The sequence below is a fragment of the Pseudophryne corroboree genome, chromosome 5 (assembly GCF_028390025.1).
Source record: "Pseudophryne corroboree isolate aPseCor3 chromosome 5, aPseCor3.hap2, whole genome shotgun sequence".
Classification (NCBI taxonomy): Eukaryota; Metazoa; Chordata; class Amphibia; order Anura; family Myobatrachidae; genus Pseudophryne; species Pseudophryne corroboree.
Genome location: NC_086448.1, coordinates 250,462,540 through 250,514,456, shown reverse-complemented (window position 1 = coordinate 250,514,456; position 51,917 = coordinate 250,462,540). Strand labels below are relative to the sequence as shown.

The window sequence follows — 51,917 nt, the reverse complement described above, 5'->3', positions numbered from 1 at the left end:
ATACTACCACTATTCTCATCCTATCTTGATATATTTTGTAAGGCAGCCTGGTGAGTGTGTGTAGAGTTTTTTATATACACAAAATGTTCAGAGTGAATGAACGCACCACTAAACGCAACGAATGGTGCCAGAAAATATTTAATGAAGAAGCACAGACTATTGCTATACCCCCATCTGGTAATTTAGATGACCTATTTTGGGGAATGGAACGTTTACTAGCCAAAGAAATAAAAAATTGGTGGGACATAAAAGGACTGGAGCACTACATTGAAGTTGATAGAATACCGAGAGGATTGAGAATCCAGAAACAACCCACTCTTGGAAATACAGATCCTGAATTTACTAAAAAGTGGGATTCCATTCTACATACATGCTCCTTAAATCTAATGAAACTCTTGATAAGTGAAAGGAGAAAGAATGTGACCGCTCTAGAAAAAGACATAAAAGAAAAAGAAGCTGAACTAGAACTCCACAAGGATACTGAAGATTTTCGGATTAATGATAACGTTCTAACTAAGAAACTTGAACGCATAGAGGAGGATGTCATAAGAGGGAAGGAGAAGAAATTTCTCAGAGATAAAAGGGACTATGAACAAGGAACTATTAAGAATTGGAGCAGATTTAGCACACATGACAAACAACCAAAAACAGACCAAAGATACCAGTGGAAAGCAGCACCACAAAGAACAAGACCACCACGGAGAAATGATTCACCCAGAACACCCTACACTAGAACATCGAATAGATTCACTGCACTGAATCGCCTAAGATCAAGTGATGAACAGGATTTTTTAGATGTGAGACAAGGAGCAAGGCCCAAAGGTCCGGTAAAGAGCTCAATACACGAGGACGTCAAACATGCCTCCCCACTCAAAAGAAGATTCACAGACATAGAGGAAAACGGGGCGGCAGGAGGGAAAGAATTCAAGAGAAGAAACTTGTGAACAGTAACATTAAGGAAAAAGGAATCTTCAATTTATCAACACATGAACTGACAGATTCAGAACAATCTCTACTCAGTAAAGGATTATCCTTTGCACCTACAGAAGGACTTAATAAATTTGAAACATTTATAGACTTGAACAAATTTGTGCGAAAACTGACATTGAAAAGGCACTTCCTAAAAAAAGAAAACGCCATCATCGCTAACTACGAAGCAAGCTCAAAATCAGGACTCAAACCCAAGAGTAAGTACTATCCAGTGGAGTCCAAAGGGAGTAATATAAGTATATTTTACGACCTTGTGAAAAAAGACCTATGCGAAGCAGAACCCAGACCGATCACGAAGAAAAATCTCCATAATAGAGAGATAGAAGCAATGAAAAATCTCCAAAAGAATAGACACATTGTCATAAAACCGGCTGACAAAGGGGGGGGGTTGGTCATAATGGACCGAGACAAATATGTCCACGAAGCACACCGACTTCTAGGAGATAATCACTCCTATACAATCCTATCAGAAGATCCGAAGGATACTTTTATTGAGGAACTTAGATCACTTCTCTTACGGGGTCTGAGGAGTGATATCATTACAAAGGAGGAATTTTCCTTTTTAATGCAATCCAACCCCATAACCCCCATATTTTATTTTCTACCAAAAGTTCACAAAAGCATGATTGATCCACCTGGGAGACCTATCGTTGCAGGTATAGACTCTCTTACCTCTAATCTTTCTAAATATGTTGATGTCTTTTTGAATCCACACGTCAAAAAACTACAATCATTTCTCCTGGACACTACTATGGTACTAAACGAAATTAAGAACATTACATGGAAAGACTCTTATCTATGGGTCACCATCGATGTCCAGTCATTGTATACCAGTATAGAACACTCAAAAGGCATAGAAACAAGTCGAGAGTACCTGAACAAAGACAACTCCATTACAGAAGCACACAGGAATTTTATTTGTGAACTAATTCTCTTCATTTTAAGCCGGAATTATTTTAAATTTTTAGACAAATTTTATCTTCAAAAGTGTGGCACAGCGATGGGGACTATTTTCGCACCTAGCTTTGCTAATTTATTTATGGGACAATGGGAAGAGAAATATATGTATACAGCACAATCTTTCAAGGAGTCAGTCGTAATGTACAAAAGATACATTGACGACATAATCATCATCTGGGACGGAACTGCCGAGTCTTTTATGAATTTTTTTAAGATTTTACAGAGCAACGATTTTAACCTGTCTTTTACCTGCAATGTAAGTAAAGATTCCATTGAATTTCTGGACCTGGTTTTAAGAAGCGAAGAAGGGATGGTTATCACGAAGAACTTCATTAAAGAGGTTGACATGAATAGCTACCTCCATTACAAAAGTAGTCACTCGAAGAAATGGAAGAATAATATCCCCTACTCGCAGTTTCACAGGATCCGTAGGAACTGCAACAAGAATGAAGACTGCGAACAACAGCTAGCAACATACAGGAAAAGATTTGAAGAAAAGAAATATCCACCTACAATACTAGACGAGGCAATCACCAAAACCAGACTGCTCGAGAGGGACAGCCTACTGTCATACAAACAGAAAGAAAAGAATAACGAGAAACAAAATTCGGTCTCCTTTATAACCACTTATAGCACTCATGAACAAGACATTAGAACTTCATTGAAATCCCATTGGGACATCTTATTAATGGTCCCGATCCTTAAGAATATTCTCCCTCCGCAACCAGAGCTCATATTTCGTAAATCAAAAAACTTGAAAGACATTCTTGCACCGAGCATGTTAAAAGAACTACCCCCAGATACCAACCACTGTTCCCTTCCGAAATGCATTGGAGCATATAAGTGTGGACATTGCAACATCTGCAAATTTCTGAATCCTAACAGAAGGACCTTCAGCAACATGGACAACACCCAGGAGTTCAAGATTAAGGAATTTATGAATTGCAATAGCACATCAGTTATATACCTGCTAGAATGCACCTGCCACAAAAAATATGTGGGAAAAACAAAAAGGATACTGAAGATCAGAATACAGGAGCATATACGCAGCATTAAAAATAAATTGGAGACACATCTAATTTACAGACACTTCAAACTTCATCATAATTCCAATCCAGAAGAACTCTCCTTCAAGGCGATAGAACATGTCACAAGCAACGAAAGAGGCGGCGACCTAGCCAAAAAACTATCCCAGAGGGAAATGTATTGGATTTTCCAATTGAAAACCACCCATCCCATGGGTTTTAATGAAGGCTACGAGATCGCACCGTTCCTGTGAAAAGAGATTCTTCTGGCGAATTATTCTGGTTTTTATTTTTTTATCCTTCACCTTACATGCACTTGGCACTTTATAATAGTTTATAATATGTCACAACAGCACTTACTAATTATATGTCAACATCCTGAATAAACAAGTATTGTATTGTGTTTATTGAGTCGCCATACCAAAAGATACAGTCATACCACACTGGCGGACGCCCAATCTCGCCCGATCTTGGAAGCTAAGCAGTGTAGGGCCCAACCAGTACCAAATGGGGAACCATCTGCGAAGATTGGGTACTGTACATATCGGCTGGCTTTAAAAAAATAATCTACGCAATGTTGACACACTGAGTATGTCCATCCCACACAGTAGACAATATGGTTAAAATACCCTCTAGTTAATTACGCACTAATGTATTATGCACTAATACAACACTTACTGTCACATTACGGACACAAATATTAACTCCTCTCCATAATTCACTCACTGCATTAGTATATAGCATCACAAGTATGATGGACTCCTCATATTTAATTTTGAGTCACTAGCATCGTCACTTATATTATATCCACTTTAATATACCTTAGTGAATTGATATCTAAGAAATTATTTATATCTACGTTTTTTATTCCAAAGAACCTGGTATTCCACCACCCATGTCTCCTTATTTATTATTCATACGATGGTTTTCTGGGCCAATAATTATCGGCATCAATAATACAAAGATTAATTAACATCTAAAATCTCTCCTTTTTCTCAAACACACCAGTATTATGCAAAGCCTATATTGCTTGCTTAGAAGTGAAAACACAGGCACTAATTCTTTGTTTATATCTTTTTAATATGTATGGTTCCCTTGGAGACTGCGGTTACTCCTATACAGAAAATATGTCTGCAGCCATAATGAACTCCATGAAAATGGCCGCCGCTATGAATGACAACCTCTTCCTCCAATAGAGTGAAGTGAGCAGCCGAGTGTAACCTGCGTGGGAAGTGGGGCACTTCATACTAGAAGTAAAGGACGGAAGTGGGGAAGACTCATAGCGCTCGTGACAGCTACCGATAACGGAAGTTCGGCCTGACGCGCATGCGCACACCGCCGGAGTGGACACCGGAAACGGGGCGGAAATGACGCAGGACGCGTCTCGGACACTTTTAGACCTTAAAACAGAATTCCAGCACTCGTTTTTTATAGAAAATTGTACCACAGGACATTATTTCTCTCCCCCTTAATATACTCATGTTTATATAGGGAATTGTATAGCACTCTGCCTATTAGATTTTTAACAGGAAGTGATGTCATAATTACCTGCGAACACATGACACCAGCTATAAATATCATCCTTGTTCATTTGCACCCTACCCCTTGATGAAGTCAGATGGACGAAACGCGTTGGGTGTACCTCTAAACTGACCCTCCATTTCAAAAAGATAAGCATTGTTTTTATCTTTTTAGAATTTTGATGCATTTTTTCTCTTTTAACTAAAATTTTTTTTTTTTAATTCTTGTATGCTTTATATCCGTTTTATGTTTTTTAAAATACCCTTGTTGTATTCTTTAATATCTCCTTATACTTGTAAACCTTTTTTTATCCCACCTATCTTTTTTATAAATTAAATTGAATTTTTTATAAATTAAATTGAATTTTATAATTTTATCCGAATGTATCCAGCCACTTCTTCATACCATATTTAAAAACCATTAGACACCGTTGGTCGCTGGCACTCCATCCCCCTATTTTTTACCTTTAAATTGTAGACAGTTTATCCCTGTCTAATCTTTTTGGAGGCTAGCTGACACCTTATACCTACAAAGGAGTGTCTACGGTGGGGTATATTTGTATAACCCTATATATAACCTGCTTACACAAACCTGTGGCGCCATACTACCACTATTCTCATCCTATCTTGATATATTTTGTAAGGCAGCCTGGTGAGTGTGTGTAGAGTTTTTTATATACACAAAATGTTCAGAGTGAATGAACGCACCACTAAACGCAACGAATGGTGCCAGAAAATATTTAATGAAGAAGCACAGACTATTGCTATACCCCCATCTGGTAATTTAGATGACCTATTTTGGGGAATGGAACGTTTACTAGCCAAAGAAATAAAAAATTGGTGGGACATAAAAGGACTGGAGCACTACATTGAAGTTGATAGAATACCGAGAGGATTGAGAATCCAGAAACAACCCACTCTTGGAAATACAGATCCTGAATTTACTAAAAAGTGGGATTCCATTCTACATACATGCTCCTTAAATCTAATGAAACTCTTGATAAGTGAAAGGAGAAAGAATGTGACCGCTCTAGAAAAAGACATAAAAGAAAAAGAAGCTGAACTAGAACTCCACAAGGATACTGAAGATTTTCGGATTAATGATAACGTTCTAACTAAGAAACTTGAACGCATAGAGGAGGATGTCATAAGAGGGAAGGAGAAGAAATTTCTCAGAGATAAAAGGGACTATGAACAAGGAACTATTAAGAATTGGAGCAGATTTAGCACACATGACAAACAACCAAAAACAGACCAAAGATACCAGTGGAAAGCAGCACCACAAAGAACAAGACCACCACAGAGAAATGATTCACCCAGAACACCCTACACTAGAACATCGAATAGATTCACTGCACTGAATCGCCTAAGATCAAGTGATGAACAGGATTTTTTAGATGTGAGACAAGGAGCAAGGCCCAAAGGTCCGGTAAAGAGCTCAATACACGAGGACGTCAAACATGCCTCCCCACTCAAAAGAAGATTCACAGACATAGAGGAAAACGGGGCGGCAGGAGGGAAAGAATTCAAGAGAAGAAACTTGTGAACAGTAACATTAAGGAAAAAGGAATCTTCAATTTATCAACACATGAACTGACAGATTCAGAACAATCTCTACTCAGTAAAGGATTATCCTTTGCACCTACAGAAGGACTTAATAAATTTGAAACATTTATAGACTTGAACAAATTTGTGCGAAAACTGACATTGAAAAGGCACTTCCTAAAAAAAGAAAACGCCATCATCGCTAACTACGAAGCAAGCTCAAAATCAGGACTCAAACCCAAGAGTAAGTACTATCCAGTGGAGTCCAAAGGGAGTAATATAAGTATATTTTACGACCTTGTGAAAAAAGACCTATGCGAAGCAGAACCCAGACCGATCACGAAGAAAAATCTCCATAATAGAGAGATAGAAGCAATGAAAAATCTCCAAAAGAATAGACACATTGTCATAAAACCGGCTGACAAAGGGGGGGGGTTGGTCATAATGGACCGAGACAAATATGTCCACGAAGCACACCGACTTCTAGGAGATAATCACTCCTATACAATCCTATCAGAAGATCCGAAGGATACTTTTATTGAGGAACTTAGATCACTTCTCTTACGGGGTCTGAGGAGTGATATCATTACAAAGGAGGAATTTTCCTTTTTAATGCAATCCAACCCCATAACCCCCATATTTTATTTTCTACCAAAAGTTCACAAAAGCATGATTGATCCACCTGGGAGACCTATCGTTGCAGGTATAGACTCTCTTACCTCTAATCTTTCTAAATATGTTGATGTCTTTTTGAATCCACACGTCAAAAAACTACAATCATTTCTCCTGGACACTACTATGGTACTAAACGAAATTAAGAACATTACATGGAAAGACTCTTATCTATGGGTCACCATCGATGTCCAGTCATTGTATACCAGTATAGAACACTCAAAAGGCATAGAAACAAGTCGAGAGTACCTGAACAAAGACAACTCCATTACAGAAGCACACAGGAATTTTATTTGTGAACTAATTCTCTTCATTTTAAGCCGGAATTATTTTAAATTTTTAGACAAATTTTATCTTCAAAAGTGTGGCACAGCGATGGGGACTATTTTCGCACATAGCTTTGCTAATTTATTTATGGGACAATGGGAAGAGAAATATATGTATACAGCACAATCTTTCAAGGAGTCAGTCGTAATGTACAAAAGATACATTGACGACATAATCATCATCTGGGACGGAACTGCCGAGTCTTTTATGAATTTTTTTAAGATTTTACAGAGCAACGATTTTAACCTGTCTTTTACCTGCAATGTAAGTAAAGATTCCATTGAATTTCTGGACCTGGTTTTAAGAAGCGAAGAAGGGATGGTTATCACGAAGAACTTCATTAAAGAGGTTGACATGAATAGCTACCTCCATTACAAAAGTAGTCACTCGAAGAAATGGAAGAATAATATCCCCTACTCGCAGTTTCACAGGATCCGTAGGAACTGCAACAAGAATGAAGACTGCGAACAACAGCTAGCAACATACAGGAAAAGATTTGAAGAAAAGAAATATCCACCTACAATACTAGACGAGGCAATCACCAAAACCAGACTGCTCGAGAGGGACAGCCTACTGTCATACAAACAGAAAGAAAAGAATAACGAGAAACAAAATTCGGTCTCCTTTATAACCACTTATAGCACTCATGAACAAGACATTAGAACTTCATTGAAATCCCATTGGGACATCTTATTAATGGACCCGATCCTTAAGAATATTCTCCCTCCGCAACCAGAGCTCATATTTCGTAAATCAAAAAACTTGAAAGACATTCTTGCACCGAGCATGTTAAAAGAACTACCCCCAGATACCAACCACTGTTCCCTTCCGAAATGCATTGGAGCATATAAGTGTGGACATTGCAACATCTGCAAATTTCTGAATCCTAACAGAAGGACCTTCAGCAACATGGACAACACCCAGGAGTTCAAGATTAAGGAATTTATGAATTGCAATAGCACATCAGTTATATACCTGCTAGAATGCACCTGCCACAAAAAATATGTGGGAAAAACAAAAAGGATACTGAAGATCAGAATACAGGAGCATATACGCAGCATTAAAAATAAATTGGAGACACATCTAATTTACAGACACTTCAAACTTCATCATAATTCCAATCCAGAAGAACTCTCCTTCAAGGCGATAGAACATGTCACAAGCAACGAAAGAGGCGGCGACCTAGCCAAAAAACTATCCCAGAGGGAAATGTATTGGATTTTCCAATTGAAAACCACCCATCCCATGGGTTTTAATGAAGGCTACGAGATCGCACCGTTCCTGTGAAAAGAGATTCTTCTGGCGAATTATTCTGGTTTTTATTTTTTTATCCTTCACCTTACATGCACTTGGCACTTTATAATAGTTTATAATATGTCACAACAGCACTTACTAATTATATGTCAACATCCTGAATAAACAAGTATTGTATTGTGTTTATTGAGTCGCCATACCAAAAGATACAGTCATACCACACTGGCGGACGCCCAATCTCGCCCGATCTTGGAAGCTAAGCAGTGTAGGGCCCAACCAGTACCAAATGGGGAACCATCTGCGAAGATTGGGTACTGTACATATCGGCTGGCTTTAAAAAAATAATCTACGCAATGTTGACACACTGAGTATGTCCATCCCACACAGTAGACAATATGGTTAAAATACCCTCTAGTTAATTACGCACTAATGTATTATGCACTAATACAACACTTACTGTCACATTACGGACACAAATATTAACTCCTCTCCATAATTCACTCACTGCATTAGTATATAGCATCACAAGTATGATGGACTCCTCATATTTAATTTTGAGTCACTAGCATCGTCACTTATATTATATCCACTTTAATATACCTTAGTGAATTGATATCTAAGAAATTATTTATATCTACGTTTTTTATTCCAAAGAACCTGGTATTCCACCACCCATGTCTCCTTATTTATTATTCATACGATGGTTTTCTGGGCCAATAATTATCAGCATCAATAATACAAAGATTAATTAACATCTAAAATCTCTCCTTTTTCTCAAACACACCAGTATTATGCAAAGCCTATATTGCTTGCTTAGAAGTGAAAACACAGGCACTAATTCTTTGTTTATATCTTTTTAATATGTATGGTTCCCTTGGAGACTGCGGTTACTCCTATACAGAAAATATGTCTGCAGCCATAATGAACTCCATGAAAATGGCCGCCGCTATGAATGACAACCTCTTCCTCCAATAGAGTGAAGTGAGCAGCCGAGTGTAACCTGCGTGGGAAGTGGGGCACTTCATACTAGAAGTAAAGGACGGAAGTGGGGAAGACTCATAGCGCTCGTGACAGCTACCGATAACGGAAGTTCGGCCTGACGCGCATGCGCACACCGCCGGAGTGGACACCGGAAACGGGGCGGAAATGATGCAGGACGCGTCTCGGACACTTTTAGACCTTAAAACAGAATTCCAGCACTCGTTTTTTATAGAAAATTGTACCACAGGACATTATTTCTCTCCCCCTTAATATACTCATGTTTATATAGGGAATTGTATAGCACTCTGCCTATTAGATTTTTAACAGGAAGTGATGTCATAATTACCTGCGAACACATGACACCAGCTATAAATATCATCCTTGTTCATTTGCACCCTACCCCTTGATGAAGTCAGATGGATGAAACGCGTTGGGTGTACCTCTAAACTGACCCTCCATTTCAAAAAGATAAGCATTGTTTTTATCTTTTTAGAATTTTGATGCATTTTTTCTCTTTTAACTAAAAAATTTTTTTTTTAATTCTTGTATGCTTTATATCCGTTTTATGTTTTTTAAAATACCCTTGTTGTATTCTTTAATATCTCCTTATACTTGTAAACCTTTTTGTATCCCACCTATCTTTTTTATAAATTAAATTGAATTTTTTATAAATTAAATTGAATTTTATAATTTTATCCGAATGTATCCAGCCACTTCTTCATACCATATTTAAAAACCATTAGACACCGTTGGTCGCTGGCACTCCATCCCCCTATTTTTTACCTTTAAATTGTAGACAGTTTATCCCTGTCTAATCTTTTTGGAGGCTAGCTGACACCTTATACCTACAAAGGAGTGTCTACGGTGGGGTATATTTGTATAACCCTATATATAACCTGCTTACACAAACCTGTGGCGCCATACTACCACTATTCTCATCCTATCTTGATATATTTTGTAAGGCAGCCTGGTGAGTGTGTGTAGAGTTTTTTATATACACAAAATGTTCAGAGTGAATGAACGCACCACTAAACGCAACGAATGGTGCCAGAAAATATTTAATGAAGAAGCACAGACTATTGCTATACCCCCATCTGGTAATTTAGATGACCTATTTTGGGGAATGGAACGTTTACTAGCCAAAGAAATAAAAAATTGGTGGGACATAAAAGGACTGGAGCACTACATTGAAGTTGATAGAATACCGAGAGGATTGAGAATCCAGAAACAACCCACTCTTGGAAATACAGATCCTGAATTTACTAAAAAGTGGGATTCCATTCTACATACATGCTCCTTAAATCTAATGAAACTCTTGATAAGTGAAAGGAGAAAGAATGTGACCGCTCTAGAAAAAGACATAAAAGAAAAAGAAGCTGAACTAGAACTCCACAAGGATACTGAAGATTTTCGGATTAATGATAACGTTCTAACTAAGAAACTTGAACGCATAGAGGAGGATGTCATAAGAGGGAAGGAGAAGAAATTTCTCAGAGATAAAAGGGACTATGAACAAGGAACTATTAAGAATTGGAGCAGATTTAGCACACATGACAAACAACCAAAAACAGACCAAAGATACCAGTGGAAAGCAGCACCACAAAGAACAAGACCACCACGGAGAAATGATTCACCCAGAACACCCTACACTAGAACATCGAATAGATTCACTGCACTGAATCGCCTAAGATCAAGTGATGAACAGGATTTTTTAGATGTGAGACAAGGAGCAAGGCCCAAAGGTCCGGTAAAGAGCTCAATACACGAGGACGTCAAACATGCCTCCCCACTCAAAAGAAGATTCACAGACATAGAGGAAAACGGGGCGGCAGGAGGGAAAGAATTCAAGAGAAGAAACTTGTGAACAGTAACATTAAGGAAAAAGGAATCTTCAATTTATCAACACATGAACTGACAGATTCAGAACAATCTCTACTCAGTAAAGGATTATCCTTTGCACCTACAGAAGGACTTAATAAATTTGAAACATTTATAGACTTGAACAAATTTGTGCGAAAACTGACATTGAAAAGGCACTTCCTAAAAAAAGAAAACGCCATCATCGCTAACTACGAAGCAAGCTCAAAATCAGGACTCAAACCCAAGAGTAAGTACTATCCAGTGGAGTCCAAAGGGAGTAATATAAGTATATTTTACGACCTTGTGAAAAAAGACCTATGCGAAGCAGAACCCAGACCGATCACGAAGAAAAATCTCCATAATAGAGAGATAGAAGCAATGAAAAATCTCCAAAAGAATAGACACATTGTCATAAAACCGGCTGACAAAGGGGGGGGGTTGGTCATAATGGACCGAGACAAATATGTCCACGAAGCACACCGACTTCTAGGAGATAATCACTCCTATACAATCCTATCAGAAGATCCGAAGGATACTTTTATTGAGGAACTTAGATCACTTCTCTTACGGGGTCTGAGGAGTGATATCATTACAAAGGAGGAATTTTCCTTTTTAATGCAATCCAACCCCATAACCCCCATATTTTATTTTCTACCAAAAGTTCACAAAAGCATGATTGATCCACCTGGGAGACCTATCGTTGCAGGTATAGACTCTCTTACCTCTAATCTTTCTAAATATGTTGATGTCTTTTTGAATCCACACGTCAAAAAACTACAATCATTTCTCCTGGACACTACTATGGTACTAAACGAAATTAAGAACATTACATGGAAAGACTCTTATCTATGGGTCACCATCGATGTCCAGTCATTGTATACCAGTATAGAACACTCAAAAGGCATAGAAACAAGTCGAGAGTACCTGAACAAAGACAACTCCATTACAGAAGCACACAGGAATTTTATTTGTGAACTAATTCTCTTCATTTTAAGCCGGAATTATTTTAAATTTTTAGACAAATTTTATCTTCAAAAGTGTGGCACAGCGATGGGGACTATTTTCGCACCTAGCTTTGCTAATTTATTTATGGGACAATGGGAAGAGAAATATATGTATACAGCACAATCTTTCAAGGAGTCAGTCGTAATGTACAAAAGATACATTGACGACATAATCATCATCTGGGACGGAACTGCCGAGTCTTTTATGAATTTTTTTAAGATTTTACAGAGCAACGATTTTAACCTGTCTTTTACCTGCAATGTAAGTAAAGATTCCATTGAATTTCTGGACCTGGTTTTAAGAAGCGAAGAAGGGATGGTTATCACGAAGAACTTCATTAAAGAGGTTGACATGAATAGCTACCTCCATTACAAAAGTAGTCACTCGAAGAAATGGAAGAATAATATCCCCTACTCGCAGTTTCACAGGATCCGTAGGAACTGCAACAAGAATGAAGACTGCGAACAACAGCTAGCAACATACAGGAAAAGATTTGAAGAAAAGAAATATCCACCTACAATACTAGACGAGGCAATCACCAAAACCAGACTGCTCGAGAGGGACAGCCTACTGTCATACAAACAGAAAGAAAAGAATAACGAGAAACAAAATTCGGTCTCCTTTATAACCACTTATAGCACTCATGAACAAGACATTAGAACTTCATTGAAATCCCATTGGGACATCTTATTAATGGACCCGATCCTTAAGAATATTCTCCCTCCGCAACCAGAGCTCATATTTCGTAAATCAAAAAACTTGAAAGACATTCTTGCACCGAGCATGTTAAAAGAACTACCCCCAGATACCAACCACTGTTCCCTTCCGAAATGCATTGGAGCATATAAGTGTGGACATTGCAACATCTGCAAATTTCTGAATCCTAACAGAAGGACCTTCAGCAACATGGACAACACCCAGGAGTTCAAGATTAAGGAATTTATGAATTGCAATAGCACATCAGTTATATACCTGCTAGAATGCACCTGCCACAAAAAATATGTGGGAAAAACAAAAAGGATACTGAAGATCAGAATACAGGAGCATATACGCAGCATTAAAAATAAATTGGAGACACATCTAATTTACAGACACTTCAAACTTCATCATAATTCCAATCCAGAAGAACTCTCCTTCAAGGCGATAGAACATGTCACAAGCAACGAAAGAGGCGGCGACCTAGCCAAAAAACTATCCCAGATAGAAATGTATTGGATTTTCCAATTGAAAACCACCCATCCCATGGGTTTTAATGAAGGCTACGAGATCGCACCGTTCCTGTGAAAAGAGATTCTTCTGGCGAATTATTCTGGTTTTTATTTTTTTATCCTTCACCTTACATGCACTTGGCACTTTATAATAGTTTATAATATGTCACAACAGCACTTACTAATTATATGTCAACATCCTGAATAAACAAGTATTGTATTGTGTTTATTGAGTCGCCATACCAAAAGATACAGTCATACCACACTGGCGGACGCCCAATCTCGCCCGATCTTGGAAGCTAAGCAGTGTAGGGCCCAACCAGTACCAAATGGGGAACCATCTGCGAAGATTGGGTACTGTACATATCGTCTGGCTTTAAAAAAATAATCTACGCAATGTTGACACACTGAGTATGTCCATCCCACACAGTAGACAATATGGTTAAAATACCCTCTAGTTAATTACGCACTAATGTATTATGCACTAATACAACACTTACTGTCACATTACGGACACAAATATTAACTCCTCTCCATAATTCACTCACTGCATTAGTATATAGCATCACAAGTATGATGGACTCCTCATATTTAATTTTGAGTCACTAGCATCGTCACTTATATTATATCCACTTTAATATACCTTAGTGAATTGATATCTAAGAAATTATTTATATCTACGTTTTTTATTCCAAAGAACCTGGTATTCCACCACCCATGTCTCCTTATTTATTATTCATACGATGGTTTTCTGGGCCAATAATTATCGGCATCAATAATACAAAGATTAATTAACATCTAAAATCTCTCCTTTTTCTCAAACACACCAGTATTATGCAAAGCCTATATTGCTTGCTTAGAAGTGAAAACACAGGCACTAATTCTTTGTTTATATCTTTTTAATATGTATGGTTCCCTTGGAGACTGCGGTTACTCCTATACAGAAAATATGTCTGCAGCCATAATGAACTCCATGAAAATGGCCGCCGCTATGAATGACAACCTCTTCCTCCAATAGAGTGAAGTGAGCAGCCGAGTGTAACCTGCGTGGGAAGTGGGGCACTTCATACTAGAAGTAAAGGACGGAAGTGGGGAAGACTCATAGCGCTCGTGACAGCTACCGATAACGGAAGTTCGGCCTGACGCGCATGCGCACACCGCCGGAGTGGACACCGGAAACGGGGCGGAAATGACGCAGGACGCGTCTCGGACACTTTTAGACCTTAAAACAGAATTCCAGCACTCGTTTTTTATAGAAAATTGTACCACAGGACATTATTTCTCTCCCCCTTAATATACTCATGTTTATATAGGGAATTGTATAGCACTCTGCCTATTAGATTTTTAACAGGAAGTGATGTCATAATTACCTGCGAACACATGACACCAGCTATAAATATCATCCTTGTTCATTTGCACCCTACCCCTTGATGAAGTCAGATGGACGAAACGCGTTGGGTGTACCTCTAAACTGACCCTCCATTTCAAAAAGATAAGCATTGTTTTTATCTTTTTAGAATTTTGATGCATTTTTTCTCTTTTAACTAAAAATTTTTTTTTTTAATTCTTGTATGCTTTATATCCGTTTTATGTTTTTTAAAATACCCTTGTTGTATTCTTTAATATCTCCTTATACTTGTAAACCTTTTTTTATCCCACCTATCTTTTTTATAAATTAAATTGAATTTTTTATAAATTAAATTGAATTTTATAATTTTATCCGAATGTATCCAGCCACTTCTTCATACCATATTTAAAAACCATTAGACACCGTTGGTCGCTGGCACTCCATCCCCCTATTTTTTACCTTTAAATTGTAGACAGTTTATCCCTGTCTAATCTTTTTGGAGGCTAGCTGACACCTTATACCTACAAAGGAGTGTCTACGGTGGGGTATATTTGTATAACCCTATATATAACCTGCTTACACAAACCTGTGGTGCCATACTACCACTATTCTCATCCTATCTTGATATATTTTGTAAGGCAGCCTGGTGAGTGTGTGTAGAGTTTTTTATATACACAAAATGTTCAGAGTGAATGAACGCACCACTAAACGCAACGAATGGTGCCAGAAAATATTTAATGAAGAAGCACAGACTATTGCTATACCCCCATCTGGTAATTTAGATGACCTATTTTGGGGAATGGAACGTTTACTAGCCAAAGAAATAAAAAATTGGTGGGACATAAAAGGACTGGAGCACTACATTGAAGTTGATAGAATACCGAGAGGATTGAGAATCCAGAAACAACCCACTCTTGGAAATACAGATCCTGAATTTACTAAAAAGTGGGATTCCATTCTACATACATGCTCCTTAAATCTAATGAAACTCTTGATAAGTGAAAGGAGAAAGAATGTGACCGCTCTAGAAAAAGACATAAAAGAAAAAGAAGCTGAACTAGAACTCCACAAGGATACTGAAGATTTTCGGATTAATGATAACGTTCTAACTAAGAAACTTGAACGCATAGAGGAGGATGTCATAAGAGGGAAGGAGAAGAAATTTCTCAGAGATAAAAGGGACTATGAACAAGGAACTATTAAGAATTGGAGCAGATTTAGCACACATGACAAACAACCAAAAACAGACCAAAGATACCAGTGGAAAGCAGCACCACAAAGAACAAGACCACCACGGAGAAATGATTCACCCAGAACACCCTACACTAGAACATCGAATAGATTCACTGCACTGAATCGCCTAAGATCAAGTGATGAACAGGATTTTTTAGATGTGAGACAAGGAGCAAGGCCCAAAGGTCCGGTAAAGAGCTCAATACACGAGGACGTCAAACATGCCTCCCCACTCAAAAGAAGATTCACAGACATAGAGGAAAACGGGGCGGCAGGAGGGAAAGAATTCAAGAGAAGAAACTTGTGAACAGTAACATTAAGGAAAAAGGAATCTTCAATTTATCAACACATGAACTGACAGATTCAGAACAATCTCTACTCAGTAAAGGATTATCCTTTGCACCTACAGAAGGACTTAATAAATTTGAAACATTTATAGACTTGAACAAATTTGTGCGAAAACTGACATTGAAAAGGCACTTCCTAAAAAAAGAAAACGCCATCATCGCTAACTACGAAGCAAGCTCAAAATCAGGACTCAAACCCAAGAGTAAGTACTATCCAGTGGAGTCCAAAGGGAGTAATATAAGTATATTTTACGACCTTGTGAAAAAAAGACCTATGCGAAGCAGAACCCAGACCGATCACGAAGAAAAATCTCCATAATAGAGAGATAGAAGCAATGAAAAATCTCCAAAAGAATAGACACATTGTCATAAAACCGGCTGACAAAGGGGGGGGGGTTGGTCATAATGGACCGAGACAAATATGTCCACGAAGCACACCGACTTCTAGGAGATAATCACTCCTATACAATCCTATCAGAAGATCCGAAGGATACTTTTATTGAGGAACTTAGATCACTTCTCTTACGGGGTCTGAGGAGTGAAATCATTACAAAGGAGGAATTTTCCTTTTTAATGCAATCCAACCCCATAACCCCCATATTTTATTTTCTACCAAAAGTTCACAAAAGCATGATTGATCCACCTGGGAGACCTATCGTTGCAGGTATAGACTCTCTTACCTCTAATCTTTCTAAATATGTTGATGTCTTTTTGAATCCACACGTCAAAAAACTACAATCATTTCTCCTGGACACTACTATGGTACTAAACGAAATTAAGAACATTACATGGAAAGACTCTTATCTATGGGTCACCATCGATGTCCAGTCATTGTATACCAGTATAGAACACTCAAAAGGCATAGAAACAAGTCGAGAGTACCTGAACAAAGACAACTCCATTACAGAAGCACACAGGAATTTTATTTGTGAACTAATTCTCTTCATTTTAAGCCGGAATTATTTTAAATTTTTAGACAAATTTTATCTTCAAAAGTGTGGCACAGCGATGGGGACTATTTTCGCACCTAGCTTTGCTAATTTATTTATGGGACAATGGGAAGAGAAATATATGTATACAGCACAATCTTTCAAGGAGTCAGTCGTAATGTACAAAAGATACATTGACGACATAATCATCATCTGGGACGGAACTGCCGAGTCTTTTATGAATTTTTTTAAGATTTTACAGAGCAACGATTTTAACCTGTCTTTTACCTGCAATGTAAGTAAAGATTCCATTGAATTTCTGGACCTGGTTTTAAGAAGCGAAGAAGGGATGGTTATCACGAAGAACTTCATTAAAGAGGTTGACATGAATAGCTACCTCCATTACAAAAGTAGTCACTCGAAGAAATGGAAGAATAATATCCCCTACTCGCAGTTTCACAGGATCCGTAGGAACTGCAACAAGAATGAAGACTGCGAACAACAGCTAGCAACATACAGGAAAAGATTTGAAGAAAAGAAATATCCACCTACAATACTAGACGAGGCAATCACCAAAACCAGACTGCTCGAGAGGGACAGCCTACTGTCATACAAACAGAAAGAAAAGAATAACGAGAAACAAAATTCGGTCTCCTTTATAACCACTTATAGCACTCATGAACAAGACATTAGAACTTCATTGAAATCCCATTGGGACATCTTATTAATGGACCCGATCCTTAAGAATATTCTCCCTCCGCAACCAGAGCTCATATTTCGTAAATCAAAAAACTTGAAAGACATTCTTGCACCGAGCATGTTAAAAGAACTACCCCCAGATACCAACCACTGTTCCCTTCCGAAATGCATTGGAGCATATAAGTGTGGACATTGCAACATCTGCAAATTTCTGAATCCTAACAGAAGGACCTTCAGCAACATGGACAACACCCAGGAGTTCAAGATTAAGGAATTTATGAATTGCAATAGCACATCAGTTATATACCTGCTAGAATGCACCTGCCACAAAAAATATGTGGGAAAAACAAAAAGGATACTGAAGATCAGAACACAGGAGCATATACGCAGCATTAAAAATAAATTGGAGACACATCTAATTTACAGACACTTCAAACTTCATCATAATTCCAATCCAGAAGAACTCTCCTTCAAGGCGATAGAACATGTCACAAGCAACGAAAGAGGCGGCGACCTAGCCAAAAAACTATCCCAGAGGGAAATGTATTGGATTTTCCAATTGAAAACCACCCATCCCATGGGTTTTAATGAAGGCTACGAGATCGCACCGTTCCTGTGAAAAGAGATTCTTCTGGCGAATTATTCTGGTTTTTATTTTTTTATCCTTCACCTTACATGCACTTGGCACTTTATAATAGTTTATAATATGTCACAACAGCACTTACTAATTATATGTCAACATCCTGAATAAACAAGTATTGTATTGTGTTTATTGAGTCGCCATACCAAAAGATACAGTCATACCACACTGGCGGACGCCCAATCTCGCCCGATCTTGGAAGCTAAGCAGTGTAGGGCCCAACCAGTACCAAATGGGGAACCATCTGCGAAGATTGGGTACTGTACATATCGGCTGGCTTTAAAAAAATAATCTACGCAATGTTGACACACTGAGTATGTCCATCCCACACAGTAGACAATATGGTTAAAATACCCTCTAGTTAATTACGCACTAATGTATTATGCACTAATACAACACTTACTGTCACATTACGGACACAAATATTAACTCCTCTCCATAATTCACTCACTGCATTAGTATATAGCATCACAAGTATGATGGACTCCTCATATTTAATTTTGAGTCACTAGCATCGTCACTTATATTATATCCACTTTAATATACCTTAGTGAATTGATATCTAAGAAATTATTTATATCTACGTTTTTTATTCCAAAGAACCTGGTATTCCACCACCCATGTCTCCTTATTTATTATTCATACGATGGTTTTCTGGGCCAATAATTATCGGCATCAATAATACAAAGATTAATTAACATCTAAAATCTCTCCTTTTTCTCAAACACACCAGTATTATGCAAAGCCTATATTGCTTGCTTAGAAGTGAAAACACAGGCACTAATTCTTTGTTTATATCTTTTTAATATGTATGGTTCCCTTGGAGACTGCGGTTACTCCTATACAGAAAATATGTCTGCAGCCATAATGAACTCCATGAAAATGGCCGCCGCTATGAATGACAACCTCTTCCTCCAATAGAGTGAAGTGAGCAGCCGAGTGTAACCTGCGTGGGAAGTGGGGCACTTCATACTAGAAGTAAAGGACGGAAGTGGGGAAGACTCATAGCGCTCGTGACAGCTACCGATAACGGAAGTTCGGCCTGACGCGCATGCGCACACCGCCGGAGTGGACACCGGAAACGGGGCGGAAATGACGCAGGACGCGTCTCGGACACTTTTAGACCTTAAAACAGAATTCCAGCACTCGTTTTTTATAGAAAATTGTACCACAGGACATTATTTCTCTCCCCCTTAATATACTCATGTTTATATAGGGAATTGTATAGCACTCTGCCTATTAGATTTTTAACAGGAAGTGATGTCATAATTACCTGCGAACACATGACACCAGCTATAAATATCATCCTTGTTCATTTGCACCCTACCCCTTGATGAAGTCAGATGGACGAAACGCGTTGGGTGTACCTCTAAACTGACCCTCCATTTCAAAAAGATAAGCATTGTTTTTATCTTTTTAGAATTTTGATGCATTTTTTCTCTTTTAACTAAAATTTTTTTTTTTTAATTCTTGTATGCTTTATATCCGTTTTATGTTTTTTAAAATACCCTTGTTGTATTCTTTAATATCTCCTTATACTTGTAAACCTTTTTTTATCCCACCTATCTTTTTTATAAATTAAATTGAATTTTTTATAAATTAAATTGAATTTTATAATTTTATCCGAATGTATCCAGCCACTTCTTCATACCATATTTAAAAACCATTAGACACCGTTGGTCGCTGGCACTCCATCCCCCTATTTTTTACCTTTAAATTGTAGACAGTTTATCCCTGTCTAATCTTTTTGGAGGCTAGCTGACACCTTATACCTACAAAGGAGTGTCTACGGTGGGGTATATTTGTATAACCCTATATATAACCTGCTTACACAAACCTGTGGCGCCATACTACCACTATTCTCATCCTATCTTGATATATTTTGTAAGGCAGCCTGGTGAGTGTGTGTAGAGTTTTTTATATACACAAAATGTTCAGAGTGAATGAACGCACCACTAAACGCAACGAATGGTGCCAGAAAATATTTAATGAAGAAGCACAGACTATTGCTATACCCCCATCTGGTAATTTAGATGACCTATTTTGGGGAATGGAACGTTTACTAGCCAAAGAAATAAAAAATTGGTGGGACATAAAAGGACTGGAGCACTACATTGAAGTTGATAGAATACCGAGAGGATTGAGAATCCAGAAACAACCCACTCTTGGAAATACAGATCCTGAATTTACTAAAAAGTGGGATTCCATTCTACATACATGCTCCTTAAATCTAATGAAACTCTTGATAAGTGAAAGGAGAAAGAATGTGACCGCTCTAGAAAAAGACATAAAAGAAAAAGAAGCTGAACTAGAACTCCACAAGGATACTGAAGATTTTCGGATTAATGATAACGTTCTAACTAAGAAACTTGAACGCATAGAGGAGGATGTCATAAGAGGGAAGGAGAAGAAATTTCTCAGAGATAAAAGGGACTATGAACAAGGAACTATTAAGAATTGGAGCAGATTTAGCACACATGACAAACAACCAAAAACAGACCAAAGATACCAGTGGAAAGCAGCACCACAAAGAACAAGACCACCACGGAGAAATGATTCACCCAGAACACCCTACACTAGAACATCGAATAGATTCACTGCACTGAATCGCCTAAGATCAAGTGATGAACAGGATTTTTTAGATGTGAGACAAGGAGCAAGGCCCAAAGGTCCGGTAAAGAGCTCAATACACGAGGACGTCAAACATGCCTCCCCACTCAAAAGAAGATTCACAGACATAGAGGAAAACGGGGCGGCAGGAGGGAAAGAATTCAAGAGAAGAAACTTGTGAACAGTAACATTAAGGAAAAAGGAATCTTCAATTTATCAACACATGAACTGACAGATTCAGAACAATCTCTACTCAGTAAAGGATTATCCTTTGCACCTACAGAAGGACTTAATAAATTTGAAACATTTATAGACTTGAACAAATTTGTGCGAAAACTGACATTGAAAAGGCACTTCCTAAAAAAAGAAAACGCCATCATCGCTAACTACGAAGCAAGCTCAAAATCAGGACTCAAACCCAAGAGTAAGTACTATCCAGTGGAGTCCAAAGGGAGTAATATAAGTATATTTTACGACCTTGTGAAAAAAGACCTATGCGAAGCAGAACCCAGACCGATCACGAAGAAAAATCTCCATAATAGAGAGATAGAAGCAATGAAAAATCTCCAAAAGAATAGACACATTGTCATAAAACCGGCTGACAAAGGGGGGGGGTTGGTCATAATGGACCGAGACAAATATGTCCACGAAGCACACCGACTTCTAGGAGATAATCACTCCTATACAATCCTATCAGAAGATCCGAAGGATACTTTTATTGAGGAACTTAGATCACTTCTCTTACGGGGTCTGAGGAGTGATATCATTACAAAGGAGGAATTTTCCTTTTTAATGCAATCCAACCCCATAACCCCCATATTTTATTTTCTACCAAAAGTTCACAAAAGCATGATTGATCCACCTGGGAGACCTATCGTTGCAGGTATAGACTCTCTTACCTCTAATCTTTCTAAATATGTTGATGTCTTTTTGAATCCACACGTCAAAAAACTACAATCATTTCTCCTGGACACTACTATGGTACTAAACGAAATTAAGAACATTACATGGAAAGACTCTTATCTATGGGTCACCATCGATGTCCAGTCATTGTATACCAGTATAGAACACTCAAAAGGCATAGAAACAAGTCGAGAGTACCTGAACAAAGACAACTCCATTACAGAAGCACACAGGAATTTTATTTGTGAACTAATTCTCTTCATTTTAAGCCGGAATTATTTTAAATTTTTAGACAAATTTTATCTTCAAAAGTGTGGCACAGCGATGGGGACTATTTTCGCACCTAGCTTTGCTAATTTATTTATGGGACAATGGGAAGAGAAATATATGTATACAGCACAATCTTTCAAGGAGTCAGTCGTAATGTACAAAAGATACATTGACGACATAATCATCATCTGGGACGGAACTGCCGAGTCTTTTATGAATTTTTTTAAGATTTTACAGAGCAACGATTTTAACCTGTCTTTTACCTGCAATGTAAGTAAAGATTCCATTGAATTTCTGGACCTGGTTTTAAGAAGCGAAGAAGGGATGGTTATCACGAAGAACTTCATTAAAGAGGTTGACATGAATAGCTACCTCCATTACAAAAGTAGTCACTCGAAGAAATGGAAGAATAATATCCCCTACTCGCAGTTTCACAGGATCCGTAGGAACTGCAACAAGAATGAAGACTGCGAACAACAGCTAGCAACATACAGGAAAAGATTTGAAGAAAAGAAATATCCACCTACAATACTAGACGAGGCAATCACCAAAACCAGACTGCTCGAGAGGGACAGCCTACTGTCATACAAACAGAAAGAAAAGAATAACGAGAAACAAAATTCGGTCTCCTTTATAACCACTTATAGCACTCATGAACAAGACATTAGAACTTCATTGAAATCCCATTGGGACATCTTATTAATGGACCCGATCCTTAAGAATATTCTCCCTCCGCAACCAGAGCTCATATTTCGTAAATCAAAAAACTTGAAAGACATTCTTGCACCGAGCATGTTAAAAGAACTACCCCCAGATACCAACCACTGTTCCCTTCCGAAATGCATTGGAGCATATAAGTGTGGACATTGCAACATCTGCAAATTTCTGAATCCTAACAGAAGGACCTTCAGCAACATGGACAACACCCAGGAGTTCAAGATTAAGGAATTTATGAATTGCAATAGCACATCAGTTATATACCTGCTAGAATGCACCTGCCACAAAAAATATGTGGGAAAAACAAAAAGGATACTGAAGATCAGAATACAGGAGCATATACGCAGCATTAAAAATAAATTGGAGACACATCTAATTTACAGACACTTCAAACTTCATCATAATTCCAATCCAGAAGAACTCTCCTTCAAGGCGATAGAACATGTCACAAGCAATGAAAGAGGCGGCGACCTAGCCAAAAAACTATCCCAGAGGGAAATGTATTGGATTTTCCAATTGAAAACCACCCATCCCATGGGTTTTAATGAAGGCTACGAGATCGCACCGTTCCTGTGAAAAGAGATTCTTCTGGCGAATTATTCTGGTTTTTATTTTTTTATCCTTCACCTTACATGCACTTGGCACTTTATAATAGTTTATAATATGTCACAACAGCACTTACTAATTATATGTCAACATCCTGAATAAACAAGTATTGTATTGTGTTTATTGAGTCGCCATACCAAAAGATACAGTCATACCACACTGGCGGACGCCCAATCTCGCCCGATCTTGGAAGCTAAGCAGTGTAGGGCCCAACCAGTACCAAATGGGGAACCATCTGCGAAGATTGGGTACTGTACATATCGGCTGGCTTTAAAAAAATAATCTACGCAATGTTGACACACTGAGTATGTCCATCCCACACAGTAGACAATATGGTTAAAATACCCTCTAGTTAATTACGCACTAATGTATTATGCACTAATACAACACTTACTGTCACATTACGGACACAAATATTAACTCCTCTCCATAATTCACTCACTGCATTAGTATATAGCATCACAAGTATGATGGACTCCTCATATTTAATTTTGAGTCACTAGCATCGTCACTTATATTATATCCACTTTAATATACCTTAGTGAATTGATATCTAAGAAATTATTTATATCTACGTTTTTTATTCCAAAGAACCTGGTATTCCACCACCCATGTCTCCTTATTTATTATTCATACGATGGTTTTCTGGGCCAATAATTATCGGCATCAATAATACAAAGATTAATTAACATCTAAAATCTCTCCTTTTTCTCAAACACACCAGTATTATGCAAAGCCTATATTGCTTGCTTAGAAGTGAAAACACAGGCACTAATTCTTTGTTTATATCTTTTTAATATGTATGGTTCCCTTGGAGACTGCGGTTACTCCTATACAGAAAATATGTCTGCAGCCATAATGAACTCCATGAAAATGGCCACCGCTATGAATGACAACCTCTTCCTCCAATAGAGTGAAGTGAGCAGCCGAGTGTAACCTGCGTGGGAAGTGGGGCACTTCATACTAGAAGTAAAGGACGGAAGTGGGGAAGACTCATAGCGCTCGTGACAGCTACCGATAACGGAAGTTCGGCCTGACGCGCATGCGCACACCGCCGGAGTGGACACCGGAAACGGGGCGGAAATGACGCAGGACGCGTCTCGGACACTTTTAGACCTTAAAACAGAATTCCAGCACTCGTTTTTTATAGAAAATTGTACCACAGGACATTATTTCTCTCCCCCTTAATATACTCATGTTTATATAGGGAATTGTATAGCACTCTGCCTATTAGATTTTTAACAGGAAGTGATGTCATAATTACCTGCGAACACATGACACCAGCTATAAATATCATCCTTGTTCATTTGCACCCTACCCCTTGATGAAGTCAGATGGACGAAACGCGTTGGGTGTACCTCTAAACTGACCCTCCATTTCAAAAAGATAAGCATTGTTTTTATCTTTTTAGAATTTTGATGCATTTTTTCTCTTTTAACTAAAATTTTTTTTTTTAATTCTTGTATGCTTTATATCCGTTTTATGTTTTTTAAAATACCCTTGTTGTATTCTTTAATATCTCCTTATACTTGTAAACCTTTTTTTATCCCACCTATCTTTTTTATAAATTAAATTGAATTTTTTATAAATTAAATTGAATTTTATAATTTTATCCGAATGTATCCAGCCACTTCTTCATACCATATTTAAAAACCATTAGACACCGTTGGTCGCTGGCACTCCATCCCCCTATTTTTTACCTTTAAATTGTAGACAGTTTATCCCTGTCTAATCTTTTTGGAGGCTAGCTGACACCTTATACCTACAAAGGAGTGTCTACGGTGGGGTATATTTGTATAACCCTATATATAACCTGCTTACACAAACCTGTGGCGCCATACTACCACTATTCTCATCCTATCTTGATATATTTTGTAAGGCAGCCTGGTGAGTGTGTGTAGAGTTTTTTATATACACAAAATGTTCAGAGTGAATGAACGCACCACTAAACGCAACGAATGGTGCCAGAAAATATTTAATGAAGAAGCACAGACTATTGCTATACCCCCATCTGGTAATTTAGATGACCTATTTTGGGGAATGGAACGTTTACTAGCCAAAGAAATAAAAAATTGGTGGGACATAAAAGGACTGGAGCACTACATTGAAGTTGATAGAATACCGAGAGGATTGAGAATCCAGAAACAACCCACTCTTGGAAATACAGATCCTGAATTTACTAAAAAGTGGGATTCCATTCTACATACATGCTCCTTAAATCTAATGAAACTCTTGATAAGTGAAAGGAGAAAGAATGTGACCGCTCTAGAAAAAGACATAGAAGAAAAAGAAGCTGAACTAGAACTCCACAAGGATACTGAAGATTTTCGGATTAATGATAACGTTCTAACTAAGAAACTTGAACGCATAGAGGAGGATGTCATAAGAGGGAAGGAGAAGAAATTTCTCAGAGATAAAAGGGACTATGAACAAGGAACTATTAAGAATTGGAGCAGATTTAGCACACATGACAAACAACCAAAAACAGACCAAAGATACCAGTGGAAAGCAGCACCACAAAGAACAAGACCACCACGGAGAAATGATTCACCCAGAACACCCTACACTAGAACATCGAATAGATTCACTGCACTGAATCGCCTAAGATCAAGTGATGAACAGGATTTTTTAGATGTGAGACAAGGAGCAAGGCCCAAAGGTCCGGTAAAGAGCTCAATACACGAGGACGTCAAACATGCCTCCCCACTCAAAAGAAGATTCACAGACATAGAGGAAAACGGGGCGGCAGGAGGGAAAGAATTCAAGAGAAGAAACTTGTGAACAGTAACATTAAGGAAAAAGGAATCTTCAATTTATCAACACATGAACTGACAGATTCAGAACAATCTCTACTCAGTAAAGGATTATCCTTTGCACCTACAGAAGGACTTAATAAATTTGAAACATTTATAGACTTGAACAAATTTGTGCGAAAACTGACATTGAAAAGGCACTTCCTAAAAAAAGAAAACGCCATCATCGCTAACTACGAAGCAAGCTCAAAATCAGGACTCAAACCCAAGAGTAAGTACTATCCAGTGGAGTCCAAAGGGAGTAATATAAGTATATTTTACGACCTTGTGAAAAAAGACCTATGCGAAGCAGAACCCAGACCGATCACGAAGAAAAATCTCCATAATAGAGAGATAGAAGCAATGAAAAATCTCCAAAAGAATAGACACATTGTCATAAAACCGGCTGACAAAGGGGGGGGGTTGGTCATAATGGACCGAGACAAATATGTCCACGAAGCACACCGACTTCTAGGAGATAATCACTCCTATACAATCCTATCAGAAGATCCGAAGGATACTTTTATTGAGGAACTTAGATCACTTCTCTTACGGGGTCTGAGGAGTGATATCATTACAAAGGAGGAATTTTCCTTTTTAATGCAATCCAACCCCATAACCCCCATATTTTATTTTCTACCAAAAGTTCACAAAAGCATGATTGATCCACCTGGGAGACCTATCGTTGCAGGTATAGACTCTCTTACCTCTAATCTTTCTAAATATGTTGATGTCTTTTTGAATCCACACGTCAAAAAACTACAATCATTTCTCCTGGACACTACTATGGTACTAAACGAAATTAAGAACATTACATGGAAAGACTCTTATCTATGGGTCACCATCGATGTCCAGTCATTGTATACCAGTATAGAACACTCAAAAGGCATAGAAACAAGTCGAGAGTACCTGAACAAAGACAACTCCATTACAGAAGCACACAGGAATTTTATTTGTGAACTAATTCTCTTCATTTTAAGCCGGAATTATTTTAAATTTTAGACAAATTTTATCTTCAAAAGTGTGGCACAGCGATGGGGACTATTTTCGCACCTAGCTTTGCTAATTTATTTATGGGACAATGGGAAGAGAAATATATGTATACAGCACAATCTTTCAAGGAGTCAGTCGTAATGTACAAAAGATACATTGACGACATAATCATCATCTGGGACGGAACTGCCGAGTCTTTTATGAATTTTTTTAAGATTTTACAGAGCAACGATTTTAACCTGTCTTTTACCTGCAATGTAAGTAAAGATTCCATTGAATTTCTGGACCTGGTTTTAAGAAGCGAAGAAGGGATGGTTATCACGAAGAACTTCATTAAAGAGGTTGACATGAATAGCTACCTCCATTACAAAAGTAGTCACTCGAAGAAATGGAAGAATAATATCCCCTACTCGCAGTTTCACAGGATCCGTAGGAACTGCAACAAGAATGAAGACTGCGAACAACAGCTAGCAACATACAGGAAAAGATTTGAAGAAAAGAAATATCCACCTACAATACTAGACGAGGCAATCACCAAAACCAGACTGCTCGAGAGGGACAGCCTACTGTCATACAAACAGAAAGAAAAGAATAACGAGAAACAAAATTCGGTCTCCTTTATAACCACTTATAGCACTCATGAACAAGACATTAGAACTTCATTGAAATCCCATTGGGACATCTTATTAATGGACCCGATCCTTAAGAATATTCTCCCTCCGCAACCAGAGCTCATATTTCGTAAATCAAAAAACTTGAAAGACATTCTTGCACCGAGCATGTTAAAAGAACTACCCCCAGATACCAACCACTGTTCCCTTCCGAAATGCATTGGAGCATATAAGTGTGGACATTGCAACATCTGCAAATTTCTGAATCCTAACAGAAGGACCTTCAGCAACATGGACAACACCCAGGAGTTCAAGATTAAGGAATTTATGAATTGCAATAGCACATCAGTTATATACCTGCTAGAATGCACCTGCCACAAAAAATATGTGGGAAAAACAAAAAGGATACTGAAGATCAGAATACAGGAGCATATACGCAGCATTAAAAATAAATTGGAGACACATCTAATTTACAGACACTTCAAACTTCATCATAATTCCAATCCAGAAGAACTCTCCTTCAAGGCGATAGAACATGTCACAAGCAACGAAAGAGGCGGCGACCTAGCCAAAAAACTATCCCAGAGGGAAATGTATTGGATTTTCCAATTGAAAACCACCCATCCCATGGGTTTTAATGAAGGCTACGAGATCGCACCGTTCCTGTGAAAAGAGATTCTTCTGGCGAATTATTCTGGTTTTTATTTTTTTATCCTTCACCTTACATGCACTTGGCACTTTATAATAGTTTATAATATGTCACAACAGCACTTACTAATTATATGTCAACATCCTGAATAAACAAGTATTGTATTGTGTTTATTGAGTCGCCATACCAAAAGATACAGTCATACCACACTGGCGGACGCCCAATCTCGCCCGATCTTGGAAGCTAAGCAGTGTAGGGCCCAACCAGTACCAAATGGGGAACCATCTGCGAAGATTGGGTACTGTACATATCGGCTGGCTTTAAAAAAATAATCTACGCAATGTTGACACACTGAGTATGTCCATCCCACACAGTAGACAATATGGTTAAAATACCCTCTAGTTAATTACGCACTAATGTATTATGCACTAATACAACACTTACTGTCACATTACGGACACAAATATTAACTCCTCTCCATAATTCACTCACTGCATTAGTATATAGCATCACAAGTATGATGGACTCCTCATATTTAATTTTGAGTCACTAGCATCGTCACTTATATTATATCCACTTTAATATACCTTAGTGAATTGATATCTAAGAAATTATTTATATCTACGTTTTTTATTCCAAAGAACCTGGTATTCCACCACCCATGTCTCCTTATTTATTATTCATACGATGGTTTTCTGGGCCAATAATTATCGGCATCAATAATACAAAGATTAATTAACATCTAAAATCTCTCCTTTTTCTCAAACACACCAGTATTATGCAAAGCCTATATTGCTTGCTTAGAAGTGAAAACACAGGCACTAATTCTTTGTTTATATCTTTTTAATATGTATGGTTCCCTTGGAGACTGCGGTTACTCCTATACAGAAAATATGTCTGCAGCCATAATGAACTCCATGAAAATGGCCGCCGCTATGAATGACAACCTCTTCCTCCAATAGAGTGAAGTGAGCAGCCGAGTGTAACCTGCGTGGGAAGTGGGGCACTTCATACTAGAAGTAAAGGACGGAAGTGGGGAAGACTCATAGCGCTCGTGACAGCTACCGATAACGGAAGTTCGGCCTGACGCGCATGCGCACACCGCCGGAGTGGACACCGGAAACGGGGCGGAAATGACGCAGGACGCGTCTCGGACACTTTTAGACCTTAAAACAGAATTCCAGCACTCGTTTTTTATAGAAAATTGTACCACAGGACATTATTTCTCTCCCCCTTAATATACTCATGTTTATATAGGGAATTGTATAGCACTCTGCCTATTAGATTTTTAACAGGAAGTGATGTCATAATTACCTGCGAACACATGACACCAGCTATAAATATCATCCTTGTTCATTTGCACCCTACCCCTTGATGAAGTCAGATGGACGAAACGCGTTGGGTGTACCTCTAAACTGACCCTCCATTTCAAAAAGATAAGCATTGTTTTTATCTTTTTAGAATTTTGATGCATTTTTTCTCTTTTAACTAAAAATTTTTTTTTTTAATTCTTGTATGCTTTATATCCGTTTTATGTTTTTTAAAATACCCTTGTTGTATTCTTTAATATCTCCTTATACTTGTAAACCTTTTTTTATCCCACCTATCTTTTTTATAAATTAAATTGAATTTTTTATAAATTAAATTGAATTTTATAATTTTATCCGAATGTATCCAGCCACTTCTTCATACCATATTTAAAAACCATTAGACACCGTTGGTCGCTGGCACTCCATCCCCCTATTTTTTACCTTTAAATTGTAGACAGTTTATCCCTGTCTAATCTTTTTGGAGGCTAGCTGACACCTTATACCTACAAAGGAGTGTCTACGGTGGGGTATATTTGTATAACCCTATATATAACCTGCTTACACAAACCTGTGGCGCCATACTACCACTATTCTCATCCTATCTTGATATATTTTGTAAGGCAGCCTGGTGAGTGTGTGTAGAGTTTTTTATATACACAAAATGTTCAGAGTGAATGAACGCACCACTAAACGCAATGAATGGTGCCAGAAAATATTTAATGAAGAAGCACAGACTATTGCTATACCCCCATCTGGTAATTTAGATGACCTATTTTGGGGAATGGAACGTTTACTAGCCAAAGAAATAAAAAATTGGTGGGACATAAAAGGACTGGAGCACTACATTGAAGTTGATAGAATACCGAGAGGATTGAGAATCCAGAAACAACCCACTCTTGGAAATACAGATCCTGAATTTACTAAAAAGTGGGATTCCATTCTACATACATGCTCCTTAAATCTAATGAAACTCTTGATAAGTGAAAGGAGAAAGAATGTGACCGCTCTAGAAAAAGACATAAAAGAAAAAGAAGCTGAACTAGAACTCCACAAGGATACTGAAGATTTTCGGATTAATGATAACGTTCTAACTAAGAAACTTGAACGCATAGAGGAGGATGTCATAAGAGGGAAGGAGAAGAAATTTCTCAGAGATAAAAGGGACTATGAACAAGGAACTATTAAGAATTGGAGCAGATTTAGCACACATGACAAACAACCAAAAACAGACCAAAGATACCAGTGGAAAGCAGCACCACAAAGAACAAGACCACCACGGAGAAATGATTCACCCAGAACACCCTACACTAGAACATCGAATAGATTCACTGCACTGAATCGCCTAAGATCAAGTGATGAACAGGATTTTTTAGATGTGAGACAAGGAGCAAGGCCCAAAGGTCCGGTAAAGAGCTCAATACACGAGGACGTCAAACATGCCTCCCCACTCAAAAGAAGATTCACAGACATAGAGGAAAACGGGGCGGCAGGAGGGAAAGAATTCAAGAGAAGAAACTTGTGAACAGTAACATTAAGGAAAAAGGAATCTTCAATTTATCAACACATGAACTGACAGATTCAGAACAATCTCTACTCAGTAAAGGATTATCCTTTGCACCTACAGAAGGACTTAATAAATTTGAAACATTTATAGACTTGAACAAATTTGTGCGAAAACTGACATTGAAAAGGCACTTCCTAAAAAAAGAAAACGCCATCATCGCTAACTACGAAGCAAGCTCAAAATCAGGACTCAAACCCAAGAGTAAGTACTATCCAGTGGAGTCCAAAGGGAGTAATATAAGTATATTTTACGACCTTGTGAAAAAAGACCTATGCGAAGCAGAACCCAGACCGATCACGAAGAAAAATCTCCATAATAGAGAGATAGAAGCAATGAAAAATCTCCAAAAGAATAGACACATTGTCATAAAACCGGCTGACAAAGGGGGGGGGTTGGTCATAATGGACCGAGACAAATATGTCCACGAAGCACACCGACTTCTAGGAGATAATCACTCCTATACAATCCTATCAGAAGATCCGAAGGATACTTTTATTGAGGAACTTAGATCACTTCTCTTACGGGGTCTGAGGAGTGATATCATTACAAAGGAGGAATTTTCCTTTTTAATGCAATCCAACCCCATAACCCCCATATTTTATTTTCTACCAAAAGTTCACAAAAGCATGATTGATCCACCTGGGAGACCTATCGTTGCAGGTATAGACTCTCTTACCTCTAATCTTTCTAAATATGTTGATGTCTTTTTGAATCCACACGTCAAAAAACTACAATCATTTCTCCTGGACACTACTATGGTACTAAACGAAATTAAGAACATTACATGGAAAGACTCTTATCTATGGGTCACCATCGATGTCCAGTCATTGTATACCAGTATAGAACACTCAAAAGGCATAGAAACAAGTCGAGAGTACCTGAACAAAGACAACTCCATTACAGAAGCACACAGGAATTTTATTTGTGAACTAATTCTCTTCATTTTAAGCCGGAATTATTTTACATTTTTAGACAAATTTTATCTTCAAAAGTGTGGCACAGCGATGGGGACTATTTTCGCACCTAGCTTTGCTAATTTATTTATGGGACAATGGGAAGAGAAATATATGTATACAGCACAATCTTTCAAGGAGTCAGTCGTAATGTACAAAAGATACATTGACGACATAATCATCATCTGGGACGGAACTGCCGAGTCTTTTATGAATTTTTTTAAGATTTTACAGAGCAACGATTTTAACCTGTCTTTTACCTGCAATGTAAGTAAAGATTCCATTGAATTTCTGGACCTGGTTTTAAGAAGCGAAGAAGGGATGGTTATCACGAAGAACTTCATTAAAGAGGTTGACATGAATAGCTACCTCCATTACAAAAGTAGTCACTCGAAGAAATGGAAGAATAATATCCCCTACTCGCAGTTTCACAGGATCCGTAGGAACTGCAACAAGAATGAAGACTGCGAACAACAGCTAGCAACATACAGGAAAAGATTTGAAGAAAAGAAATATCCACCTACAATACTAGACGAGGCAATCACCAAAACCAGACTGCTCGAGAGGGACAGCCTACTGTCATACAAACAGAAAGAAAAGAATAACGAGAAACAAAATTCGGTCTCCTTTATAACCACTTATAGCACTCATGAACAAGACATTAGAACTTCATTGAAATCCCATTGGGACATCTTATTAATGGACCCGATCCTTAAGAATATTCTCCCTCCGCAACCAGAGCTCATATTTCGTAAATCAAAAAACTTGAAAGACATTCTTGCACCGAGCATGTTAAAAGAACTACCCCCAGATACCAACCACTGTTCCCTTCCGAAATGCATTGGAGCATATAAGTGTGGACATTGCAACATCTGCAAATTTCTGAATCCTAACAGAAGGACCTTCAGCAACATGGACAACACCCAGGAGTTCAAGATTAAGGAATTTATGAATTGCAATAGCACATCAGTTATATACCTGCTAGAATGCACCTGCCACAAAAAATATGTGGGAAAAACAAAAAGGATACTGAAGATCAGAATACAGGAGCATATACGCAGCATTAAAAATAAATTGGAGACACATCTAATTTACAGACACTTCAAACTTCATCATAATTCCAATCCAGAAGAACTCTCCTTCAAGGCGATAGAACATGTCACAAGCAACGAAAGAGGCGGCGACCTAGCCAAAAAACTATCCCAGAGGGAAATGTATTGGATTTTCCAATTGAAAACCACCCATCCCATGGGTTTTAATGAAGGCTACGAGATCGCACCGTTCCTGTGAAAAGAGATTCTTCTGGCGAATTATTCTGGTTTTTATTTTTTTATCCTTCACCTTACATGCACTTGGCACTTTATAATAGTTTATAATATGTCACAACAGCACTTACTAATTATATGTCAACATCCTGAATAAACAAGTATTGTATTGTGTTTATTGAGTCGCCATACCAAAAGATACAGTCATACCACACTGGCGGACGCCCAATCTCGCCCGATCTTGGAAGCTAAGCAGTGTAGGGCCCAACCAGTACCAAATGGGGAACCATCTGCGAAGATTGGGTACTGTACATATCGGCTGGCTTTAAAAAAATAATCTACGCAATGTTGACACACTGAGTATGTCCATCCCACACAGTAGACAATATGGTTAAAATACCCTCTAGTTAATTACGCACTAATGTATTATGCACTAATACAACACTTACTGTCACATTACGGACACAAATATTAACTCCTCTCCATAATTCACTCACTGCATTAGTATATAGCATCACAAGTATGATGGACTCCTCATATCTAATTTTGAGTCACTAGCATCGTCACTTATATTATATCCACTTTAATATACCTTAGTGAATTGATATCTAAGAAATTATTTATATCTACGTTTTTTATTCCAAAGAACCTGGTATTCCACCACCCATGTCTCCTTATTTATTATTCATACGATGGTTTTCTGGGCCAATAATTATCGGCATCAATAATACAAAGATTAATTAACATCTAAAATCTCTCCTTTTTCTCAAACACACCAGTATTATGCAAAGCCTATATTGCTTGCTTAGAAGTGAAAACACAGGCACTAATTCTTTGTTTATATCTTTTTAATATGTATGGTTCCCTTGGAGACTGCGGTTACTCCTATACAGAAAATATGTCTGCAGCCATAATGAACTCCATGAAAATGGCCGCCGCTATGAATGACAACCTCTTCCTCCAATAGAGTGAAGTGAGCAGCCGAGTGTAACCTGCGTGGGAAGTGGGGCACTTCATACTAGAAGTAAAGGACGGAAGTGGGGAAGACTCATAGCGCTCGTGACAGCTACCGATAACGGAAGTTCGGCCTGACGCGCATGCGCACACCGCCGGAGTGGACACCGGAAACGGGGCGGAAATGACGCAGGACGCGTCTCGGACACTTTTAGACCTTAAAACAGAATTCCAGCACTCGTTTTTTATAGAAAATTGTACCACAGGACATTATTTCTCTCCCCCTTAATATACTCATGTTTATATAGGGAATTGTATAGCACTCTGCCTATTAGATTTTTAACAGGAAGTGATGTCATAATTACCTGCGAACACATGACACCAGCTATAAATATCATCCTTGTTCATTTGCACCCTACCCCTTGATGAAGTCAGATGGACGAAACGCGTTGGGTGTACCTCTAAACTGACCCTCCATTTCAAAAAGATAAGCATTGTTTTTATCTTTTTAGAATTTTGATGCATTTTTTCTCTTTTAACTAAAAATTTTTTTTTTTAATTCTTGTATGCTTTATATCCGTTTTATGTTTTTTAAAATACCCTTGTTGTATTCTTTAATATCTCCTTATACTTGTAAACCTTTTTTTATCCCACCTATCTTTTTTATAAATTAAATTGAATTTTTTATAAATTAAATTGAATTTTATAATTTTATCCGAATGTATCCAGCCACTTCTTCATACCATATTTAAAAACCATTAGACACCGTTGGTCGCTGGCACTCCATCCCCCTATTTTTTACCTTTAAATTGTAGACAGTTTATCCCTGTCTAATCTTTTTGGAGGCTAGCTGACACCTTATACCTACAAAGGAGTGTCTACGGTGGGGTATATTTGTATAACCCTATATATAACCTGCTTACACAAACCTGTGGCGCCATACTACCACTATTCTCATCCTATCTTGATATATTTTGTAAGGCAGCCTGGTGAGTGTGTGTAGAGTTTTTTATATACACAAAATGTTCAGAGTGAATGAACGCACCACTAAACGCAACGAATGGTGCCAGAAAATATTTAATGAAGAAGCACAGACTATTGCTATACCCCCATCTGGTAATTTAGATGACCTATTTTGGGGAATGGAACGTTTACTAGCCAAAGAAATAAAAAATTGGTGGGACATAAAAGGACTGGAGCACTACATTGAAGTTGATAGAATACCGAGAGGATTGAGAATCCAGAAACAACCCACTCTTGGAAATACAGATCCTGAATTTACTAAAAAGTGGGATTCCATTCTACATACATGCTCCTTAAATCTAATGAAACTCTTGATAAGTGAAAGGAGAAAGAATGTGACCGCTCTAGAAAAAGACATAAAAGAAAAAGAAGCTGAACTAGAACTCCACAAGGATACTGAAGATTTTCGGATTAATGATAACGTTCTAACTAAGAAACTTGAACGCATAGAGGAGGATGTCATAAGAGGGAAGGAGAAGAAATTTCTCAGAGATAAAAGGGACTATGAACAAGGAACTATTAAGAATTGGAGCAGATTTAGCACACATGACAAACAACCAAAAACAGACCAAAGATACCAGTGGAAAGCAGCACCACAAAGAACAAGACCACCACGGAGAAATGATTCACCCAGAACACCCTACACTAGAACATCGAATAGATTCACTGCACTGAATCGCCTAAGATCAAGTGATGAACAGGATTTTTTAGATGTGAGACAAGGAGCAAGGCCCAAAGGTCCGGTAAAGAGCTCAATACACGAGGACGTCAAACATGCCTCCCCACTCAAAAGAAGATTCACAGACATAGAGGAAAACGGGGCGGCAGGAGGGAAAGAATTCAAGAGAAGAAACTTGTGAACAGTAACATTAAGGAAAAAGGAATCTTCAATTTATCAACACATGAACTGACAGATTCAGAACAATCTCTACTCAGTAAAGGATTATCCTTTGCACCTACAGAAGGACTTAATAAATTTGAAACATTTATAGACTTGAACAAATTTGTGCGAAAACTGACATTGAAAAGGCACTTCCTAAAAAAAGAAAACGCCATCATCGCTAACTACGAAGCAAGCTCAAAATCAGGACTCAAACCCAAGAGTAAGTACTATCCAGTGGAGTCCAAAGGGAGTAATATAAGTATATTTTACGACCTTGTGAAAAAAGACCTATGCGAAGCAGAACCCAGACCGATCACGAAGAAAAATCTCCATAATAGAGAGATAGAAGCAATGAAAAATCTCCAAAAGAATAGACACATTGTCATAAAACCGGCTGACAAAGGGGGGGGGTTGGTCATAATGGACCGAGACAAATATGTCCACGAAGCACACCGACTTCTAGGAGATAATCACTCCTATACAATCCTATCAGAAGATCCGAAGGATACTTTTATTGAGGAACTTAGATCACTTCTCTTACGGGGTCTGAGGAGTGATATCATTACAAAGGAGGAATTTTCCTTTTTAATGCAATCCAACCCCATAACCCCCATATTTTATTTTCTACCAAAAGTTCACAAAAGCATGATTGATCCACCTGGGAGACCTATCGTTGCAGGTATAGACTCTCTTACCTCTAATCTTTCTAAATATGTTGATGTCTTTTTGAATCCACACGTCAAAAAACTACAATCATTTCTCCTGGACACTACTATGGTACTAAACGAAATTAAGAACATTACATGGAAAGACTCTTATCTATGGGTCACCATCGATGTCCAGTCATTGTATACCAGTATAGAACACTCAAAAGGCATAGAAACAAGTCGAGAGTACCTGAACAAAGACAACTCCATTACAGAAGCACACAGGAATTTTATTTGTGAACTAATTCTCTTCATTTTAAGCCGGAATTATTTTAAATTTTTAGACAAATTTTATCTTCAAAAGTGTGGCACAGCGATGGGGACTATTTTCGCACCTAGCTTTGCTAATTTATTTATGGGACAATGGGAAGAGAAATATATGTATACAGCACAATCTTTCAAGGAGTCAGTCGTAATGTACAAAAGATACATTGACGACATAATCATCATCTGGGACGGAACTGCCGAGTCTTTTATGAATTTTTTTAAGATTTTACAGAGCAACGATTTTAACCTGTCTTTTACCTGCAATGTAAGTAAAGATTCCATTGAATTTCTGGACCTGGTTTTAAGAAGCGAAGAAGGGATGGTTATCACGAAGAACTTCATTAAAGAGGTTGACATGAATAGCTACCTCCATTACAAAAGTAGTCACTCGAAGAAATGGAAGAATAATATCCCCTACTCGCAGTTTCACAGGATCCGTAGGAACTGCAACAAGAATGAAGACTGCGAACAACAGCTAGCAACATACAGGAAAAGATTTGAAGAAAAGAAATATCCACCTACAATACTAGACGAGGCAATCACCAAAACCAGACTGCTCGAGAGGGACAGCCTACTGTCATACAAACAGAAAGAAAAGAATAACGAGAAACAAAATTCGGTCTCCTTTATAACCACTTATAGCACTCATGAACAAGACATTAGAACTTCATTGAAATCCCATTGGGACATCTTATTAATGGACCCGATCCTTAAGAATATTCTCCCTCCGCAACCAGAGCTCATATTTCGTAAATCAAAAAACTTGAAAGACATTCTTGCACCGAGCATGTTAAAAGAACTACCCCCAGATACCAACCACTGTTCCCTTCCGAAATGCATTGGAGCATATAAGTGTGGACATTGCAACATCTGCAAATTTCTGAATCCTAACAGAAGGACCTTCAGCAACATGGACAACACCCAGGAGTTCAAGATTAAGGAATTTATGAATTGCAATAGCACATCAGTTATATACCTGCTAGAATGCACCTGCCACAAAAAATATGTGGGAAAAACAAAAAGGATACTGAAGATCAGAATACAGGAGCATATACGCAGCATTAAAAATAAATTGGAGACACATCTAATTTACAGACACTTCAAACTTCATCATAATTCCAATCCAGAAGAACTCTCCTTCAAGGCGATAGAACATGTCACAAGCAACGAAAGAGGCGGCGACCTAGCCAAAAAACTATCCCAGAGGGAAATGTATTGGATTTTCCAATTGAAAACCACCCATCCCATGGGTTTTAATGAAGGCTACGAGATCGCACCGTTCCTGTGAAAAGAGATTCTTCTGGCGAATTATTCTGGTTTTTATTTTTTTATCCTTCACCTTACATGCACTTGGCACTTTATAATAGTTTATAATATGTCACAACAGCACTTACTAATTATATGTCAACATCCTGAATAAACAAGTATTGTATTGTGTTTATTGAGTCGCCATACCAAAAGATACAGTCATACCACACTGGCGGACGCCCAATCTCGCCCGATCTTGGAAGCTAAGCAGTGTAGGGCCCAACCAGTACCAAATGGGGAACCATCTGCGAAGATTGGGTACTGTACATATCGGCTGGCTTTAAAAAAATAATCTACGCAATGTTGACACACTGAGTATGTCCATCCCACACAGTAGACAATATGGTTAAAATACCCTCTAGTTAATTACGCACTAATGTATTATGCACTAATACAACACTTACTGTCACATTACGGACACAAATATTAACTCCTCTCCATAATTCACTCACTGCATTAGTATATAGCATCACAAGTATGATGGACTCCTCATATTTAATTTTGAGTCACTAGCATCGTCACTTATATTATATCCACTTTAATATACCTTAGTGAATTGATATCTAAGAAATTATTTATATCTACGTTTTTTATTCCAAAGAACCTGGTATTCCACCACCCATGTCTCCTTATTTATTATTCATACGATGGTTTTCTGGGCCAATAATTATCGGCATCAATAATACAAAGATTAATTAACATCTAAAATCTCTCCTTTTTCTCAAACACACCAGTATTATGCAAAGCCTATATTGCTTGCTTAGAAGTGAAAACACAGGCACTAATTCTTTGTTTATATCTTTTTAATATGTATGGTTCCCTTGGAGACTGCGGTTACTCCTATACAGAAAATATGTCTGCAGCCATAATGAACTCCATGAAAATGGCCGCCGCTATGAATGACAACCTCTTCCTCCAATAGAGTGAAGTGAGCAGCCGAGTGTAACCTGCGTGGGAAGTGGGGCACTTCATACTAGAAGTAAAGGACGGAAGTGGGGAAGACTCATAGCGCTCGTGACAGCTACCGATAATGGAAGTTCGGCCTGACGCGCATGCGCACACCGCCGGAGTGGACACCGGAAACGGGGCGGAAATGACGCAGGACGCGTCTCGGACACTTTTAGACCTTAAAACAGAATTCCAGCACTCGTTTTTTATAGAAAATTGTACCACAGGACATTATTTCTCTCCCCCTTAATATACTCATGTTTATATAGGGAATTGTATAGCACTCTGCCTATTAGATTTTTAACAGGAAGTGATGTCATAATTACCTGCGAACACATGACACCAGCTATAAATATCATCCTTGTTCATTTGCACCCTACCCCTTGATGAAGTCAGATGGACGAAACGCGTTGGGTGTACCTCTAAACTGACCCTCCATTTCAAAAAGATAAGCATTGTTTTTATCTTTTTAGAATTTTGATGCATTTTTTCTCTTTTAACTAAAATTTTTTTTTTTTTAATTCTTGTATGCTTTATATCCGTTTTATGTTTTTTAAAATACCCTTGTTGTATTCTTTAATATCTCCTTATACTTGTAAACCTTTTTTTATCCCACCTATCTTTTTTATAAATTAAATTAAATTTTTTATAAATTAAATTGAATTTTATAATTTTATCCGAATGTATCCAGCCACTTCTTCATACCATATTTAAAAACCATTAGACACCGTTGGTCGCTGGCACTCCATCCCCCTATTTTTTACCTTTAAATTGTAGACAGTTTATCCCTGTCTAATCTTTTTGGAGGCTAGCTGACACCTTATACCTACAAAGGAGTGTCTACGGTGGGGTATATTTGTATAACCCTATATATAACCTGCTTACACAAACCTGTGGCGCCATACTACCACTATTCTCATCCTATCTTGATATATTTTGTAAGGCAGCCTGGTGAGTGTGTGTAGAGTTTTTTATATACACAAAATGTTCAGAGTGAATGAACGCACCACTAAACGCAACGAATGGTGCCAGAAAATATTTAATGAAGAAGCACAGACTATTGCTATACCCCCATCTGGTAATTTAGATGACCTATTTTGGGGAATGGAACGTTTACTAGCCAAAGAAATAAAAAATTGGTGGGACATAAAAGGACTGGAGCACTACATTGAAGTTGATAGAATACCGAGAGGATTGAGAATCCAGAAACAACCCACTCTTGGAAATACAGATCCTGAATTTACTAAAAAGTGGGATTCCATTCTACATACATGCTCCTTAAATCTAATGAAACTCTTGATAAGTGAAAGGAGAAAGAATGTGACCGCTCTAGAAAAAGACATAAAAGAAAAAGAAGCTGAACTAGAACTCCACAAGGATACTGAAGATTTTCGGATTAATGATAACGTTCTAACTAAGAAACTTGAACGCATAGAGGAGGATGTCATAAGAGGGAAGGAGAAGAAATTTCTCAGAGATAAAAGGGACTATGAACAAGGAACTATTAAGAATTGGAGCAGATTTAGCACACATGACAAACAACCAAAAACAGACCAAAGATACCAGTGGAAAGCAGCACCACAAAGAACAAGACCACCACGGAGAAATGATTCACCCAGAACACCCTACACTAGAACATCGAATAGATTCACTGCACTGAATCGCCTAAGATCAAGTGATGAACAGGATTTTTTAGATGTGAGACAAGGAGCAAGGCCCAAAGGTCCGGTAAAGAGCTCAATACACGAGGACGTCAAACATGCCTCCCCACTCAAAAGAAGATTCACAGACATAGAGGAAAACGGGGCGGCAGGAGGGAAAGAATTCAAGAGAAGAAACTTGTGAACAGTAACATTAAGGAAAAAGGAATCTTCAATTTATCAACACATGAACTGACAGATTCAGAACAATCTCTACTCAGTAAAGGATTATCCTTTGCACCTACAGAAGGACTTAATAAATTTGAAACATTTATAGACTTGAACAAATTTGTGCGAAAACTGACATTGAAAAGGCACTTCCTAAAAAAAGAAAACGCCATCATCGCTAACTACGAAGCAAGCTCAAAATCAGGACTCAAACCCAAGAGTAAGTACTATCCAGTGGAGTCCAAAGGGAGTAATATAAGTATATTTTACGACCTTGTGAAAAAAGACCTATGCGAAGCAGAACCCAGACCGATCACGAAGAAAAATCTCCATAATAGAGAGATAGAAGCAATGAAAAATCTCCAAAAGAATAGACACATTGTCATAAAACCGGCTGACAAAGGGGGGGGGTTGGTCATAATGGACCGAGACAAATATGTCCACGAAGCACACCGACTTCTAGGAGATAATCACTCCTATACAATCCTATCAGAAGATCCGAAGGATACTTTTATTGAGGAACTTAGATCACTTCTCTTACGGGGTCTGAGGAGTGATATCATTACAAAGGAGGAATTTTCCTTTTTAATGCAATCCAACCCCATAACCCCCATATTTTATTTTCTACCAAAAGTTCACAAAAGCATGATTGATCCACCTGGGAGACCTATCGTTGCAGGTATAGACTCTCTTACCTCTAATCTTTCTAAATATGTTGATGTCTTTTTGAATCCACACGTCAAAAAACTACAATCATTTCTCCTGGACACTACTATGGTACTAAACGAAATTAAGAACATTACATGGAAAGACTCTTATCTATGGGTCACCATCGATGTCCAGTCATTGTATACCAGTATAGAACACTCAAAAGGCATAGAAACAAGTCGAGAGTACCTGAACAAAGACAACTCCATTACAGAAGCACACAGGAATTTTATTTGTGAACTAATTCTCTTCATTTTAAGCCGGAATTATTTTACATTTTTAGACAAATTTTATCTTCAAAAGTGTGGCACAGCGATGGGGACTATTTTCGCACCTAGCTTTGCTAATTTATTTATGGGACAATGGGAAGAGAAATATATGTATACAGCACAATCTTTCAAGGAGTCAGTCGTAATGTACAAAAGATACATTGACGACATAATCATCATCTGGGACGGAACTGCCGAGTCTTTTATGAATTTTTTTAAGATTTTACAGAGCAACGATTTTAACCTGTCTTTTACCTGCAATGTAAGTAAAGATTCCATTGAATTTCTGGACCTGGTTTTAAGAAGCGAAGAAGGGATGGTTATCACGAAGAACTTCATTAAAGAGGTTGACATGAATAGCTACCTCCATTACAAAAGTAGTCACTCGAAGAAATGGAAGAATAATATCCCCTACTCGCAGTTTCACAGGATCCGTAGGAACTGCAACAAGAATGAAGACTGCGAACAACAGCTAGCAACATACAGGAAAAGATTTGAAGAAAAGAAATATCCACCTACAATACTAGACGAGGCAATCACCAAAACCAGACTGCTCGAGAGGGACAGCCTACTGTCATACAAACAGAAAGAAAAGAATAACGAGAAACAAAATTCGGTCTCCTTTATAACCACTTATAGCACTCATGAACAAGACATTAGAACTTCATTGAAATCCCATTGGGACATCTTATTAATGGACCCGATCCTTAAGAATATTCTCCCTCCGCAACCAGAGCTCATATTTCGTAAATCAAAAAACTTGAAAGACATTCTTGCACCGAGCATGTTAAAAGAACTACCCCCAGATACCAACCACTGTTCCCTTCCGAAATGCATTGGAGCATATAAGTGTGGACATTGCAACATCTGCAAATTTCTGAATCCTAACAGAAGGACCTTCAGCAACATGGACAACACCCAGGAGTTCAAGATTAAGGAATTTATGAATTGCAATAGCACATCAGTTATATACCTGCTAGAATGCACCTGCCACAAAAAATATGTGGGAAAAACAAAAAGGATACTGAAGATCAGAATACAGGAGCATATACGCAGCATTAAAAATAAATTGGAGACACATCTAATTTACAGACACTTCAAACTTCATCATAATTCCAATCCAGAAGAACTCTCCTTCAAGGCGATAGAACATGTCACAAGCAACGAAAGAGGCGGCGACCTAGCCAAAAAACTATCCCAGAGGGAAATGTATTGGATTTTCCAATTGAAAACCACCCATCCCATGGGTTTTAATGAAGGCTACGAGATCGCACCGTTCCTGTGAAAAGAGATTCTTCTGGCGAATTATTCTGGTTTTTATTTTTTTATCCTTCACCTTACATGCACTTGGCACTTTATAATAGTTTATAATATGTCACAACAGCACTTACTAATTATATGTCAACATCCTGAATAAACAAGTATTGTATTGTGTTTATTGAGTCGCCATACCAAAAGATACAGTCATACCACACTGGCGGACGCCCAATCTCGCCCGATCTTGGAAGCTAAGCAGTGTAGGGCCCAACCAGTACCAAATGGGGAACCATCTGCGAAGATTGGGTACTGTACATATCGGCTGGCTTTAAAAAAATAATCTACGCAATGTTGACACACTGAGTATGTCCATCCCACACAGTAGACAATATGGTTAAAATACCCTCTAGTTAATTACGCACTAATGTATTATGCACTAATACAACACTTACTGTCACATTACGGACACAAATATTAACTCCTCTCCATAATTCACTCACTGCATTAGTATATAGCATCACAAGTATGATGGACTCCTCATATTTAATTTTGAGTCACTAGCATCGTCACTTATATTATATCCACTTTAATATACCTTAGTGAATTGATATCTAAGAAATTATTTATATCTACGTTTTTTATTCCAAAGAACCTGGTATTCCACCACCCATGTCTCCTTATTTATTATTCATACGATGGTTTTCTGGGCCAATAATTATCGGCATCAATAATACAAAGATTAATTAACATCTAAAATCTCTCCTTTTTCTCAAACACACCAGTATTATGCAAAGCCTATATTGCTTGCTTAGAAGTGAAAACACAGGCACTAATTCTTTGTTTATATCTTTTTAATATGTATGGTTCCCTTGGAGACTGCGGTTACTCCTATACAGAAAATATGTCTGCAGCCATAATGAACTCCATGAAAATGGCCGCCGCTATGAATGACAACCTCTTCCTCCAATAGAGTGAAGTGAGCAGCCGAGTGTAACCTGCGTGGGAAGTGGGGCACTTCATACTAGAAGTAAAGGACGGAAGTGGGGAAGACTCATAGCGCTCGTGACAGCTACCGATAACGGAAGTTCGGCCTGACGCGCATGCGCACACCGCCGGAGTGGACACCGGAAACGGGGCGGAAATGACGCAGGACGCGTCTCGGACACTTTTAGACCTTAAAACAGAATTCCAGCACTCGTTTTTTATAGAAAATTGTACCACAGGACATTATTTCTCTCCCCCTTAATATACTCATGTTTATATAGGGAATTGTATAGCACTCTGCCTATTAGATTTTTAACAGGAAGTGATGTCATAATTACCTGCGAACACATGACACCAGCTATAAATATCATCCTTGTTCATTTGCACCCTACCCCTTGATGAAGTCAGATGGACGAAACGCGTTGGGTGTACCTCTAAACTGACCCTCCATTTCAAAAAGATAAGCATTGTTTTTATCTTTTTAGAATTTTGATGCATTTTTTCTCTTTTAACTAAAAATTTTTTTTTTTAATTCTTGTATGCTTTATATCCGTTTTATGTTTTTTAAAATACCCTTGTTGTATTCTTTAATATCTCCTTATACTTGTAAACCTTTTTTTATCCCACCTATCTTTTTTATAAATTAAATTGAATTTTTTATAAATTAAATTGAATTTTATAATTTTATCCGAATGTATCCAGCCACTTCTTCATACCATATTTAAAAACCATTAGACACCGTTGGTCGCTGGCACTCCATCCCCCTATTTTTTATATATATATATATATATATATGTAGAAGAGTCAGAACAAACAAATGTCCAAGACAGGACATGGCACTCCAGGACTTTAGTATAAATTATTTTAATGCATCCACTTAATCAACGACCTGCATCACTCCAACAGCCAGTGGTGCAGTGTAAACTGTGGCATAATGGCACAAGCATATATATGTGTAGATATATATATATATATACATACACACACACACACACACACACACACACACACAGACACACTAGTTTTACGGACCCAGTATATACTGGGTCACCTCAGTCCCCACCCCCGTGATTGGCTCCGCCCAGTTCTGGAAACCCCCCCATGCAAATCCTGCGTTTGCCACTGTGTCCCAGTGGCCAATCCGCCACTGATTACATACATAGCCACCATATTACATACATAGCCACCACATTATTACATGAATAGCACCACATTATACAATTAGCACTGCATTACACGTATAGCACCACATTACTCGTATAGCACCTTATTACATGTATAACACTACACATATAGCACTGCATTACACAAATAGCACCACATAACACGAATAGCACAACATTACAGGTATAGCACCACACTACACGTATAGCACTGCATTATACGACTAGCACTACATTACATACATAGCCACCGCATTACATACGTAACAACCATATTACATATGTAGACATCGCATAAATAGGCCCATCATCATAGACAGACATTGAGTAGTTATAGGGCTGAAGGACGTTGCATTAGAGATTGTCCCAGGGCTGGCTGTGAGTGCTGCCTTGTCAGCTGGCATCCTGAGAACAAAGTACATCCTGCTCCTGTCCAGTCCCCAAACCATACACTGTGACCAAGAACGCCCTAATCCTTACACTAACGTGATCATGCAAATAATGTAATTAAAAATAACCTCTCTGCCGTGTCCTCTTCAGTGCTCAGTCGCCGCTCTGGCCAGTTCAGTGAGAGTGCGGGAGCTGGGATGGCAGCGGGTGTAGTGAACCCGGCTCCGACCATCGCTTTGCTGCTGCTCCTGGGCCGGGCTCGTTGAAGAGACCTTTGGCCGGGGCCAGGGCGAGGATGTTGCTGGGCTAGTTAACTTTCTCAAGGTCCCCAATTGGTAGAACACCATCACCACTTTTTACGGCTAGCGGCACCTGGAAGTGCCCGCTAGCCTAACTTCCGGATTGCATTCCAATGAACCACATGTACTGGAAGCAGTGTGAGCCAGCCCAGCCTGAGTGTGAATTGGCCTGGCTGAGGGGGATATGGGACCAGCCCATCAAAATCTGTCATGGTTTCCTGGTGGGCCAATCCGCCCCTGGTAGCTGCACTCCCTGCACCTATATTAGCTACACCCTTGTATATAACACATGTAACTGTGACAGGGAAGGTCGCCCCTCTCAGTTGTGGGTCACAAAGCAGCTGCACCTATGGTAGCTACACCCTGCATATAACAAATGTAATTGTGACAGGAAAGGTTGCCCCTCTCAGCACTGGGCCCCATAGCAGCTGCACTCCTTGCACCTATGGTAGCTACACCCTTGTCTATAACACGAGTAACTGTGACAGGGAAGGTGGCCTCTCTCAGCACTGGGCCCCATAGCATCTGCACTCCTGGCACCTATGGTAGCTACACCCTTGTCTATAACACGAGTAACTGTGACAGGGAAGGTGGCCCCTCTCAGCACTGTGCCCCATAGCATCTGCACTCCCTGCACCTATGGTAGCTACACCCTGTATATAACACATGTAACTGTGACAGGGTAGGTGGCCTCTCTCAGCTCTGGGCCCCATAGCAGCTGCACTCCCTGCACCTATGGTAGCTATGCCCTTGGCGAGCCCACATGGGGCTCTGCTGCACTCGTACCCCCACCGTCAATCTGGCGGCCAGGATCCTGGCATCAGGATGATGACCGCTGGGATCCCAACCACCGGTTACACTATCCCAATGCATGATAGAGCATATGGTACTTGCCTATTCTCCCGCAATGTCTTGGAGACTCCAGGATAGCAGGAACCAAGGTGTAGGCATATCTTCAGTAATGCCTCAGTTCCACACGCTGATGCCCACTTCCCGTGTAAAGTGACCACTCCAGGCGAGCTGATGACGCTATTCCTGCTGAATCCCATCATCATGGCCCCTTCCCCCGCTTTACAATGATGTAATCGTGGCTTTATATACTGTGCCTTGATGATGCGATTCTGCTGTCATGCCCCTGCACTGCCCACATGGTTGCGTCATACCCCTCCCAACTGGCAGCCAAGAACTTGGTAAGTGTGTGATATCTGGGCCCTGTAGCTCACCAGCAAAAAAGTATCTATTTTTTAACCATTTCATTACCCCCACATCCACTGCATACAATGGGGTCTATGTACTAAGCCTTGGAGAGAGATAAAGTGGATGGAGATAAAGTACCAGCCAAACAGCTCCTGTCATTTTTCAAACCCAGCCTATAATATGACAGTTAGCAGCTGATTGGCTGGTACTTATCTCTGTCCACTATATCTCTCTCCAAGGCTTAGTAAATAGACTCCAGTATTTGTAATGAGCCCCAGTGCTTTAGCCTACCAAACACGCACCACCATCACCACCAATTTTGCAACTAAACACTGTAAAGCATGAGAGGACATGGGCTGTTATCCGATGTCTCCACTGTACAGCTGGCCACGTGCAGGCACATCCCACCTCTGGAGCTGCGGCCCAGGATTATTGATCAATTTGACCTCACACTTGGATTGCCAAACCTGACATGGACCAGTAAAACAGCCCCATGGGGTTTCTGGGGGATCTATGGGGCCAATTCAGACCTGATCGCTCGCTAGCTGTTTTTTGCAGTCCTGCGTTCACATAGTAGCCGCCCACCGGGGTGTGTATTTTAGCTGTGCAAGTGTGCGATCGCATGTGCAGCCGAGCGGTACAAAAAGATTTGGTGCAGTTTCTGAGTAGCCCAGGACTTACTCAGCCGCTGCGATCACTTCAACCTGTCCGGGACCGGAATTCACGTCCGATACCCCCCCTGCAAACGCTTGGGAACGCTTGCATTTTTCAAACCACTCCCAGAAAACGATCAGTTGACACCCACAAACACCTTCTTCATGTCAATCTCCTTGCGATCGCCCATGCAAATGGATACTTTGCACAAACCCATCGCAGAGCAACGAACCGCTTTTATACCTGTGCAACGTGCTTGCACATTGCGATGCATACGCATGCGCAGGTCTGACCTAATGGCAGCGCTGCAAAAAATGCTAGCGATCGATCAGGTCTGAATTAGGCCCTATAAACACTGTGTTATGTGCACATTAAGTGGTATAAATGAAAATGTATGGAACATGAGTAATTAACATGAATTAAAAACAAATCATCACATTATAATGAAGTCCAGTAAACATGACACGATGGGAGTTGTAGTGCACCAAGGTCCTCCTAGACAGATCCGCACATGACATTCCACCATGCACTGGGCTCAGCCACCAAGCATCCATAGAACTTGTTACAAAATGTTGCCAAGTATGACAGTCACATATCAAAGTAACTCTAAGTGTATCTACTATATAAAAGCGAAAATCCGTCCTTCAGTCTTTCTATACAAATCCACAGTTTACAAGCGACGATCGTGAAATTTTACATACGAGCATGTTAAAACACAGCGGAGGCATCTAAAACAATCAGAAATGGCACCCCTAGGGGGGCAGACAGCAGCACAGAGTATATCAGGAGACAGCATAACTCTGGAATTGCTGGAGCAATGTACTCAAAACTTGGTACACATATGCCTTACAATCTGGGAACAAACACTGTGGGAGGAAGACACCCCTAGCACCCCTAGGGGTGGGACAGCAGCACAGAGCATGTCAGCAGACAGCATAACTGTGGAAGGCCTGGAGCAATTTACACCAAACTTGATACACATGTGTCTTACAATCTGCAAACAAACTCTGTGGGGGTTAGACACCCCTAGGGGTGGTACAGCAGCACAGAGTATGTTAGGAGACAGCATAACTCCTGAATGCCTGGACAGAGCCAGCCTTAGGCATAGGCAAACTAGGCAAATGCCTAGGGCATTTGGTATGCTTAGGGGCACCAGCAGCTTCTGCTGATTAAAATGATATGCAGCATGCCTATATTCTGTGGGTATTCCTGGAAATCACTGTAATGTAGCATTTCATATACGGATACAGCCGCAGTCGCACACAGAATATAGGCATGCTGCATATCATTTTAATCAGCAAAAGCTGCTTGTGCATCCTAGCAGTGGCGTAAGTTCCTCCCAGTTGCCCGGAGGCAAGATAAATATTGGTGCCCCCCCTAAATTTAGATAAAAATATGTGTATATATATATATATATATATATATATATAATATATACACACATGCGTCATACTTGCCTACTCTCCCGGAATGGCCGGGAGGCTCCCGAAAATCGGGTGACCCTCCCGGCCCCCCGGAAGAGCAGGCAAGTCTCCCGATTCGTGGGGACCCCCCTGCCCGTCCGTCCACTTAGTGTGTAAAGTGGGCGGTCCGGGCAGTCGATGACGCGATTCTTGCTGAATCGCGTCATCATAGCCACGCCCCCTGCAGTGTAATGCCGGTGATCGCGGCATTACAGAGCGGGGGGCGTAGCTTAAAAGAGGCATCGTCATGACCCCACCCTTGCTCCGCCCCGTCACCGGCCCATCCCCTCCACGACGTCACAGCCTCCCCTGCCCGCCCTCTGAGCTGACCTGGCTGCTTTCTCCCGCAGAGAGCAGCCAAAATGTTGGTAAGTCTGACATGCGTGCACATCTGCACTCTCCTTCATATCATCTAAAAGCGGTGCTTCCCTTAAGTCTGTTCCATATAGGTCCAGTACAAACAGAATTTTGGTAGAAAGGGCACTCACAGTTATGAAAACAATATACTTTTATTTTCACCCAGATAGGGCACTGTAGAAACGTCTTTAAAGCAGAAAAGGCTCATTAAATAACATCCAGTTTACCATAATTCTCCTGCAGCACCATCAATGCCACAGGTATAACTTCAGTAACACATCAATAGAAAGGCATATTGGTCACTTATCAGTCCATCGACCTTGGTCAGTAAATGACCGTTTGAGACCCCAGCATCACGTCACAATCACCTTCCAGGGCTGGCTCCTGTTAGTGGAAGGTGATTGTGACGTGATGCTGGGGTCTCAAACGGTCGAGGAAGTCGGCCACTGAAGAGATAGCGGCGGCTATCAATTAACTTAATTGAATGGTTTCACTGAATGAGAAGAGAGGTGACCCCCTTCAGAGCAGGAGCCCGGCGGCAGATGACTCTGTTGCCTCCCAGAGTTACGCCTCTGCATCCTAGCCACATAGTAACGCAAATAAGAGGCATTTTCATAAACAAAACGTGCCCAAGTTAGCAGAGCTGTCAGCTGACTCATGCCAGACATCTCTTGCAGAACTAGCGGCGGTGCTTGGGGGAACCAGCCAAAATCTTGCCTGGGGCATCATATTGGTTAGGGCCGGCTATGAAAGAACTCTTGCATAAAAGTAAAATTGCTATTTTTTTTGTAAAAGGACACCCAAACAGTTTTAAAGTTAACATCTTTTTGTAGGAGGAGGGCTGCTGCTGGCAAAGCTCTGGGTCTCCGCCACCTTCTCCACGCCACCGCTGCCCAGGTCTGGGCACCTGCACTATATAGGTCACAGATGCCAGCACCCGGCACATGCATAGTAGCAGCGACGGTAATGCACATGTGCAAAACCACAGCCTCTATGGACTGCATGAGCTGCAGCCCATAGTAGCTGGCTAGGGCTGACGAGGCAGAGAGTTGGCTTCCTACAGGAATCCAGCTCTCTGCATATGACAGCCCAGTCTGGCAGTCCCAGAAGGAGGAAACTTCTCCCAATGGCACTGCCCTGTGTGTCTGTGACTGGCAGGTAGAACTTCCAATAGGAAGTCCTTGTCAGTCACAGTGAAGCCAGTGCAGTCTCACGGACTGCATCTGGCTTCACTGACAGTGAGCTGAGGTGGCGGATTTTACCTGGGGGGGACTGCAGTCCTGCAGCCCATAGGTAAAAACTGCCACTGTTAACATCTAACTCATAGTCAATGGACTGAGAGAATTACCACTGACTTATAAGTCAAGGGACCAACATGACTTGTAAACTGTAGTGCAGGGTGGCGCAAGGTTATGCTGTACCCTAGGCATAA

The 51,917-nt window shown here is 39.3% G+C and overlaps 9 pseudogenes; all 9 read left to right on the top strand.

Annotated features, from left to right (window-relative positions):
• The first annotated feature begins 3,400 nt into the window (after window positions 1-3,400).
• On the top strand, window positions 3,401-3,519 carry LOC134930654 (5S ribosomal RNA; annotated as a pseudogene).
• A 4,978-nt stretch (window positions 3,520-8,497) lies between these two features.
• On the top strand, window positions 8,498-8,616 carry LOC134930653 (5S ribosomal RNA; annotated as a pseudogene).
• Window positions 8,617-13,594: 4,978 nt separating this feature from the next.
• On the top strand, window positions 13,595-13,713 carry LOC134930652 (5S ribosomal RNA; annotated as a pseudogene).
• A 4,980-nt stretch (window positions 13,714-18,693) lies between these two features.
• LOC134930651 (5S ribosomal RNA) lies at window positions 18,694-18,812 on the top strand (annotated as a pseudogene).
• Window positions 18,813-23,790: 4,978 nt separating this feature from the next.
• On the top strand, window positions 23,791-23,909 carry LOC134930650 (5S ribosomal RNA; annotated as a pseudogene).
• A 4,976-nt stretch (window positions 23,910-28,885) lies between these two features.
• On the top strand, window positions 28,886-29,004 carry LOC134930649 (5S ribosomal RNA; annotated as a pseudogene).
• A 4,978-nt stretch (window positions 29,005-33,982) lies between these two features.
• LOC134930648 (5S ribosomal RNA) lies at window positions 33,983-34,101 on the top strand (annotated as a pseudogene).
• Window positions 34,102-39,079: 4,978 nt separating this feature from the next.
• On the top strand, window positions 39,080-39,198 carry LOC134930647 (5S ribosomal RNA; annotated as a pseudogene).
• Window positions 39,199-44,177: 4,979 nt separating this feature from the next.
• Window positions 44,178-44,296, top strand: LOC134930646 (5S ribosomal RNA; annotated as a pseudogene).
• The last annotated feature ends 7,621 nt before the right edge of the window (window positions 44,297-51,917 follow it).